At 36.4% G+C, this 72,089-nt stretch overlaps 1 protein-coding gene and 1 long non-coding RNA gene across 2 annotated transcripts; both read left to right on the forward strand.

Annotated features, from left to right (window-relative positions):
• The first annotated feature begins 15,397 nt into the window (after positions 1–15,397).
• On the forward strand, positions 15,398–28,166 carry LOC145676099 (uncharacterized). Its single transcript, XM_081746984.1, has 2 exons — positions 15,398–15,963; positions 23,363–28,166. Exons 1-2 carry the CDS (start codon positions 15,599–15,601, stop codon positions 24,714–24,716), a joined length of 1,719 nt encoding a protein of 572 aa, XP_081603110.1. The 5' UTR covers positions 15,398–15,598; the 3' UTR covers positions 24,717–28,166.
• Positions 28,167–33,293: 5,127 nt separating this feature from the next.
• Positions 33,294–40,538, forward strand: LOC145675026 (uncharacterized). Its single transcript, XR_014129107.1, has 3 exons — positions 33,294–34,160; positions 38,448–38,574; positions 39,869–40,538. It is a non-coding gene; the product is annotated as an uncharacterized LOC145675026 (long non-coding RNA).
• The last annotated feature ends 31,551 nt before the right edge of the window (positions 40,539–72,089 follow it).

A 72,089-nucleotide genomic window follows, 5' to 3' on the forward strand; every position in this document is an offset into this window, starting at 1 on the left:
ATTATTTTATTTGATTGTATTGCATGTTTTTGTATTCTTCCTCTATGCTTCTATCCCGTCGGCTAAGTAAGACGATGAGAAAAAAATATAATGTGAAACAAATGTTCAGAGGCATTACATGATATGCATATTCTATCCTGCAGTTGCCTTAGCTAGCTTTAACATGTTAGACGGCTTTATTGTATTCACACTACTCTTAGGAGAGTGAAATTCTAAATATAATAACTACATACAGAACTCTCTGGAATTGTCCATATAGATATCAATGTAGGATTTTTCATATAAATATTTTGAGTTTTGTTGTATGTCATATATGGTGCATTGAGAGCACAAAAGAGTCAAGTACTTTGGTTCTTGTTAATTTTAGATGCAACTCATGTTTGAGATATTTAATTGAAGTTCCTTTCATTGTTTATAGATTCATATGAAGATATTGTAAATACCTTTTGAATAAAAAAAGTTTTGGTTCTAACCATGTACATAAAAGTACCTGCAATCAAGTTTCTCACTTTCTCAGCTTTCTGAAGACTTGATTCCGTTGTGCTCTGAAATCTTCATGATATTTGTAAGAGACCACCAAAAACCAATAAATGTATTTCTTCACGAATTATTGTCATAATGGTTTGTTTTGGTTAGCGCATGTCCATAACAAAAATTAAATGGTGGCACCAGAAAGTTCACTGATTATCTTCTGCTCTCTTATTTTTTTGAGTATTGTGCATCTATTGTGTGCAAATTTATAATATGCATGCTTATATAGCATGAAGACGTTAAGAGCGAAAATCACGCACACGACTGCAATATGCCCAGAAGTGTTTTATTATTATTATTATTATTATTATAACTAGTTCAATTTAAAGCAAAGGGAATTTGAGGAACTGAGCTCGGGTGTAATCCTAGGAGTAGGCGAGATGACAATGGTAGATTTATGTTGAAAATAACAAGAGTTTGAGAAACACACCCATACCCTAAGGCAGGTGGTCCCAACAAGTAGCTTTGAGTCACAATCGCGTAGGAATGGATCGCTCTGCATAAAACCGTTTTTACGATATCAGATGACACATGCTTAAAATGAAGAAGGGGTCCAGTATTTGGAAATTTCCAGGTGAAATCTGTCACGTCACAACAAAAGAGTATGCAGAATAGTTACTTCACTCAGGCGACATAGCTGAAAAGTAATAGTGAAGAACTGACACAGCAAATAAAAACACTATGTACAAAGTAATCTTCACAGAAGGAGCAATTGTGTACTGTCAAGAATGAAGTGCTTTTCATTCTTTTCGGGGGTGCTGTTACAGGCTTACAACCTGAAACATGTCAAGCTAGAAAGGAACAGCAATATTAAGAGAAATTATATAGGTCACTTGTAACCATAGAAACGGTTCACTGCTTCCAATTGTAATCAAAACTAGCTTGTAGTGGCAACCTTTAACAAATTAGTATTTTTCGACATCTTGCACGCGTATACCCACCACAGCAAACGTGCCTCTTCAATATGGTCAGACACGAGTTGGTGAATATCACCCTAGTAATATATATATATATATATATATATATATATATATATATATATATATATATATATCAGTTCTAAGATATTTGCATCAAATTTTGCCTTTTTTAATAGACGTCAGTCTGTCTCCTCTCTCTGACTCAAATTTCTGAAGAGGTACTCGAACTTCTTTTACATGTGAACTTACGCATGGAATTTGGAGAAACAGGCAGGAAGAAAGGTCTTGTGTGGCAACGTTACATGCAAAATTGAAAAGAAAAAACAGGAAAGACATGCAAATATTGTGAACATACATATTTAAAAGCAAATGTTGACAAAATGTTGGAGTATCTGTGTTCTGGCAGTTACCCAAACTAATTTCTTTATAACATTTAGAAATTTAATCCGCCTTATGCAAAGTCGTTTTGACAAATGATTAGCATTATGCTAAACGCCCGACTTCTGCAGGAAGCATATGTAAGTCGAACGCTTTAGTATGGTACTAATCATACGCCAGAAGTACTCTGCATATGGCCCAGTTTTCTTTATCATCTGTGACGAGTTTCGATATGTGTATGGTCATTTCTAATTCCTTTTCGTACTCATTGATAATTAAATTGCATCAAAGTGTTGCAAATGACTCATCTTCTGCTCCAACTGATATTTGATTCTTAATCTGCGCCTTAGTTTTTCTTTTAACAATTCACTTATATGAAAGAGGTTAATGACAGCAGCCTCGCCAGACTGATCATCACTCAGCAGCTATAACGAGGAATTTAACTGATAGTGTTTCGAAGGATAGGTTGCGTTGTCGGCGGAAAACGAGTTTTACACGGGAATGACTTACCATACAGTGTTCAGTACTTAGTCCTGTATATGTATACCAAGTTTTATGCCGGTTATCGCGTTCTAACCGAAACATGTCCCTTGTTAGAAAAAAATCGTATGGGTAGTTATATAAAATACAGTCAACGAATTTCAATTTTTTTTAACCTCCAAATTGTTAAAAACCTAGAAGTATATCATAATAAATGTAAATAAAGTAATTTTTCATACTTTTCTTATAATTTGAAAAATAAAATAAATAAATGGAAATAAATTCCTTCCCGGAAATTGATATGAAAGAAAACAACCAAAGAATATTCCCGTTTTTTATTTTCCTTTCCACCGGAAATATTCCCACTGTCTATCACTACTCTTAAATGAGTTGACATTGGTAAAAGTTAACATTTTACGAATACAATAAACGAAAAAAATAAGTAGTGCAATTTAATTTACGGTGGAAAACAATAATGATATCAAGACAAAAGTACAAAGATAACACACCAAACACTTTTCGTTCATTGTTACGCATATCATTATTATTATTATTATTTATAATAATAATAATAATAATAATAATAATAATAATAATATAAAGTCAGTGGTAGCTCATGCGTTCAACAAGTATACAACAGTGGCTTTAAACACATTATAAATTTCCAATTGTCTTTGTTAGGTCGGGCTTTATATTTGTGAAGAAGAAGAAGAAGAAGAACTAATTTTTTCAATAAGCAATTATTCTGTATCATATTAAAACCTGATCGTATATTTGATTGCAAGTACCATCTGTAATTGCCGGGAGAGTAACCTTGAAATATCGAGTAGAGTGGATGTTATGGCGAGTGCATCGTGCTTTGTGTGTCCTGTGATGACGAGAGTTGTTTGGGGTTTTCTATACATATTTACTACACTTACACACTTTTTTCCCCCTTACACATTCATATATTCTTTTCTTTTTTCTACATTTTTCCCCAATCATTTTACACTGCTCACTTTTCTCTACCTCTTTTTCTGTTGAACTTGGCCTTCAGCCCCGTTTATCTGTTCGAAATTCTCTCCTTATTCTAACCTATTCCTATTGTACCATACTAAAACAATAAAAAGTTATGCGCTTGAGGTTCGTAACACGTACATTCGTTACTAACAAGTTGGAACTGTTACTGCTGTTTTGCCTATAGTCTATCTGAACCATAACTATGTTCACGAAGTACGAATAAATGCCATTACTTGGAATACATGCTAACCTACCTGCTTGTAACGTGCTCTGGACGCTTTCAAGCTTCATTAAATTCAGAATGTAACTAATAAATAAAGAGCGCACTTTTTAGCATCCATTAATTAGTATTTTTACATTAGTACAATTGCACACACAAAACCTATCAGTGCACATTTTTCCATTTCATGACAAATACTAAATGTTCAACACATCTATCTGCTGTTTAAACTTCGAACAAATAGTATGCCTACATGACATAACAGTTTGGCTAACAGTAATTTTATCTTTGGTTGACACTGGCTGACTACTCATTTGTTTAACAGTGCAAGCGCTAACAACAACTGGATCATGTACAACGTTTTGACACCTTTGTCACCTGCACCTTTGGCACCTGCACGACTAAAATTTTCAATTGGCGCTTCGTTCGATTCATTTTTTTCGTTCTTATGTATTCGTTCATATTTATCCCCAAATTCTTTCTTTACTAATATTTAATTGTGCCTCGAGTTTATCGTCAATTTTTTTCTTCTTGCTTCAGAAATTTCAACCATTTTATTTTCTAAAAATTCGCGTACATTATTAGTTTGTTCACTAACTTCAACTATTTTGCTTTCTAAAGATTCATAAACTTTTTCTATTTTGCTTTCTAGAGATTCATTGACTTCTTCTATTTTGCTTTCCAGAGATTCGCGTACATTATTAGTTTGTCCAACAAGTAAAACTTGCATTTCATCTTTATTTGCTTTAGTTGCGTCCAACACTAACTTAACATTACTTTCATCCATTTTGTATGCCTAAAACATTGTAAACACGAGTCAGACTTATCTTTTATATTTACGTTACTGAACATAAATCACTACTCTCAATTATCGGTGCAGGAATTCTGTCCCTGTTCGGGCGCCATTCTTATAACCCGACTTTGTTCGATTCTCATACGTTTCTGTCCGGCAAGCGATTCTTATAACAATAAGTAGGTTCAATGTTTGCTTGTTCCTGTTCGGGAAAGCCATTCTTATGACCGGCCGGTCTCGGTTTACCATGTTCGGGGTGTCAATTTTACGTCTTGAAGGGGTCTTAGTGGTTAGAACAAACAAGTACTTCACTCTGCAGGTGGTAGTGGTTAGAGTAAAAATCATGCAAGCCTAATTAAATCACAAACCAAACAAATTCAACCAAAAGAATATTAATTTTCCTAGACCTAAAACGGTAAGTGCTATCGACAAGCGGTTTTCGGGAATCGATTCAGCATCTCAAGAATAGGTTCCATCTCTTTCACCAATCTTCGAGTTAAACCAGAAGCTATGTTGAACCACTTCTGGTTTTAACAATATTGGTCATAACTCAAAAAACGGTAAGAGCTATTGAGAAACGGTTTTCGGGAAACGATTCGTCGTTCCAATAATAGGTCCCATCTCCTTCGACAACCTAATATTTAAACCGTAAGTGGTAGAAATCAACTACTTCCGGTTTCTACTATTTTCAGTTTTACTAGTTTGGAAGTTTACCGTAGTTTCATACTGTGGAACGATACTCTCTTGTTCTATCATATAATTCTTGTTATCAAATACTAGGTTTATTACCAGGTACTCAATAATATTTATACATTTTCTCATTATATGACCTAGAAAGTTGGAAGATTGTAATTTGCTGTAATGTCATATTTCTATTCATGGATACAATCAATATCATGGCTTTATGTGGAGTTAATACTTAATAGTGAATATTTGTTTAGAATGGAAATTTTTCAGAAATGGGAAGTTTTAAGCGGAAAAGTTTCCACTTCACACCACTAGTTGAAGGGATGGTTTCAGTAGAGTAATTGTTAATATGTACATTTAATGGACGGAACAATGTAAAGGAGATTCTTTCTTCTAGGGTAGAAAATGTTTTATTTGTAGCTGTACTTTATTCGAAGGAGCGCCAAGTGAACTTTGTGGTGGACAAACACCGTATGCGGTGGTCTTCTCGGGGTTCTTCCGTTCCCTCCCACCTTCTTCATTCCTCCATTTGATTCATTTCTCATCATCATCGTCTCTCTTAGCCTCGGAGCATAATCGTGGGACGTTAAACTGAATATCTCATTTCATTTTATTTGAAGGAGAAAATTTCTAACCAGCGATTATCTAAAGCGGAGATCCTTGGGTTATCCGGGTTCGATTCCGTGCCGGACATAAGTTCCGCGATAGGGAGAAAAGCTCAATTAAATATAAAACATAATTGTATTTATAATGATTTTCATATACAATTATAGTCCTAAATTTACACAGTTCAACTTTTTTATTATTATTGAATTAAATATTTCCCTTTGTCTTTCGTGACTGGTGGCTTGTTGGCAGTGGCGTCACTAGGTCTAATTTGGGGTGTTCAAGCCTCCCCAATTTCTTACAAGCCCACCTAAATTTCACTATGTTACATACTTTTAGAAAAGAGGATACTAAGAAAATCTACCGAATTTGCAACCAACTGCAACAGAAGGTACATACACATTTTAAAATTCAGCATCTTTACAGAGTAATTGATCGTTGATTATTAATATTCTGTTACTATACGAATAGCCCCCTTAAAATATGAACTATTTCACAGGACAAATTTTATATAGGTGACTAAGGTTTGATTACTTTATAAGGTAATTAATATTTTCTTTTTTTACCGGATTCTAATATTATTACGTGCAAATAGGGATGCGCACGAGACAAGATTAGAGGTTGTCTCGCCTCGAAAATATGTTGTGTAAAGTGGTGCCTCGAAAAATGTATCTTTTTCTGTTGGAAGAACCCTGTCTCGTCTCGAATCTTGTCGAGTTATTTTGAGAAACAATAGCTTTAATTTAATAAAGAATGAAACAAACATGACTATGTTGCTAAAAATGTGCAAGACTGAAATAGTATCCACAATTCTTTTGCCCCAAATGCTCGCAAATTGTGTTATGTTCCTGATTAAGGATATTCCTAAAATACCGAAACAGTGGAATTTTGGAGTGTTGGGTATCTTGGCCTCAAAATGGTTGTTCAGTCCCCTTTTAAAAAATCCTAGTTATGCCACTACTTGTTGGGTGCAAACAGTCAATGATCGTACAGATCACGCCCATACCCATGGGGCCTGAGCTTCCCTGAAATTATGAGTTTGAGAATGAATTTCGTGATGAAGAGAAATTGCCTTCATTCGTCCTTAAAGTTGCTTGTATCCGAAGTATCTTCCGTCCTTCATTTATAAATATTGTTTTATATAAAGTCATAACTTCAATATCTTCTTTCTGCATCTCCTAAGTTCTTTTCAACAAAAGTTGAATATCAACAAGAATTTGGCAATCATTATTTTAGATTTTTTAATATATGTTCTCTACCAATTCTAAACCAGACATATTGAAAGAAAGGCACGAAAAGTCAAGCTTTATTTCTAAAGAAATGAAATGAAATAAAATGATATATCTAGTTTAACGTCCCACGTTTATGCGCCAAAGCTAAGGGAGACGATGATGATGAGAAACGAATAATTCTTTGAGTCAGCTCATATGCCACTAAGGTGTCGTGCTTTTTTTTCTACCTAGTTTTATGCAAATGACTTAATAATATTTGATGATGGACATTAGGTCATTGGTAATGCCATTAGTGCCGATCATATTTCTGGACTATTCCCAGAATATCGTCCACTATTTCTGTGGTTGGTCGCTCACAGCAAGTTGCATTCTGGACATCAAAATTTTTGGAACGAAAACGACTGAATTGTGTTTTGCTGTTTTTCAACGTATCTTGTTCATAAACAACATTAATTTCTTTGCAGGCCTTCGCAGCATTTACATCTTTACCGCATAAAATCGTAAGATGTAATGCAGCTTTGCCGAAAGCACACATATTTTCACGACATATCTTACGTCTTAATGCGAGAATTTCGATACGTTTTCCATATACTTGCTTCAACCGTCGGCTAACGAATGATGTTAAGCCTTACTCGCTGAGACTAATTTAATCTGAGATTGGGGATACTGACACCATGTTTTGTGCAAAAGGCTCACTACTTTTGAACTACCTGATAGTGAAAAATGCATCTGTTGCATCTTAGGACTTGAGATTCATAACAGCAAATTATTTTAGGTCTTCTCTTGGCCCACCGCTCACTAAAACGTTTTTTATAGGACGAAAAGAGAGTACCCCGAGAAAACCCACTGACACGATGTTCTCCACGACAAGTTTACTTGGTCGGGGATTGAACCAAGGACCCTATGCACCAGAGGTAAGTGCTCGACCACTGTGTTTTCCTGTCCCTCATAGCCATGTTCTAGTGATCAATGTAGTAGTAGAATAAACATTGATATGTGGCTCCAGGAGTGCCTGAAGTACATTGCTTAATAAATCTCAAGTGATGTCATGCAAAGTAGATTCAATTTTCTAATACTTAAGTTTTTGAAAATATGAAATTCTATGTATCATATTACTTTTGTACTCAAAATGTGAATTATATCTTTTTCATTCCTTTCAGGCAGTGGTGAATTTCGGAATGGATACCATGGACAGTATTGCATGTATCTCAATAACATGCGTGACAGCAGTTTTCCAAAAGAGTACTTTAAAAGAAAGTTGGAACAAGATTGGATGCGGTGTCCTCTACTCTGTGACCACGAGTATCCGTGAAGAACACTCACGCCCATCGTTAACTCCGAGAGAGACAGAGAGGCTTAGTGGAGATATAAATAATTATTCACAAGAGGACAACAAATGTAGCTGTGTGATTATTTGGAATGTGAAAAGTAAATCTTCGTGTTTTAAGAAGGAGTTGTGTGTATTAGTAGAAACAGTAATTGTAAAGTTTTACATTGTACTAACTTTATAGACTGAAATTAATTTAAACTAGTCGCAGAGTAAAACATTGAAAAAATATTAACGTGTAACAGATTTGCACTCTTGGCTTCATAGCAAAATATATTATTGTACATTAATTACAACTTGGTAGTGGTGATGATAATGATGAGGCCATAGAAATTGAACGTTTTATGTGAAATATGTTTGGATTGTAAAATAAAAAAAGAAATAAATAAAATAGTCTATCGAAATGTATGTAAATGTTATTTTGAATCTTCGAAGTTTGACCTTTTAAATGGCATTATTTTATTTGATTGTATTGCATGTTTTTGTATTCTTCCTCTATGCTTCTATCCCGTCGGCTAAGTAAGACGATGAGAAAAAAATATAATGTGAAACAAATGTTCAGAGGCATTACATGATATGCATATTCTATCCTGCAGTTGCCTTAGCCAGCTTTAACATGTTAGACGGCTTTATTGTATTCACACTACTCTTAGGAGAGTGAAATTCTAAATATAATAACTACATACAGAACTCTCTGGAATTGTCCATATAGATATCAATGTAGGATTTTTCATATAAATATTTTGAGTTTTGTTGTATGTCATATATGGTGCATTGAGAGCACAAAAGAGTCAAGTACTTTGGTTCTTGTTAATTTTAGATGCAACTCATGTTTGAGATATTTAATTGAAGTTCCTTTCATTGTTTATAGATTCATATGAAGATATTGTAAATACCTTTTGAATAAAAAAAGTTTTGGTTCTAGCCATGTACATAAAAGTACCTGCAATCAAGTTTCTCACTTTCTCAGCTTTCTGAAGACTTGATTCCGTTGTGCTCTGAAATCTTCATGATATTTGTAAGAGACCACCAAAAACCAATAAATTTATTTCTTCACGAATTATTGTCATAATGGTTTGTTTTGGTTAGCGCATGTCCATAACAAAAATTAAATGGTGGCACCAGAAAGTTCACTGATTATCTTCTGCTCTCTTATTTTTTTGAGTATTGTGCATCTATTGTGTGCAAATTTATAATATGCATGCTTATATAGCATGAAGACGTTAAGAGCGAAAATCACGCACACGACTGCAATATGCCCAGAAGTGTTTTATTATTATTATTATTATTATTATATCTAGTTCAATTTAAAGCAAAGGGAATTTGAGGAACTGAGCTCGGGTGTAATCCTAGGAGTAGGCGAGATGACAATGGTAGATTTATGTTGAAAATAACAAGAGTTTGAGAAACACACCCATACCCTAAGGCAGGTGGTCCCAACAAGTAGCTTTGAGTCACAATCGCGTAGGAATGGATCGCTCTGCATAAAACCGTTTTTACGATATCAGATGACACATGCTTAAAATGAAGAAGGAGTCCAGTATTTGGAAATTTCCAGGTGAAATCTGTCACGTCACAACAAAAGAGTATGCAGAATAGTTACTTCACTCAGGCGACATAGCTGAAAAGTAATAGTGAAGAACTGACACAGCAAATAAAAACACTATGTACAAAGTAATCTTCACAGAAGGAGCAATTGCGTACTGTCAAGGATGAAGTGCTTTTCATTCTTTTCGGAGGTGCTGTTACAGGCTTACAACCTGAAACATGTCAAGCTAGAAAGGAACAGCAATATTAAGAGAAATTATATAGGTCACTTGTAACCATAGAAACGGTTCACTGCTTCCAATTGTAATCAAAACTAGCTTGTAGTGGCAACCTTTAACAAATTAGTATTTTTCGACATCTTGCACGCGTATACCCACCACAGCAAACGTGCCTCTTCAATATGGTCAGACACGAGTTGGTGAATATCACCCTAGTAATATATATATATATATATATATATATATATATATATATATATATATATATATATATATATATATATCAGTTCTAAGATATTTGCATCAAATTTTGCCTTTTTTAATAGACGTCAGTCTGTCTCCTCTCTCTGACTCAAATTTCTGAAGAGGTACTCGAACTTCTTTTACATGTGAACTTACGCATGGAGTTTGGAGAAACAGGCAGGAAGAAAGGTCTTGTGTGGCAACGTTACATGCAAAATTGAAAAAAAAAAAAACAGGAAAGACATGCAAATATTGTGAACATACATATTTAAAAGCAAATGTTGACAAAATGTTGGAGTATCTGTGTTCTGGCAGTTACCCAAACTAATTTCTTTATAACATTTAGAAATTTAATCCGCCTTATGCAAAGTCGTTTTGACAAATGATTAGCATTATGCTAAACGCCCGACTTCTGCAGGAAGCATATGTAAGTCGAACGCTTTAGTATGGTACTAATCATACGCCAGAAGTACTCTGCATATGGCCCAGTTTTCTTTATCATCTGTGACGAGTTTCGATATGTGTATGGTCATTTCTAATTCCTTTTCGTACTCATTGATAATTAAATTGCATCAAAGTGTTGCAAATGACTCATCTTCTGCTCCAACTGATATTTGATTCTTAATCTGCGCCTTAGTTTGTCTTTTAACAATTCACTTACATGAAAGAGGTTAATGACAGCAGCCTCGCCAGACTGATCATCACTCAGCAGCTATAACGAGGAATTTAACTGATAGTGTTTCGAAGGATAGGTTGCGTTGTCGGCGGAAAACGAGTTTTACACGGGAATGACTTACCATACAGTGTTCAGTACTTAGTCCTGTATATGTATACCAAGTTTTATGCCGGTTATCGCGTTCTAACCGAAACATGTCCCTTGTTAGAAAAAAATCGTATGGGTAGTTATATAAAATACAGTCAACGAATTTTAATTTTTTTTAACCTCCAAATTGTTAAAAACCTAGAAGTATATCATAATAAATGTAAATAAAGTAATTTTTCATACCTTTCTTATAATTTGAAAAATAAAATAAATAAATGGAAATAAATTCCTTCCCGGAAATTGATATGAAAGAAAACAACCAAAGAATATTCCCGTTTTTTATTTTCCTTTCCACCGGAAATATTCCCACTGTCTATCACTACTCTTAAATGAGTTGACATTGGTAAAAGTTAACATTTTACGAATACAATAAACGAAAAAAGTAAGTAGTGCAATTTAATTTACGGTGGAAAACAATAATGATATCAAGACAAAAGTACAAAGATAACACACCAAACACTTTTCGTTCATTGTTACGCATATCATTATTATTATTATTATTTATAATAATAATAATAATAATAATAATAATAATAATAATAATAATAATAATAATAATAATAATAATAATAATATAAAGTCAGTGGTAGCTCATGCGTTCAACAAGTATACAACAGTGGCTTTAAACACATTATAAATTTCCAATTGTCTTTGTTAGGTCGGGCTTTATATTTGTGAAGAAGAAGAAGAAGAAGAACTAATTTTTTCAATAAGCAATTATTCTGTATCATATTAAAACCTGATCGTATATTTGATTGCAAGTACCATCTGTAATTGCCGGGAGAGTAACCTTGAAATATCGAGTAGAGTGGATGTTATGGCGAGTGCATCGTGCTTTGTGTGTCCTGTGATGACGAGAGTTGTTTGGGGTTTTCTATACATATTTACTACACTTACACACTTTTTCCCCCTTACACATTCATATATTCTTTTCTTTTTTCTACATTTTTCCCCAATCATTTTACACTGCTCACTTTTCTCTACCTCTTTTTCTGTTGAACTTGGCATTCAGCCCCGTTTATCTGTTCGAAATTCTCTCCTTATTCTAACCTATTCCTATTGTACCATACTTCTCTCCAAAAAATCACAGAAGAAACAATTAAAGGGAAAGCGCAGGAAAAGTGTTATGAAGAACTTGTCAAGAAGAGCAGTTTGAAAATAATATAAACATATAAAAGGCGTTATGAGAAAATAAATTATATGAACAATGATTTACAAAGCATTTTGCTGTTCAAAGCCAGGTCAGGGATTCTTGAAACTGGGGTAAAATTGAAAAACTTTAAAGAAATGAACGAAAAATGTCAATTGTGTTTTAAAGAAGATGAAACATTAGAGCACTTATTGTTAAAATGTGAAGAAAACCTAAAAGTCAGGGAAAAATGGAAATGGATCGATGAAATGAAAAAAGAAGGAAATTTGGTTAAATTAGCTTGGAGGCTAGGCTCTAATGTAAATGGAAGGGAAATAAGTGAGAAAGAAATAGAAAAAAAAACAAAGAAATTCTTGAATTTTGGTGGAAAAAGAAAATTGAAAACTTTAAATAAAAAAGAGTAGTACATTTTTCTCTTTTTTTCTTTTTTTCCAGGCACCAAACTTCCAAAGAGAAGGAAGGAAAATACCTTGAACCTGAAATTTGACTTTTTCCCGTTTGCGACACTTCCTTTTTCACGTATTTTCGCTATATCATACTTACTACTTTCTATCTGTTTTATGACTTTGTACACATCTTGTTACTTTTTATTTTTTTTCAACAATTCTAATCTTTACATTTTACACGTTTAATTACCTTTCTAAATTCCCGATATTCTTGTTCAATACAGTGATAATTATACTATGCAAAACTTTTGTGATGCTTACTATTACCTGACCAGGATATTAGTTCGGTTTTTCGTGGAGGGCGCTAGTGTTGTGTTTACATCAGTTTCTTGGTAAGCGCGCTGGGACAGGGGAACGGAGAGCGTCACTGCAGTGTATCCAACGATTTTCAAAAGTTGCAGTTTACATGTTATAAGTAGCCTTATCTGTTTCGCTTAATAAGGAACTCCATAAATTATATAGTTGTTATTTAATGCAGTAATGGTTATTCCTGCAGTAATGCAGATGTATTGTGGATAATGGCATATGCATGGAAATTAACAATTTAAGAACAAGATAGCACACAAATGAGTTTCTACCGTGTATTAAGCAGATTATATAAAAAAATGATTACGTTTTATTTGATTTCATTATAAAACAGTAGAAACCTGTAAAACTCAGTAATAAGATGTTAATTACTAAAAGATTAATTATGGGTTGGTTTGGTAGCTTAGATACTTGCGCAATATCTTGTTTTAAATCAAGTTAAAGCTTGCGATACTTGTATTTGTTTTAATGTACTGTAGGTCTATCGATTCACAACTAAATTATTATTGTAGCCAAGAAAGAATTCCGATACGTTTCCACTCGAGAACTGTGGAAGTTCTCTCCGTTGGTCTATTGGCTAGCGCATGTGTCTTTGTTGTACGTGGTTCTGAGAGAGCCCAACAATTAATTTTACAATCTTTCACTTTCATTAATCATCTGTCTCCTCTAGCATAAAGAGCATAATCATGGGATGTTAAACTAAAGAAATTTCATTTCATTTTTTCGATGAATGTGAACTCTTTGGGGAAAAAGGAAGTGAAGAAGAAATTTTCCTTAATTTTTAAAGGGCTACGGGATTGGATAGCTTGTCTTTCGGGATTGCCTTGTAAAACCTGATTACAATGCATCTTTCTTTTAGGATTATTATCGTAATCCAGCCTTTTGGTAAATGTGAAATAAAAGTATCGATAAAACATCAGCGTATGGGTAATGTAAGCATAAATATCATTGGTTCAATACACAATAAATTCACAACTTTTATTTATGAGTATAGAAATTCCCTTTGAACTCCCTCTGAATTTCTTTCAGACCCTAGGTCTCTTGTGACAAAAGAATTAATTCTACTATCTGTTTTCATAGACAATATAATTTTGAAACTTGGGAACCTAGTGTTGTCTTTGTGTCTGTAATACATAATTATTTGTCAATTGACTTCAGAAGACTGAGTTTAGCCAGTGAGCATAAGTTGCATATAGTTCAAACATATCAGATGCACGGTCTTGTTTACCAAATCCCGTGTGCACATATGAAATTCAAAGACAAAGGCAATCAATCGTCTTTAAACAGCTTTTTATTTCAAATGTAAGTACTAAAATGTGCTATGTATAGTTCCAAGAGGTTGGGATTCTTAAAAAAGAAAAAAAGAAAAGAAAAGGAAAAGAAAAAAAGAAAGAAAGAAAGAAAAAAAACTGAACTTACGTACCTAACATTGGCACTCATCTTCTTCATGATTTGATGTAAGAAGCGGCCGCATGATTTCCGGCCAATTGTTTCATCGCCGGTATCTTTGAGCAATGAGATGGCAGTGGAAGACAAACTTCGTTCTTCTAACTTGATATTTTGAAAAACTTACGCAAGTGGTTTTGTTACTTAATTACATATCTATTCACTCTAATCAATTTCAAAAGTACCATTAACTTTATAATAACATAATAAATGTAAGAGTTACCATGAAAATGTATTTTGTATTTCTTTTTTAATATGAAATTAATTTTTTTCTGAATTTCACTGGAGCTATAAGAAATCAACTGTCAGTCTTCCCACTTTAAATTTTAATAGCTCTCCTACCGCCCCCAATGTAACATTGGGTTTATTTCTTTCTAATAAATTTTTCAAAATATGGTAGAAATACTGGATTTTTAAATTACGAAACCATGTTAAATAATGAAAGGTTAGATATCAGAGAAAGTTATCTTTATCTACCATCTTAATTAGGGGCGGATCTAAGTCTCCTTCGGAGGCGGTTAGATTATTTGCAGCACATCCGAAAATGATCTCAATGCAAATTTGTTACTGAAGGTACTGTCAATCGATCGATCACATGGTCCAAATTGGTAGCAATTTCGAAGACGTCTTATCTCAAAACTACACAACAGAACTTGCTTTAAACAATGAAAGCGCAGTTGCCAAAGTATAACTTTGGTTCACAAAGATGAACTTCGAGGTTTTGTTAACAGATGAAGTAGGAATTCCTTACACTCTAATGCTACGAAGTTCTCAGTGTTCCTTTGTATATACAACACTGAGGTTAGTTTATTCGCAAATTATTGCCAAATTAATATGGAGGGTGTATGTACTTTTTTTTTTTTTTTTTGCAGTCCCTTAAAATGTTCTGAAAATAACTTCCATAACTTTTGAAATTGTGTTTGCCTTAACTTGAACATATGCGTGAAGTGGTTTATTATGAACAAGGCAAAAACAACTGTAATAGATTAATTACAAGTAATCCGGTTAGAAACACTGTTGTTTGTATTTTAGTTCCAAAACCGGCCGCCCGCACTCGTTCGTTGGTCAGGTTATACAAACAATCAATTGTCGTGAGAGCAAATGTGGCTGATGAAGAAGAAGAAGATTGGAAATATAAAGTTGCTTTTTTGAGGGTACTTGTAAATCATTTCATTAATACTGGCAACGTAAAATATAAGAGGAGTATAAGAACAGTGTTAAATTCTTATTATAATTCAATTCACAATGGCTGGTAAGGCGTCTGTTAAGTTGGAATTGATGTGCAAAGAAGAAATTGCTTATGACTTACCTCATGATGATCCGCTCGAAGGGAGAGGGTGGACATACGAACTAATGAATGACAACAAAGAGTTAATATTATCTACAACGAAAGGAGAGGTATCAGTGGACAAGGATACAGCTATGTGCTCTTTGGATGTGAAACTAAACGTTGATAGGGTGAAACCAGAATTAGCACTAGAAAAAGATCCTGCATTTGAAAGTAATATAGAAACGCTAAGAAAAATTGTAGTTCAGGAGACTTGCGCGTCGTATTCTAATGAGTCCCAACAATTAACAACTAAAAGTTTAAATTCAGTTCGGCCAGAAAGGTAATGTTCAATTTTTCATTAACTAATTGGCTCAGATTGATAATGCGGTTACATGGTTTCGGAAATTTTGTTGGTTAAAAGCAATACTTCACGAGAAATATTTAGGTATGGGAGATATCATGAACGTAAGTTAGTAGCCTACAATTTGGAAATGACATGGCACACATAGACTAGCTGTATACCAAATAAAAATAATAATAAGATTGATACCATCCATGCATTTCTTATCAAGTTCATATCTTGACAAAATAATTATTACTTTATTATTGGTTACACATTTCTCACTAATTGTATCACATATTTAAAATATGGGTTCTCGATGATATTGTTTTATTTATATAGAGACTTATTTAAAATAACAAATAAGGAGAATGGTAATTATCCTAAAATTTTACAAATGTAAAGCTGTAATGTATTATATTTGAACAAAAACTATGGACGTTTGTGATTTTATTTAGGATTTAGCTCAAAAGGGTCTAGCCTCATTTTTCCGGCGGGCTTCGAAAGACATAAGTAAAATACGAGATAAAAAATATTTTAACCAACAATGGATGTTCATTATTTGTAGAGGTCCATACATTAATCCATTTCATAGGTGCACTCATTTTTTCAAGGAAGTCGACTTTTTACATTCCCAGGAATCTTTTTTAGGGTATGGACCTGCATTTCTCAATATGGGATCACTTTAGGGGCTTGGTGAATGTACATGATATATGAATTATTGTAAAAACAACGCTAACCAGCATGTGCTAGATGGCCGGTAAAATAATAATGCTATGCAGATTAGGGCATTACGCAGAATGTGGGTAAACAAGGTTAGCGAAACATTCTGTATTTAGGATGACTTACATGTTTTACGTGTTGAATGTGTTCTTGTACGTTCCTAAGTATTTTATAGGTAACATCCTGAAATGCTTTCTTTGCTTGTATATTTGTGTTCCAAAGTAACACAATATATTATGGACGTAACTTCTTAATTATATTGATCCCTTCATTCCCAAACATTTTCATAGTTCCGTGTTATGATTTGCCACACTAAATTTTGATACTTCATTTCGCTTACATTGGTTACTAGCTACCTTGACAAAGGGTTACTTTGAACGACGGGCATTACTTTGCACAAAATATGAAGAGACTTTCTCAGTCCTCCGTCGGTAAAACCATGAATTGTATACACGAAGTTTCAACTACCCCCTACGATAGAACATGTAACTTTATTTTGGTGTTAATGTTGAGGGTCAGCATCAGTTCTAATTACTGGGAGGGTTTGTGGTTGTAGTGGTATGGAAAGCAGTCACTGTAAAGACCGCCAAATTTTAGAAGAATTTCCGTCAATGTTAAGTCAGTTTCGTTATATTATACAACGTAACTTGCATTTTGAACATTTTAATATAAATAAATGAGTTAAACGGCGGTTAAGCCCTACGGAGCGCCATTCTGTATGTAATTAGTTGACAACACAGGTTGTAAGTCATTCATAAAAAATACAGATTAATGAATTGGATCATAAAACCAACGGTGCTGACAATCTCTTACAGTTGAAGCTTGCAGGGTTTCTGACAATTCCAATGAATCGCTTCTACCCTAAGACCTTACATACCACCCTACTTGCATGCCTTCGGCATTTAAATCATGACAAATCAGGGTTAATTTCCGAACCCCCGTTGGGCTCTCAACATTCAGGCCTTGAGGAGGCATTTTAAGAAAATAAATATAATGAAAAGGACGACAAGAAATACACCCTGGTAGGAGATTTAATGCTACAGCCCCACATTTCAATTGATCAATTTTTTAATCATTAGTATTACTTCAGGCCCGCTCGTACCTACCAAATTGGTTGGTTGACAAATGTAACCTTTTATAGAGCGCTAGCTAATACTTACGTGTGGCTTACAAGCAATTGCACTTATCCTTGTCGAGAATAAAGTCACATCCGAGAGCATTTGTCACAATAGTGAAACACAAGATAACAGTAATTATAACTTGTTCATTAAACATTATTGCTGTTCAGGGCCTACTCGTACGTAGCAATCTTAATTTGTTCTCATAACATAAACCTTAAATTTACCATATACTGCCTAACTGTCGTAGGCACTCCGTACTATGGATACATCATAGTATCCGGTGTTTATCGTAGTAAAGGGTACCGTGGAATCGTAAACGGGCTTCCCTTTTTCTTTTTCTCGAGACCGGTTTATGATTCCCGGCACAAGAATACAAGAGTTATTTTCGAACTTCAAAAAGAATAACATTTAATTTACTTTCTCTAAATCCAAATCAAAACTCTAATTATTTTCTATAAATCCAAATCAAAACTAGTTATTATACCAAAATCTAAAATCCGAACATCAATTTTATTACTATTATACTTTTCTCTAATTATGCAAAACATTAAAAGTTAGAACAAAATTTTGAAATTTTAGTCAATTGCGAATCTGCACATTAGCTGGGACCCAACGTGGCGTCGCACTGGTTTCATCACTTTAATTTTATAAGGAAAGTAGGGATGTCCCTAAGGGATGAACTATCTTTTAACTTTCAACTCTTCTTAACTTATAATATCGCTTTCTCTGAAGTCAATTAACTTCAGGTATCATTAGCCACATTGAATGCACATTGACTTTACATAGTAGACTGTATATATATATCGAACGACGAACAAATCAACGAACAACTTTATCAAATTCAAGGTTATTGTCAATTACTTTCAATATTATACTAAATTGTGTTAAACTTACAGTATTTTGACGGCGACTTAATCTTACATTACAAATTTCGCATATTTTCTCATTATACAATCACAACATCCGATGAAAAAATTCACTATCTGAAGAGCACATTTTTTTAATTACCCAAAATTTTAACTTTATGATTAATTGTAGTTATTACTAGTACTTCTCTAATTATGTTCGTGATTATATCTAATTGCCTAACATGTCTCTAAATGCTTGATTGTATGGGGACAGTTAATGTTAATATAAACATAAAGGAGAATGATAAAAAACTCAAGCAAAATTTAATAATAAAATTTTATTATGAAGTATGGTTCCCAAAACTGGAAAACCTGAAAAAAAAGTACAAAACTTAAACATCCTAATAAGAATTCGATACTGAAACTCCGCATCCAAAACGCGATAGCCATACTTTTCAAAAGTGGTGCGGTATTCTTACAATTTCAAAGTCGAAATGGATTTGCAGCACTAAAATGCAACTTACGTTAGACGTACACTGTTACAAAGACAAATTTGAATTTGTTAATTCGCGCAAAACCATTTGCCTGCGACACAAAACCGACAACACTGTAACTTCGTTATCACACAAAATCATCAATTGAACTCTCAAGCCCTTCCTGGCTTTTTCGAGAGGGCGGATACGCGCAACCTGAACGCTACCGCTTATCATGTGTGAAACATCGGTATCGCTTGCCGGCAAAAAAATTACATTAGAAACAATTGTCTACAGGTACGCGCAACGATTCTTCTTTTTCGCTATCTCTACACCGCATATTTCCTTTTCCCGACTGTAATCGACTTTCTGGTTTATTTGGCACATATCTTTCACAACTTGTGCCGTCGCGAATTCAAAAGTATTTACGGTTTCTTTTCCGCGTTGCACTCTTTTATTTTGTTGGTTTGCGTACACTCGAACTGTGCCGTTCGCTTTTATTCATAGAACACAGTGAGACCTTTCTTTCATTCCGCTGCACTATTTTTAAACTCAGCAGTTACTGAATCAACATGATTGGCCGCGTTAACTAATTCAGAGCGTACTTCGGTTAAGGAGTTATTGGCTACTTTGATATTATTACGTAAGCTCTCTGCTTTGGCATTCAATTCGCTTTTTCCTACGCTCCCAAATCGTTTCTGTTACAGGCTGCTGAATTTCACCTACTGATTCATGTATTTTTTGTCCTATAGGTCCAATATTCATTACCATTTTTGAGCAATGATTTCTAATTGTTTCTCTAATTCTTCTGTCTTGAAATTGTTCTGAAACACTAGCCTCCATATTGATATGAATTAAGAGCAACTAATTCAAAGTACAAAAATATAAATGTCTGAGTTTAATGAAACACTTAAAACATGAAACACGAAGAATTTTGATATTACGACCATTAACAACCAATCCTTCTTTTCACAACTCAGGTTTCATTTTGCAAAGTGGTTCAATATAAAATTAACACAGATATAAACTAGTACCATATATAAAATATTTTCTATTACTATTCTATTTGGCATTGATTCCATTTTGTACTAATACACAATAACACACTCAGCAAGGCCATGTGATAATATTTGAAAAACAGTATCACGTGACAGTTTCTACACAATAACTCTGTCTTCATCAGATTTCCACTCCTGGCTGCTGGGAGTTGGTCATCACTTATATATACTGTCCGGAGATCAATTTTAATTAGGTTACACCCCTTCTTTAAAAAGTAACACTTGTCTGGCTTTCGCTTTCACTTTTTAGCTGCACACGTGTCCAATTAAAGGTTTACTTTTTTCCGCTGCATGCGTCCTTTGCTCTAATTATCCGTATTTTCCTTGTTATTCTGTTTCTCTTTCTTCTTCCTTTTTATTCCTTTTCTTAAGCAGAATCTTCTTCCATTCCTTATTTATCGAGAATCCTGCATTCCAGTTCATCACCTTGCCTCCTGCTTTCATAATCTCTCTGGCTTCCTTCCATTTTCTCACCAAAGTTCTGTTCTCTACTTCTATGACCTCTGCTCCTTCTCACAATATCCTATGGTTTGTTTCTTTCTGATGCTTGTAAATCGCATTGTTGTCCATTTTCAATCTTACATCATCCTGGTGCTGTTTAATCATTTTTTTGCTTTTTTTTTGTTTCCCCTATGTAAATTTTGTTACACTCCTCGCATCCTACTCTATATATTACTCCCCCTTGATCTTTGTTCGCTATTGCTTTTCTCTTTTTTCTTCTGACTAGTTCAATTATTCTGCTTCCTCCTTTTTCTGTACGTTCTAATTCTTGCTTTTCGAAACATTCTCTATATGTTCTCTGTTTGTTTGCACAGTTATTGTGTTGAAACTGTCACGTGATACTGTGTTTTTACTTATTATCACATAGCCTTGCTCAGCGTGCTATTGTGTATTAGTATTAAAACATTTATTTTTATTGATAAATGCACATGAAGGTGCATAGTGTAAAACATGTATGTATGTGTGTATACTGAATCAGCTGTTTGCTATCCACTCACATCTACATAGAATTAAAAATCAACAAGAAAAATTTTATGAGCTACAGTAATCTCTCTGTCGCTCTCAAGGTCAAAACATATTTACTTAACTTACATGGAAAATCTACATTACTTACTTCTTGTTTTTGTCTATCCCTCTGCTTTATTTTTAATTAATTGTGTTCGCCGTGGATCTGATGGAAATTGATTGTCGACACTAGGCTAATCAGATTGAAAACTCAACACGTTATCTGTATAACTAGTGGTATTTTAAAAGCAGTTGTAGGAAGATTGCTATAATTTAATCCGGAAAACGGTCGCCATGTGGTTGAAATCGTGTTTTTTGGTAGTTGTTAGATTCTTGTAAATATAATTGTAACCTTCACATTGATTTTCGTCTTTTTCCCAAGATTTGTCACTTGTTTATTGCATTTATCCCAGCTTTGCTACGTCAGTGGGACGTAATATTGAGGTCTCAAATATTCAGTAATAATAATAATAATAATAATAGTATAGGTAACAAATTCCGTATTAGGACACATTGTATTAAAGCCTGTAATATAACCGGTAGCGTAAGCCATAACTTACAAAATAGTCGGGATTGGAGAGAAGTGTCAGGACCAACAGCACATACCCTCTCGATACGTTCCTACAACTAGCTACATGTTATAACGGAAGGTTTCCCTACAACTAACTAAATGTTATAAAGGAAAGTTAAATGTTATAACGGAAAGTTTCGAGGTAATTTTCGTGTAGAAAGTAGGGATTCTGAACTCACAAGAGCCGTAATTTAATTTGTTTTTAAGTAATGATTATGCTGGCTAAGCTACAGAATATGTCGAAGGGGTTTCGGGAAAGGGGTTCCGTACGGTCATGAGACACCTCTACAGGTACTCAAATTTAAACGAAAGATTTCCGAAAATATTTCGTGTAGAATATATTCTACTGTACGTTTTTAGGAAAATAACTGTAAAAAAATCAACTGAATATAATTGAAAACTAAAGCTTGTAATAAACTAACTTGTGAAGTTTCCAGATGTAATTATAAAAGCTTTGCTACAAAAATATTTACACAGACGATAATTCAGTGAGCACTGAAATACAAACCAACAAAATGATGTATAAGATACAGTCTACAGAGCAATTGCTGCTTAAAGAGTGGCATACACTATTTCTAGAATCGAGATAAGATGAGAAATGTTTACGATAGTTTTGGTCTCGTCTCGATTCTCATCTCCAAAGCATGACTATAGTGTGAGTTAACCTTGTCCCATCTCGAATTAAAATGTTTCATCCCGATTTTGTTTGGTTTGTTTTAGAATCGAGATGAGAAATTCGTCGTTTCATGGGCAACATTACACAAAATCGGAATATTTTTTTGCCTAATATCACGTTTCTGCTTGTAATGGTACTACCTGAGCGATAATAAGTTTATAATTTTAAAATATTTTTCGATATTATTGTTATTATTATTAGTAATATTTCTGAAAATTTGATAGTTGAAGTGCTGAAACAAACGAGTATTCAAATTTTTGAATGTAATGAAGCGTGTGTTATAGCCGATCAATTTCCATCAAAATTCCTAAAGTTAAAAAAAAAAAAAAAAATGCTTGACGTGTATTCGACCGAAGAACCTCGAGATTTCTGATCAAGCCCCTAGACCACTGAACCACGATCACAACAGGGTAAATGATTCGTCTTTAATCTTGTTACTCTAAGTTTCTCTGCTTCAGATTGGAAAATTGTATGTAATTTTTTAATTCGCTTCAAAACGCCTTTTGTGTTCCTCTTATGATGGTATAAGTGAATGATCTTCGGTACAGTTTCTTTTAATACGTTGAGTTGTTTTTAAACCTTTGGATCGCAAGTTGTTTTTTTCTCCACACGAAACTACAGATAAGACAGATTCAATTCTGATACTGTGCATTTGTGTCAAGGCAGCCGACAATACCTGGTCATAGACTTATATCCGCCACGATATAAATGATAGTTTAACTTCATATAGTGATACAAACTACAGCAACTTATTTTGAGACAATAGTGATATGGTACTCTGTTTCATATTTCTACAATATTTAGTGTAATAAAACATGTAATATAGCGTAACTTTATCATGTAATATGGTGAATGATTACATGTTTTCTTGCTACTTAATCATTATCTCCATTTACATTTCACTGTTTGTTGAATTTGTTACAGGTGCGATAACATCTTTGCTTTCCACGCAGAAGGGAATGCATTTACTACATTAAATGAAGCCATTTCTCATTTCTATGAGGAAACAGATACTTCGACGCAGTTTGGCAAAGAATTTCATCGATCTCGTTTGACAAAAAATATTGTGACACAGGAAAGTGAAAAGCTTAATACGTCCCAAAATAGTGATAAACGCTCTGGTCAAAGTTTAACTATGTCAAGTGGTGAGTTAGTGCATTCAGGTGAAAAATCTCACATATGTGGAGTATGTGGAAAGAAATTAAGAGTACGTTCAATTTTGGCTAGACACATGTTAATCCACACAGGAGAAAAACCTCACATGTGCCAAGAGTGTGGTGAGGCATTTAATCAAAGTTCAAGTTTGGCTAGACACATGTCAATCCACACAGGAGAAAAACCTCACACGTGCCAAGAGTGTAGTAAGGCATTTAGTAGTCGTTCAAATTTGGCTAGACACATGTCAATCCACACAGGAGAAAAACCTCATACGTGCCAAGATTGCGGTAAAGCATTTAATCAACGTTCGTCTTTAGCAACACACATGTTAATTCACTCAGGAGAAAAACCTCACACGTGCCAAAAGTGTGGTAAGGCATTTACTCATCCTTCAAATTTGGTTACACACATGTTAATCCACACAGGTGAAAAAGTTTACACATGCCAACAATGTGGTAAGGCATATAATCGACGTTCGAATTTGTCTAAACACATGTTGATCCACACAGGAGAAAAACCTCACACGTGCCAAGAGTGTGGTAAAGCATTTAATGAACGTTCGTCTTTAGCAACACACATGTTAATCCACACAGGAGAAAAACCTCACACGTGCCAAAAGTGTGGGAAGGCATTTACTTATCGTGCAAGTTTGGTTGCACACATGTTAACCCACACAGGAGAAAAAGTTTACACATGCCAACACTGTCGTAAGGCATTTAATAATCGTTCAAATTTGGTTACACACATGTCAATCCACACAGGAGAAAAACCTCACACGTGCCAAGAGTGTAGTAAGGCATTTAGTACTCGTTCAAATTTGGCTAGACACATGTCAATCCACACAGGAGAAAAACCTCATACGTGCCAAGAGTGCGGTAGAGCATTTACTCAACGTTCAGATTTGGCTAGACACATGTTAATCCACACAGGAGAAAAACCTCACACGTGCCAAAAGTGTGGTAAGGCATTTACTCATCCTTCAAATTTGGTTACACACATGTTAATCCACACAGGAGAAAAAGTTTACACAAGCAAACAGTGTGGTAAGGCATATAATCGACGTTCAAATTTGGCTAAACACGTGTTAGTTCACACAGGAGAAAGATCTCACATGTACTAAGAGTGTGGTGGGGCATTTAATTAACGTTGGACTTTGGCAACACACATGTTAGTCCACACAGGAGAAAAAGTTTACACATGCCAAAAGTGTGGTAAGGCATTTACTCTTCGTTCAAATTTGGTTACACACATGTTAATCCACACAAGAGAAAAAGTATACACATGCCAACACTGTGGTAAGGCAATTAATCGACGTTCAAATTTGGCTAGACACATGTTAATCCACACAGGAGATAAACCTCACACCTTCCAAAAGTGAGATAAGGTATTTTATCAACGTTCGAGTTTAGGTGCACACATGTTATTCCACACACAGGAAACTTACAAGCGCCAAGCGTGTGGTTAGCATTTAGACTACCTTCAAGTTTGGCTTTATTTATTTAATTCACATAGGAGAAAAAGATTACACATGCCAGGAGTGTGCTAAGGCATTTAATCGAGGTTCCAGTTTAGCATCACACATGTTAAACCACACACGTGCTAAGAGTGAAGTAAAAAATTTAATCAACCTTCAAGTTTGGCTACACACATGTTAATCCACACAGGAACAAAATATCACACGTGCTACGAGTGTGGTAGCGAATTTAAATATCGATTAAACTTGGTTACATGCATGTTATTCCATACAGGAAAAAAAGGTCACGTTTGCTAAGAGTGTGGTTTGAGTTTCATCGAAGTTCAACTCTGGCTACACATGTTAATAAGCATTAGTATGCCCTGAGTGTAGTATGTCATTTGATATACGTTGAAGTTTAGTAGAGACATGTTAATCCACACAGGAGTAAAACATCACACATATGAAGAGTGTGATTAGGCATTTAATCTACGTTCAAAATTGGCTACACACATGTGAATCCACACAGTAGCAACATCTCACCTTGCTGAAATCCTAGAATAGAATTTATTCAAAGTTCGTACGTGCTGAGCCACACAGAATCAAAACCTCACACGTGAGAGGTGTGGAATACGATAAAGTCTACGTTCAAACCTTGAAATGCAGCTCAAACATGTTTCCCTCACCACTAAACAGCCATATTTACTGCACAGTCTGTAAAATTGTTTGTATCACTTTGTACATTTTTGTAGTATAGTTAAAAGGTGGTTTTCTGTTCACTGCACTTTTTAGCAGCATTCTACTGTACATCACCACATTAAACGCAGAATATAAAACATCTGATTTGGCACACTTCTCTAGCGCGGGATTACGTTGTCCAAGTCACTCTCACTCTTTTCTTGCCATCTGAGTTGAATATTGTAAATTATTTTAATTGAGTGTTCTCTACCAATAAATGATAACGACATTTCACTGCATCTCCAACTGTCAAACGCAGACTCTAGCCATAGCCTCACTACTGGGTTCACAATGGAAATTATAAAGCATAGAGATAGCACAAATATTTTACCCGAAGCAGAAGCTCGAACTTTAACTTTTCTGCGGTTTAATGCCGTCTTTTTTATTTTATGCGTAGACGATCCTAAGTATATACAAAGGTTAGTTACTGACAAACTTAACATACAGATTTACAGTGTGGATAGCTTCATTATTCAAAATCTATAAAAAAAAATTGTTGACCCTCTAACCAAAAGTTTTCCACATACCTTTCATTGTCCGATTACCTAGTCCCACTCTGGAGCTATACCAATGCATAACTTGTCCATATTACAGTAATATATCGAAAAAGAAAATCTCACCGATATCAAGAAACGCTTCCAAACTCAGCACCCTTTATTCATGCAATATATACTACCTCACTTTAGACCGCACACCAAATCGCTATCAGCATACTCCTTGTCCCTAAGGTATACGCTCTGTCAGTACACTTTACATCGTGAGATTAATTGTTCTTAACCGTATAGTGGTAAAGTGAAAAAAAAAAAATTTATGGATGATAACATTTTGCCTCCTGCACCCAAAAAAATTTTTGTCTGATAAGATGTGAACTAGGATTTAAATTTGTATTATATTCAAATTATTAAATACAAACACCAGACAGTGGATACGCTTCAAGCAAAACTGTACATTTTTATTGAGGCCATACCTTTCTTGTTAAAATTAAGTTCGATAATTATGTGACTCTTTTATTGCTTAAATAACGGTACTGAAAATAAAATATTTATTAAGTAGAAAGAAGTAAGCCAGGATTTCTCCTAATAGCGGTATATTCACGTTTCAATTCTGCAGCAGTCTCCACACATCATTTTTGCGTGACTTAGGCAAATCCACTTACAGTACTTTTGGCAAAATATCTGGCCTTACTGTGTTTATACATGTAACGTCCTCGCTTTCCTACATGAGAAGGTACGGAAGCATCTTCTAGAGTCAATCCGAAAAACCCTACTGTGTTCGCTGAATGTATAACATTACTATTAGTCGGTTCTACATTTTAGAAGTGATAACATCACGTTATTTGCCATCGTGTAGTGTTTCTTTCTTCGTCATATCCAGTAGGTATCTGGTCTACTATGTCCACCCCACCTTTAATATCGTTGTAAAATGTGACGATATCTGGCTTCCTGTTATCTCTGGTACTCTCATCTAATTTGACGTGATTGTGCATACTAGAGATCAGCACTAAACACAGATTTTTCTTAGATGCATACGAACCAATGGTGCAGTTCTAATGAAAACCAAATACACTACTGTATTCTTTCCTCCGTTTGGCATTAACAAACACGGGAGCAACACTCTTGTTTTTACGAATTGTCCCTACAATTGTTAACTTACTGTCTCATTCCATTGATTTAACCAATTAGCAGCTTGTAAACCGATTATTCTAAAAAGGTCTCCTTGCAAGATGAACCATGAATCTGTTGACACAATCTCTTCACTACTTCCTCAGGTTTGTTATCTATCTGGAACGGGCCTTCTGGTTGTGTCCTCACATACACTTCTATATTTGTTGTGTAGTATAATGTTTCACTAACAAGAATAAAAATTTTAATTCCACATTTTGGAGGACCTTTAGGCATATAAATACGAAATCCAAATCTTCCCCGGAAACCGACAAGTGACTCACTTAAAGTTGCTAACATGCCAATTAAGAAAACTGTTGTTGCAGTTGTTTAAAAATAATTCAAAAAAAAGTCACGAATTGGGGCTAATCTGGTGCTTAAGGTTATATCTGATTATGTTATTCATTAGCATCTTCCACTCTTTCATCCATCATATCCTGCACAGTGATCACTTTCTGCTCAGTTTGGCTTCTCCGGTTCCCATCAGCACATAGAGATAACCGTACGCAAAAGACACATTCATTTGTCTGATTAACAATACACATGTGTTAACTTGTGCTTCGCACCTCCGCTCATTCTCCATCCTCGTTATCCCTTTACACATTTTTTTATTTTCTCTAATTGTATTGTATTTATGTGAATCAATCTGTCTATATTAAATTGTGTTAGATATGTTTACTCACATTATAATGCTAAGGATCAAAGTTCCATACGCCCATTTTTCTTTTTCTTTTTGATTTTTTGTTAGTTGTTATACCGTATAATTGTAAAATTTTGATAGAGCACAGATCTCCACTTACACTTTGTAAATAAATTATTTTCCATCACTCACGTTAGAGAGGGCGTAACCTTCTCATAGGTTGCTAACCACTTTGGTTTGCCGGTAAAACGTAGTGCATTTACACACTTTCTCAGCTGGCGCACATGTAGTGAGACGTAGCTGCCAAGTCTAGACTCTGTTTATTGCACTCATGTGGGCGCACAGTGATGCTAATTCATTAACAGGCGACAGGTTGCAAGAAATTGAGAGTTTTCACGAGCTTAAGTTGGCTGGAGTACACAAGTAGTATAATTTTTGATCATCATTATGATCATCTTCACTCTTATCTTGTTCCCATCACATTTTTTTGGATACTGTTTCAGTTCGGTTATTTTACCGCATATGATAATTGACGATGGTGGCTCAGTTGTAAAGCGTTCACCTCTGATGCATGGGGTCTCGGGTCCAAACCCTGCTCTCGCTAAGTTAACTTTGTGGTGGACTAACACCGTGTGCTTGGGTTTCCTCGGAGTTCTCCAGTTTCCTTCCACTTTCTTCATTCCACATTTCATTCATTGCTCATCATCACTGCCTTCCTTAGCCTAGTCGGAATATCCGTGGGACGTAAAACTCAAAATTTCATTTCGTTTATTCGTTTGGAGATAAACGAGATGCGGAGAAATCGAAGAGACAGAGCATACACTGAACCAAGTTCCCAGAGTCCTCGTTCTCCAATCAGTGGCAACCACCAAGCATCATCAACGAGTTCACCACCATTTAAGAAGCATACAAACGCACATAGCATCTCGAGCTCCGACTCTGACTCCAGCCAGCTTATCCTCCTCTGCAGCCTGTCTAGAGCGTGCTACAGCAAAACTACAATCCAAAATACCTTAGTTCGAAGGTTTTATTTCTCTAACTTCTCCAGTATCGACAACGCAACGATATTTCGCAAATGGTAGAAACAAAAAAATGGATTCATCATTAAATCACAGTCGGCTAACTTCGCAAAATAATTCGTGACAATCCAGTTTCGAAATGTTCAGGAAAACTGCAACTTCATCTTCTCGGAACAACATCCGACACTAGTAACCTCAGCCACATACCATGTCAATAGTAGTACGAGGGGTCCCTCAGTCTATAACACTTGATATATAAGCTGAACTTTCTGAAGTGGGATACACCTTTAAAAATGCATCCGTATTCGGAACAATCAGGGACCAACGTACATAGTTCGAATTCTGAGAACATTACAGGATACTATCAACGACGTTTTGCATAAACAAATCTTAATTTTCAAGAAGAGACACCGATTTGAACAATCCCGCTCATTACGACCAATTCCTCTCCCAGGTAAACGCTGTCAAGACAAACAAAGTACATCCTACTAACAGGTGCAACCTATGAACATGTTATCCTACAAAGAGGTGCACACTTTTCCTCTTCCTATGGAAACTGTCCGAATCTGCAACATTTGGTATCAATTCCCGCGTCTGACATACAGCTACAAGTGCAAGTGTCAGTTTCCTCCAGAAGAATTCAGGCCGAAACTTGTAGTACCACTATTGACTCATTAAGTTCAAAATCGAAAAGGTGAGACTTCGAAAGACTAATCAATTTCTTTATATGCATAAACTATTAGCATTCGTCACCCACACTCTTCAAAACGTTCGTCTTTTTCACAACCTTTAATAATAAAACACGTTTAGCACGCAGCTCGCAACATTCTTCACCTCGATTTTCATGCCACTTACAGTGCTTCGTACGTGCACTTTCATGTATCTCCACCCGAAACAACTATTTAACTTCATAGTGATCATGTATCTAGTTATTTGACTAAGACTTTTATTTCTGTTTCTCAACATTCTCTTGTACTTACTTGTTCTCTTCTATTGTTCTCTTACTTGTAAACTCATATTTTAACAACTATTACACGAGAAACAATTTGACACATTACTTATCAGTAAAACGCATCTCACTCCCAAACTTAATTGCAAATTTACCGGCTATCAACTCATTCCACACGATATGAAGCTTCCGGCTCCATGCGCCACTAGCGGCGTTACAATACTATTTTATCCTTACACATGTAATATTTTCCATAAGTAGAAGCTTTGCTTTGTATATACTTAAACACAAACAAAATATTTGCTGAGCAAACCAATACATTCACATAAAAAATATTACATACGTGTTAAAGTTTCGCCAACTAACATTTTGGCTTCATCAGACACTATGAGATATATGAGAAACGTGCAGTCTTATATACACACAAGAGCTGAGATATCTTGCTTTTGATTGGCTCCTGGCAGCAGCCAATCAACTTCAAGTATTCAAATTCGTATTTCGCTATACCGAGGCTTCCTATCTGTTGTAAATTACACACACACATCAAAAGGACGATCTTACCACAACTAATCTAAACTAACAAATAATTGCCATAAATAATTAAATAATATTATAAATATATATAAATACACATAAATAAATAAAAATATAAATAAACAGATAAACATACAATTACTCATACGCTTAAAAAGACGACACACACATACAGTATATACTAGTGGTAGGCACAGAAACCGGTTTTTAGGAAAACTAAAACCGGTTTTTCAAAATTAAAAAACGGTTTTCTCCAAAAGACCAAATTCGGTTTTCTAAAAAAACGGTATCGGTTTTCTTAAGAGCCCGGTTCCGGTTTTCTTCATTTCCGGCTCGGTTTTCATCGGAACCTGTTTCGGTTTTCTCCAAAACCGGTTCTTGTATTCTTCGAAAACCGGTACGCTTATTCTACTAAAACCGATTTCGGTTTTCTTCAAAGCCGGTTCAGTTTTTCATCAAAACCTGTATCAGTTTTTCCAAAACTGGTTCTCTTTCTGACAAGAATATTTTTCGTTTTTTTCGGGAACCCATTTCCTTTCCACAGATAGTTTTATTTGTTTTCCTGAACAGTTTTGAGTTTTAGTTTTTACTAAAACCATTGCGATGTTTACCGAAGCCGGTATTGGTTCCTTGAGAATCTACATATGTTTTAGATCTTCAAATCGGCTTAATTTTCAGTCAAAATTGGCTTCCGTTTTCATCAAGAACTACCTTTGAGCTTCTACTTAAATCCAGTTTGAACTTTCATCAAAACCGAGTTGGGATTTTTGATATAACGGTACTTTGTTATTATTATTATTAGTTACGCTTAAAAACATGTTTTTCCTTCGATTCAGTATTCTTTCTTCTGTAAATCTCTAGTTGTTTCGAAAACAATTACCTTCCTTATTATCAATAGATTTTCAGAACCAGGATTTATTTTAATTAGACTAGCTTAACCTGCACTCTCTACACAGCGTATCATTCTCATATGAGCATGAATCTCCTTGTCATTCCTCACAACATCTATACATGTCCCCTTATAGACACAACTTAAAGACGTCTTGATAAAATTCTGCAAGGGGTACCACAAAGGAGATATTTTTTCAATATCTCGCACCGTTTGCAAGACTGAGCCTACTTCTGGTTGGAATTTCTAATTCATGTATGATCAGTGCTTTCTTTCTTCTTGCATGCAGTATGTAATAAGCAAATACATTACATACACAATTTAAGACAATGCCAGTGCTATATGGTGTTCATTAGCAAAACATTCTAAATATTAAAGATTCTCCATCACTCGAGAAATAGTTTTCTTCGATTTTCATTATCAATTGATCATGAAACAAACGCCTGAGAAATATACAACTACTGTATACAAACATGTTGTGTTGGAGTGTATAACTTATAGAATGTGCTATTTTTTAAAATGTCAACACTTCCAGTGTACCCTAAAAGGTGTATTAAAGAAATAATGGCAACGTTTTTTAAATATTCAATTGGAACTGGGCCAATCTACACAAAATTTGGAATCGACCAGCAAAAATGGCACGATTCTAGCACTTGTGGTTTTCGAGATCTCATTGTCAAAATGATTGGAGACAAACATATAAACTTTTCTTTGCACACAAACATATAAACCTAGCATTTTAATATATAGATATTTATAGTCACAAGTGATCAACTTAATGGGGAGAATGCTGAAATGAAACACTATGCCCTGTATGATAGAGTTGAGTAATATTATGTAGTAAATAGAAGAAATGGTAATACTAGTACAAAAATTGCTTGATTTATTGTCTTCACGAATAAAGACAGACGGAGGCATTCCTATGAAGGCTCATCTACCGCCTTTTCAAAAATTACTGTGTATTGTTTCTTTGAAACAGCTCTTTTTAATACCGTCGTTGAATTAACCTACTATAGCGAACTTTTTGGCTTGTTTGAGAACTGGATACCGAAAGTCCGGATAACTATTTACCAGTAAGAAATTGAAATGTATGTAGGCCTATTGGTGTTCATTTCCTGGACTCAGAGTACAAAATTATTGTGTAAATCAATTCTTTGAAGCGCTCTGAGCCCTCATTCACTAGCGGTTTTCGAGCTCGACACAACGTAATATTTCCGTTTAGTTTGCGTTAATGAAAATAAGTATTAATAAATAGCTTTTTTCAGTTTTGTATTGTGCTGATGTACGCACATTTTGCTTTGCATGACCACAAATCGCTACCACGCAGTGGTCTCATGCAGTGACACACATGACGAATGGAGTGTTATGTCGAAGCTTCAGATTCTTAAGGATGATCCTATTTCATTCATGTACAGTTAATGGAGAAATTATGTGTCTTCTTTACAGGTGAGTTGCTATGATCAAAAACACAAGAATTTTAAACCATCTAAAATGTTCTAATTTGGGAGTCATAAAAAGGGGTAAAAGTGGATCTGAAAAGGTAGGAGGACGGTAGGTAGCAGCATGACGTCACGCTTGTTCCCCCTTCCTATATTTCTCCACTGTATTTTTTTAGGATCTGGGCGACGCCTACATATTTTTTTGAAGTCGGGACGGAGTCCCCCCGCGTTTAGAATCTATACCCTAAGTTGCCGTTTATATATATATATATATATATATATATTGTTATGTATATGATGTTTTGTTGTTCTGAGTTTGGCGTAGCAATTGTGTACACTTTCTTTTGTGAAATATCGTAATTGCGATCACTTCTTCACTCTCCACCCAGTATTACAAAGTTGGTTCGGAGTCCAACTCTCTTTTAGCCTCGGTCTCGAAAACGTCTTTGGCTTACTGGTTCGAAGATGATGAGAAAGCGCACTAAAGTGTTAGAGCTTGGTACTAGAAATCGAAACCCAGGTAACACATGAAGACTGTGAGTTGAATCTAATTAGGTGGGATTAGCTTGACTAAATCAAAGAGACCGTTACATTTGACTGTTTATTAAAAAAAGTAAAAATAAGAATACAGATGAATTTTACAAAATCGGTTACTTGGAATGACAACTTGGAAGGTTTATTACATTACTTAAGTGGGAGCACAACCCCTATAATACTCAATGGGTGCTAGAAGGATTTATGCTAAACCGCGATTTATTGAAAATAGTGAAACATGAACTTCGTGCATCGCGACTTGCATTGGCCCGAAGGGAAAACTATTAAGTCTCGAAGAGGGAATTTGGTCTCAGATTGAAGGGACTTCGTATCCCAAGTAGCACAGTCACGTCATAAACACGTCTTTTTTTGGGGTTCGAATTCAAAATGACGTCTTTTGAAAATTTGGAACGTCTTTATCAAGTACCAAAATGGTAACAAAAATGACGTGTCAAACATGACCTAAATTGTACGTATTTATCACGTGCCAGAATGGTACAAAGAATCACGTGTCGGACATCACCAAAAATAGACGTCTTTTTTAGGTGCTAAAAAGCGCGGACGTTCCCCGTACTGTAACTGCAGTTTGAGCAGTGCATGCTGGGAATCGTGAGCCATTTGCGGAATCGTGTTTTGATGGTATTGTTTGTGAATATAAATAATGTGTTTTGTTGAAGTCACTTGTGATAAAGGTCAGCTTTAAGACAAGTAAGTATAATTCCTATCCTATTCCTATCTAGGTGCATTCTGTGTAAAATTCAGCAGATTGAGTATTCTACGGTTTCTTATTACAGTGTATTAAAATACCGTAGAAAGAACGAGGATACCTACATTAGGTTAACATATGCAGACGCCTGTATCAAATTAAATATTTTAGGTAGAATACTATATAAAATGTTAATAGTGAAGGTAGTAAAATGATAATGTATGTGTTTTTATTCTCAATAAACCGTATATGGGAGTGAGTATGCATTTGAAAGTATGTCATTCTGTGGTGCAGTTTTATTATACAGATCCGTAGATTGTAAAATATACGAAAAAAATTGGAAAAGTCTTTAATTTGCCTATTTCATGTCGAGAACAGGACCAACCAACCTCCGCGGGGCTTCTAACCCGTTCCTACTACTACTACTTATACTATGAATCCGTATAATAAAAGCTGCACGCATTGTGGTACTATTTGCCAAGGCGAAAGACTGATAAATACAAGCAAACAACGAGATGACAGTAAGTGTATGCTTTTGGAGGCATTACTGGAACAGACGGTTCTACTAAATTTTAATACATTTCTTACATTTTCAGGTTAGGTTAGAGCATTGTATTTCCTATAGCAGAATATGCACTAAATGAGGAGCTCCATTACTACTTGCAGATTGACTTCACGGGGGTTAGTATAAATATAGAGTAGACGCATGGGGCAAGGTTCTAGAACACAGGTACCCCTTCCCACTTAATTGTAACAAAGACAGAAAACAACGTGCCGTGCGGGGCTCTAACCCGCCTTCACTCGCTGACGCTCGCTCAACAATACTATGTGAATTAAATGTTAAACTTTGGTACAGAAAAGAACCAATCTAGCTGTTAACCTATATGGGGGGGGGGACTTGTGTTCTAGAACCTTCCCGACGCGTAGCATATTAAGTACAGTGCATAAAACACGAAATAACTTTTGCTAGGTGCCCACTAAAAAGCACAAATGCATTCTATTGGAATCAGTGCAGGAGCACAGCAAGAGGGCCCGAGCGGCAACGAGGGGGTGCGTTCGTAGGGAACAGGCACGTCAGCGACGGGGACTATGTGCGTAAGGAAGGATAATGGAAAAGCACACTTACGCTTACAATGATTTCACTATCACTCAAAATGCGGCTTCACTCGAGCAGACGGTTCTACCAAATATAAAATTTATAGGTAAAATATTATAAGAAACATTTTTCGTGAAGGAATGAGAGTGTAAATATAAGTAATTACTGTCAGTGTACAGCATATTGAAATGAATTTTAAGTGATCAGTGAAAGTATTGCATATGTAAGTGTGGTCTTCCACTATTCTCGTTTAGACGTATATTCCCCGTCGCTGACGCGCCTGCTCCCTACGGACTCATCCCGTCGCTGCCGTTCGGACCCTATTGCTGTGCTCCTACCCCTGCTTTTTAGTGGGGAGCTGAAATAAATTGGTTCGTGTTTTATTCACTGAAATAGTTACGCTTTACGTCCACGCTGTATTTGTACTGAGGCCTGATGTCAATCTGCAAGCACTAATGGAGCTTCTGATTTAGTTCATGCTCTGCTAAAAGAAATGCGTTGTTCTAACCTGATATGAAACTGTAAGAAATATGTCAAAATTTGGTAGAACCGTCTGCTCGAATAATGCCCAAAATTCATTTCAATTTGCTGTGTACTGATATTAATTACTGATATTCACACTTTTATTCCTTCACAAAAATATGTTTTACATCGTATGTTACCTATGAATTTTCTGTTAGGTAGAACCGACTGCTCGAGTGAACCTCTTTGGGAAATGACCCTCGGCAATTGTTGCAATGCCAATCGTGTATGACTTCAAAGTTAGAAACAACGAGCCCTATGGAAGTTCTAACCCCTTCGCTCACTCAGTTATGTTTTGTTTAACCTTTTGTAGCACTACTGTCTTAAATCTAGTGAAAAAATCCACAAAATAGATGAATATTTGGTAGACCCGTTTGCTAAAGTAGTGCCCCCATTGTATATGTGCATAATCAGTGGGAGGATATTACCCCAGTTGAGACAAGGTGACCAGAACATTTACTTTCAGAAACGGGACGCATACGAATCGGCGCGGGGGGTGGGGTGACTTCCACATTGCATTTTGGGACTCAGCAGTGTTTTCAATTTACAAAATACAAAGTAAGAATGATAACACAGCGTTTCTAACTTAAGTATTACCCAACAATACTTTTAACTACTTCAACACTCAGAATTCCCACTCAATTTCCACTTGAACCACAGAACACTCAATTCTCATTTGAATATTCAGAAGTTCTACGCACGGGTGAACCTTCCCAGTAAGTGTTGGTACGGAAGAGTATAGAATTAGCATTGGCTATTTATATTTTGAATAATAATTACGGGACACCTGGGTCATGTTTGCTTAAAAACGGGACATTTAGGCGTCCCGTTTGAGAATCTGAAAGAAACGGGACAACGGTTGAAAATAAGGGACTGTCCCGGCCAAAACGGGACGTCTGGTCACCTTGAGTTGAGAGCACTCTCAAACTGCAACCATCGCCCTGCTGCACCTACACACCCTCACAAGACACTTGGCTACCGTAACTGTGCTACAGAATTCGGTGTGGAAATCATAATAATGTAACGGGTTTTTGACTGTTCGAATATTTTGTTCATTAATTGAGTAGACAGCTCCTTCGCATTTTAGATTACAGTACTTACTCCAGTGCCAGCATGTGATGATGGATACTTATCAATGTTGCCACTGAAGTTCAAAAAAATATATTCCAGCTCAATTAAGTATCCTCTACATGACTATATTATTATGATTTCCACTGCTAATCGTGAAACGGTTCAAAGGAAACCAAATGTCTTATTAAGGGACCGTGGTTGGGGGCTGGTGCTGGTTCCAGTCAGATGTGTTTAAGAGAGCTCTTGACATAGGGAATATCCTCGTAATGTTTATGCGCACATTAACAACGGAAGTCTCTTTGGAACACCAATTCCTCATCATTAAAAAGAAATGAAATTAAATATTTAGTTTCACGCCCCAGGAAAGGCACCGAGCCTAAGGAAGATGGTGATAATGAAATGTGAAAAATGGTGGTATGAAGAAAGTGGGCGGAAACGGGAGAGTGTCGAGAAAACTCAGGCACATGGTGTTTGTCCACCACAAAGCCCACTTGGCACGAGCTGGGATCAAACCAGGGACCCCACGCACTAGAAGTGAACGCTCTACCACTGAGGCACTGCAGCCCCATCAGTAAAAAAAAAACATACCTCATTGCTTCGGGGCTTACATATCTGCTGCCACCAAAAGGAAGGGGTGTACACAACAGGGGCGGATCCAGAGGTGACGACTGCCCCTCCCAGAGTAGGATATATTTTATTTTTTTTAAAAAAATAAAACCTACCCCAGAATTGGAGCTCTTGATTTTTTCAAGCTTGTATTATAAATGTAAGATAAAAACTTTTTTTTTCACGTTGCAGAATTTAAATGAAGCAATACATAGCAAGAAATTACTTGCCTTGGTGTTTTTGGTCAGAAAATGTCCGCGTTCGAAAACGCAGGTAGTCATTTGTGTTCTTTGTGTTCAAGATGCGATATTTTACGCTCTCACTCCGTTCTCAAAACCGATCCCTGCTTCTTATGGGGCCGCGGTGGCTCAGTAGTAGAGCGTTCACCTCTGGTGCTTGGGGTCCCGGGTTCGATCCCAGCCCCCGCCAAGTGAACTTTGTGGTGGACAAACACCGTGTGCGTGGGTTTTCTCGGGGTTCTCCCGTTCCCTCCCACTTTCTTCATTCCACCATTTCATCCATTACTCATCATCACCGTCTCCTTTAGCCTAATCAGCATAATCGTGGGACGTAAAACTCAAAGATTTTCCGATCCCTGCTTCTTGTTAACAACGGGCAGACAATAATCCATAAAATCTATCTGTCCACAAGTTTGTCAATATTTATTTTGCGTATCTTTCCATTTAAGAAGTGGCCATTCCTGCATCGAGGTTGGGACGATTTCGGACTCTTCTTCACACCTTCCTTTACGCTGAAAATATCCAGAACAGAAAGCATGTGAAATTTATGGCTGATATTTCCCTGCCAACTTATTTTTTTTTTCTATAAGCTTTTTTCTTTTTTTGATACAAAATGTAGTAAAAACCCACTTTACTGTTTACATAAAATTAAACTGCTTCATTTCATGTTAAATGTATTTAGTCGTTGTAATAAGCCTAATTGTAAATACATGTTATTTGCCAAAATAAGCCTTGTATGTACTCCCACTTTCCAGAGCGTGTGGCCAATGCTCCTGCAAATGATGAATTGATCAACAGCAGACCACCTGACCCCTTTCTGCTCGTCGAGCTGCTCTAGAAATATCACTGTGGAGGATGACATACATACCAAAGTTGCGACAGGTGAGTTTTTGACATGTTATTTTATAATACCTATGTAAGAAAATGCCGAGTAAGAAGAAAAGAAAGAAAGTAGTAATATTTTATTAGTACTTAACTAAAATAAAATAATTGTTGAACAAGGCAATACTTTTATATAAATGAAATATTCAATTTAACGTTCCACGATCAGGCACTGAGGCTAAGGGAGTCGGTGATGATGAGAAGTGAATTAAATGGTGGAATGAAGAATGTGGGAAAAAATTGGAGAACTCCAAGAAAAGCCGCTTGAAGTGAGCTGGGATCGAAGCATTGGCCCCAAGCATCAGAGGTGAACGCTCTATCACCGAGCCACAGCTGCGCCAATTTTATTTAAATGTAACTGTTTCAGCAACTACCCTTGTCTTCTTCAGATACACTCTATTTATTTATTTATTATTTTAGATTTTTAAAGGTTTCCCTGTTTATTAATTTTTATTCCTTCAGCAATTATTTTATTTGACTTGAGTATTTATATATAAGCAAAGCTTTAATATGGAATGTATCACATGTTATAGTGATCGCGCTTTTTTTTTTTTTTTTTTTTTTTGAATGGATAAAAGTACTCCTCCCGAAAATATTTTTCTCAACAGAGGGGTAAAATATAATTTTCACCAAAGAGAAGTTTTATTAATAATAATAATAATAATAATAATAATAATAACTGCCGCAACTTCTAACCCTGCTCAGAACAAATAATGTGACGATTTTCACCCTACTGCTTGTGACAGAATTCTGGTTCTAGAAGTCTTATTTTTTAAAAATACTCCAGTAACAAGTGAGGGGGCGTTTGCTCACAATTTTTTTACTTTTCGGAATACATAAGTTATACATCATTTTGTTTGTATCAATATCGTATCAATATACTTGATCGTCACTTTTAGCTCACATCCTAAAGTTGGTCTTGGAGTGGCATTTTATATTGTGAGCACATACGTAATGTAGCTTTCTATGAGTGTTTCAGAATTATTTGTCATGTATCTGTATATACAAAGTCTTATATCCCCCAACTTGTTTGATCCTCCTGAACAATCAGAGTTAACAGCTGCAATAAAATCAAAAGTTAAGCTATTACAGAATAACTAAAATTAATGGTAGTTTAATTTCGCTGTTTGGAAGGCCGTTAAAAGTGGGACTTCATGCAAGCGAGTGCAGTAACTAATCGTTTTATTGCGTATTGATTGTAGTTACACATGACGTATTGTAATTATTTTTTAAAATTTTCTCCCCACCTGAAAAATTGCACTATGATTGTTCATGATTTTTTTTTCTGTTTCAGTGTTCCTATCTGTCATCGTTGGGAGGAAAAGGGACCTTTCTCTGATGCTTGGTTTCCAAAGAGCTGGCGATGGAATTTAACTCCCGCGAAAAAAAGAGCAAAGTTCACGTTGTGCAAACTAGCCTTAAAGACACATATCATTCGTGAGTAAAAATAAAGATCTTCAAATGAACAAATGCAACAAATCTTCAAAATGTTAGTAGAAAGATATTCACTTCCATCTGCCTTGTTGTTTGAGGATGAAAAGGATTCGGCATGCTTGAAACATGTTGACCTGTTCCTCCTCGCTTTGTTGGAAATCAATGTAAAGGCATCTCTTTCGAAAACTAAAAGATGGAAGAAACTGCTACTGGTATAATAGATGGGATAATAAGTGGGATACTTACCGCAGTCCCCATTTTTAACCTACTTAAGCACGTGAGGCTTTTTTGATATGATGCTGCATTTCTGTATTTTCAATAACTATGAAAGGTGTTTTCCTTCATACGAAATTTATAGAAAAATTTTATTCTTTTTATTTTATATTATTAAAAGATCTCTGTAAGTTTTAGATTATAACCAACAGATTTGCATTGTCTACATATTTCTTGTTTGTATTACAAATAATAAAGACAATCAGTGTTTCTTGTTGCATTACAAATAGCATGAATATTATTTTATACGACAAAACGTGCACATTGTACATATAACTAATAAATGTAGAATTCAAATTAATGGTTATGTGTTTTCGCTTTCATCCCTCAGAGATTAATTAATTTTAAGATGTACTTTCTTTTTCGATTTTTCACCTCCCAAATAAAGGTGTCTTAAATTGGAGTTATAAAAGTTTAGTCCTAAATTTTGCACTGTCAATAAAACCCATTGTTCTTGTGTATTGGAGTGTGTGTTGGATGTGGGTGGTTGTGTTTGTGTGTATGTGTGCGCATACTAGCGTAATAATGGATAGCTATAAAATTTATGGAAGCACGTGTTGTACCGTAATTTCATTAAGAAGTAGGTACTAGTAAATACACATGAATAAATTCCAGTGACGAAATGAGTGGATTCTTCTTAGTACTAAGGGCCGCGGTGGCTCAGTGGTAGAGCGTTCACCTCTGGTGCTTGGGGTTCCGGGTTCGATCCCAGCCCCCGCCAAGTGAACTTTGTCCACGTAGTGGACAAACACCGTGTGCGTGGGTTTTCTCGGGGTTCTCCCGTCTCCTCCCACTTTCTTCATTCCACCATTTCATTCATTTCTCATTATCACCGTCTCCTTTAGCCTAACCGGTATAATCGTGGGACGTAAAACTCAAAGATTTCATTTCATTTCATTTTCTTAGGACTGTAAGTACAATGTTCCTTTATTTTTCCATTTCATTCTTTGTTTTTACCATGTTTATTCGTCTTTTCTCATTCTTAAAAGTTATGTAGGGCTTTTTTTTTTTCGCCAAGGGTGAGTCTTACATTCGAGGGCTTTTTTTTATGTTTTTCAAGTCGATTCAATGCGTCTCTGTTTTCTTTTTAATGTATGGCTTTAAATTTATCCTTTCGTGGAGCAAGCGCTGCCGTTTCTTTCCTGTTGCATTAGGTATATAATTATTCCTCGACAGCTATTGTATATTCGTTTCTTAATGTGTAGATAAATATAACACACATTAAGGCGAATATATACTCTTCAATAGGCTAGTATCCAAATCAGTAGCGGCTCGATACCATAACCTGAGGTAGTTCTGCACAGTGTTTTTTTTTTTTTTTTTTTTTGTATATTAAATTTCCCGTTTGCAGTAATTAATTATAAAATCTACACGAACCGCATATCTTTTAGCACTCTAATCGTTATACGTAAATGACAATAATAATTGTAATTAACAAATATATATACAACTTTACTGTATCGCAACCAAAACACTATTGTTTCGCTTATTGGGTATCAGTGGCGTATTTAGGATTTTGTTCCGGGAGGAGCATTGCACAGCATATGAATAAGCACTTAATTTTTCCTTTGGGATGCCTACAAGTTTAAATGAATTTCGGGGGATCTTGAGCCTTATAGCTCCTCTCTAAATACGCCACCGTTGCGTGTAACAAACTTTAAAAATACCATACCCATATCGTAAGAAACACTGTTTTCAGATACCAATTTCGGATTCATGTAATGTCTACAGGTAGAAATTGTATTAATACTGCTGAATTATAAATATTTTATCGTTTGTAAATAGTCTATCCGACGTGTCTTCTGCTGTACAAAATGTCCTACTACTCTATCATTAACGTTCGGCATGATGGATATGAAATCACGCTCGATTGATAAGGCAGCCAAAGCATCGATTCTTTCCTGACATATTGTGCTTCCCGAAAATGTTTTAACTATTTTAAAATTAGAGAAGTAACGTTCTGCCTCAGCTATTGTCGTTGGGGTAATTGAAGAATTTGCAAAAGGTTTACGGTTTCCTTAAAATTGTCACACAAATTGTGTTTGTTTAGAAAATTTGCACAAACTTGAACATGGAATACTATTACTTTCAAAGCGCACAACAATTACACTGAACACCGTTATCAAAAACAAGAGAAGGGAGTCTCATGTACATCACGTCGTGCGTCTTCGGCTTCTTCGGAAGTATTCGTGAGTTCTGAGCTGCTGGGAGTGCAGCTCTAGTAAATCCTATCTAAGAGACAAGGAAAACGTAATACAGTGCGGCTGGTGAAGATTTTGGTTTCAATGCTAAAGCATAGGGCAATCCGTGCACAGCTCTTGCAATATTATTAAGCTTCAGAAGGTGTTTCCAGTAATACTACGATATGTAGCATATCCAGCAGTACAATTTCAGGACACCGTTAGACCAAATATCATCATTACATGCTATTACCTTGATTAAATTAAACACAATTCAACTCAATTGAAAATACATTTATGCCACTAAAATAGCTGGTAGTTCTGCAGCTCTGCAGCACTTATATTCAAGCCGCCCCTGATCCAAATACTAAAAAATATAAATCAACAACACTAGAGGTGGTTAATTGGATATGGAAATCCCCAATCCATAGATAATACGAACATTCGGAGAAGCGAAATTTCCAAATTCTTGGTACAGACCAATCAAATAGACCACAATACTTTGACGTTCCCCAATGTGTGCTTCCGAGAGAGGGTGGTGATGTATTTCGCTGTGGCAAGATCTAGGGTTCTTAGGGTCTATCCTGATCTGTTATTTATTACAATAACCCAGTGGTCTTACTTATCTGGTATAGGAGCTTGTAAATTATTATGCAAATTACAACACAATGGTGAAAAATCAAGCAGCAGCCACAAGGATAAATTTATTTTCATTATTGTTTTTACTTATAATAATCGTTGTCCAGTTGTTATTCGTAGACTTTTTTTTTACCCAAGAAAAGTGTTGCGGCCAGAGATCAGTTCAAAACTGTCAAGAAAAAAAACGCAGTTAAAATAGAAAAAGTATGATTTTTTCTTTTTTATCATTTTTTTAAAAAATGTGTTGTAAGCTGTGTGTTTTAGAGTAGATATTATTATTATTATTATTATTACTATTATTATTATTATTATTATTATTATTATTATTATTATTATTATTCAGTTTCATATGTCCAAATAATCATAAATTGATGTGTATCCAGTGTTGACATTAGGAATCTCAATCTATGTATAGTAGGATCTCGATTATTCGACACAGTTTCAGGGTTATTTGTTTCAACCACTATTCAACCGATCTATTTCAAAATTTACAGGGCCAGAACTAGGTAGCCCTAGTAGCCTAACCCCTAACTTTGGTGCAAAACGGTTGAATAGGGGCTGGTAAATAGCCTCAAAAGTGTGGCGAATAATCGAGGTAGTACATGGATTGAAATTCCTAATATCAAAACTGCGGATGCACATCAATTTCTAATGGTTTTGACATTTGGAACTGAACAATCCTGTCAGACTTCCATGACATTTGAGGTAGCGAGAAGCAAAGGGGTGTAAGTGACATTTTCAATAGAGTATGTATGTCTCTAAAATGGATTCTGCATTGCAAAATATACAAACTGCATAATGAAGTTCGGCGTAGAGCATTCATGGGTAGACTTTCTATTGGACTGCGACGAGCTTCACCATCCAGTTTGTATATTTAGCTGTGCAGAATCCATTTTTGAGACATCCATACTTTATTGCAAATATCGCTTACACCCCTTTGCTTCTCGTCGCCTCATTTCGAGAACGCCCCCCTTCCAATTCACATGAAGGGTGTGAAAAAGACGTGATTTACACGTGGAAATCACGTAAAAAAGACGTGATTTACACGTCATTTCTATGACGTGTAAAAGACGTCATAAAAATCACGTCATATTCTATGACGTGTAAAAGACGTCATAAAAATCACGTCATATTCCCGGACATTTCCACGTGGGAAAAGACGTGTAAATCACGTCATGTTCGGTGTATTTTACGGTGTTTTACACCAAAAAAACCACGTCTTTTCGACGTCGGTGTGCCGCTTGGGATCCGTCACTAAACATTCTCGAAGTGCTACTACAAATCTCAAAGTGCTCATCTCTAGTTGAAGGGGGAACTTAGAAAAATAATCACATACCTGTTGTTCTACTAAGCGTCCGGAACGGAGGAGCACACACACACTCGATGATCGTCGTCTTCAGAATCAACCGGAGCGGCGAGCTGGCCTCGCTTATAAAGACGTTACGTCCCACGCATTTCTGCCAGTTCTGACGTAGCTCGAAGGCGACGTCACGAGCCTCATCGAGCATGGGAGAGACTTCTTCACGCGCATGCTCATTAGTGGTTAAGACTTCTAGGTTTTCTATGATTTTTCTCTATCACGCCGGGATGGAAATTCCTATTTTACATTTATTTTACCGTTTATATTTTACACCTAGTTCTAACTACCTAATAGATTTCATGTATTTATTGCTTTCGTGGCATTCCCTAAATATTGCATTTAGGACCCAGCTCTGTGATCTGAGTAAATCAAGGCTAGGGTCATACCACTAATACATGCGTGTGGATTGGTGTCAATGAGGCATCAGGTCGCCAATTCAATCTGAACCTCAACTGACTCCGTCCTCCCTATCTCTCTTTTCCTTACTACCACACAATTTGAAAAGCGCGGGCGTCTCGCCCCATAATTTGGAGTCCGGCTTAGGACTTCGAGGCACAACTGTGTAACAGTTATCCGCCGACCTCGGTAAAAAAAAATAAACAAAAAAAAATGTCCAAAGTTATCTTTCTAACATCTATATTCACTTACAAAAACGGTTGTCCAAGGCAAGTTGCTGGGAGTTAAAGGGTTAATATAGAACTGGCCTTACACAAGGCGCTAGGAACTAACAACAAACTTTCTTGAGGGATTGGAGATTATGCACGACTAAACTGCAAGAGAGCGGGATTGTAAGATTTCATGTGTCATAACTAACTATAGTACGTTTAAATGTTACTTAATTCCATTAGCAAAATAGTAGATTAAAATATGTAAGGTGAAACCTTACAATCTTGGAATCCTTCTAGCTTATAGTTATCAACTCACAATTATATATATATTTTATTTTATTTTATTTTATTTATTTAAACCAATTCCTAACCATATTATTAAGCATGACTTCGAACCGATTATGAGTACAGCTTCTAATAGTATAAAGAAAAGTAAGATTTTGTGAATCTAATGATTTGCTAATTACAATTGTATTTACGGTACTGAGTACAAGTATAGTTATACGTGTTAAATGTGCTTGTCGCAGGCTACTAAGTTTATTCAACTAGAAATGAAAGAATTTTTAACATTATATATCCTCAAACAAAAAAAATAGCGTGAAGCGCTTTTAAAGTTTGACTGAGAAGGACGACAAATTACAAGAGAAGTTTCCATTGGTTATAATATAAGTCAAATGGGAAAAACATGCAATGATATAGACTAGGACACTCAATTGTGTTGCCTGAATTTTTTTTTTTTTAATTATTGCGGGGTTGTGCTTTACAGTTTGTGAACAACATTTCTTATGTTGTTTCAATATACCAGTTATACTTTATAAATCATAAGCTATATACTCTACTTTCCAGAATCAAGTGAATATTTTATAACCTGTAATGTATTTAAAGTATTTGAGTACTCCATTACATATTTGGTAATATATTTATTTGTAACATAGAAGCGATTGCATACTAAATGATTAATCCGCATATGTAAAATAACTTGACTAATTAACAACTAGCGATTAAAACAGTTGCTGAATGCTTAATGAATGTTATAAATGCGTCTATACGCATTTTATATTAAACTCATTCTATTGTTATCAAAAATGCATCTCACATTATTAGTTATTGCTCTTTGTATGGATAAGGCAATAAAAATGTAATATATTACAAACTTACTATATAGCTCTGTTTTATACAGGGTAATCATAGTATGTACATGTGTTTTTCTAAACTTCTACTCAGTTTGATTGTTATTTTGATTTGGTTTCTCTCATCCTGCGTGGTATGCATTACGCTAGACACATTGATTATTTTTACGTATACTGACAATATCCAGACATTACAACTGATTGGTGCGATTTAGCGCACCTAGAGATTTATATGCCATTACTTTAGATTTCTTTTTCCATGAGTGGTTCTGTTAGCAGAGGGGGGGAGTCTGAATGGTTAAAATACTGACCCTATGGTTAGTGTGTTAGCTTATGCCCTAATGGCCTATGGTAATAACAGATACAAAATCTAATAATCAGGGATGCAGTTACATTTGCTATACCAGAGTACATGTTATTGCAGGGGACTACATAACGTTTGTTTATAACTAGGGGGGGAATGTTAGGGGGGGGGTTTATAGGTTAGTATTGTTAGTATTCCTATTTTTAGTAATTATTAATAATAGTATTAACGTATTTTATGTCTCCTTTTCTTTTTTTTTTAATATACACATCGAAATCGAGAGGAATTTCTTTGCGGTTACAAAGGAAAGTTTACGAAGTAAAAGTACATCATGTGTCATCATGTTGGTGGTTCTTGTTGTTTTATAGGATAGATTCTAAACGCAAAAGTTAACCACAACATAAGCTATGCTTGATATGGTTTTAAAACACACCGGAAGTGTGTCCCGTTCTTTCTTTTACGTCAACTATCCTTGACTGATAACCGGCCTCGGTTTCCGTTGTGGTGAACTTTTCTGTTTTTAAATCTTAAATACATCGCGTAAGTGATTTAATTATACTGAGAATAATTCTATATGATGACGTCACGGGGACCTGTGGTTGAGCAGCAGTTAAATACAACGTGCAATGGAGAATTTAAAAAATTACTTCCTGTCTTTTTCGCTTCGGCGTTTGCCAAGAGATAGCTATACAGAGGGTTCCAAAACTTACGGTCTTTAACATGGTGGAATGAAAATGTGTAAACTCGATTACCATACTCACATATAGACTTCTTTAAATGTCTAAAAACAAACTTGTGCTTTTACTTGACCAGACAATAGGGAGTTAATTTTTACATTTAGACAATAACTTTTCATGGTTTTTGGTCCGTTAGATCGTGGGTATTACAATGAAATTGAGTTGTTTCATATATTGAGAAATATTTAAAGTCTCTTGACATTGTTTACCATCTTCTTATGATTTTTCACAACGCTGATTTGAAAGGAGTTTGTATTTCTTTTATTTTGAGTCTTTTCACTTGTCCAATTTTTTTCTTGTTTGTACTGATACGAGAAGAGTTTTTCACCTGTAAACAATGAACTGAGGTAAGTCAATGGGAGTCTGTCCGTAGATAAAAGAGATTTTCTTGTCACAGTAGAAGTTTATAATTTTTACGGCACAGAGAAAGTTCTGTATCCGGATGGAAGTTTAGGTTTTGGGTCACTGTTGTCCACTAGTAAACAGTGATGGATTGACAATAGTAAAAATCACTTTCCATATCGTCCCTCTGGATCAGCCCTGGAGGGGGCTGGCAGGCTGCAATCTGGATCCTTGGGTACCTCCAGATACCAAGGGGGGGGGCCTTACTCTAGACATCACACTGGGTAGGCAATGGATATGGCTCTCCAATCAGAGAGGCTATTAGACTACATAATCATAAATGCGTTACAGAATAACCTTTGGATTATGCGAATTACTTGTTTATATAGGAAGTCCACCGAATTCCTTTTTTAATTGTTTATTATATATATTTTATTCAACGGGGCTGACCACACATCACATCTAAGAAAGATATAGTAATCAATGGAACCTGCAGGGGTTACCCAAAAATGAGGCTATTCGAAGATGAGAGTCGAATACAGAATGTGCTGACCACACATCGTCAGAATCTAGGTATAGAAACCTGTTTAAATATTGTATGTGATTGTAGTAATATCACAAGAATCAATTTTGTATCATTGAACAACTAAACCGGAGGCCTAGAATTAAGTGTAGGTGCGCTGACCACACATTATTGTTAGGATGCCTCTTGTGTTCAAGCTGTGACTGTGGATGAAGATCGAACAATGGCCTGGTAAGACAAGTTCTTCTCAAATTGATTGATGTACCTAACTCGGTTTGTTTCTTTTGGAAGTGGAATGATAATGATGGAGGAAACTGAATTATTAACTATTCTTTGGTGATGAATCATAGGGTGATGAATCATAGGGTGAGTAAATCCAAGGTACTTTACAAGAGGGGCAATACCTGGTTTGTTATGAACACGTCAGGACGTAATGGCCATATTGACATACATTGGCCGTATATTTTGTTTTCAGTTGTAGGCAGGTTGAGAACTAGAGTGTTTAAAGGAAGTTTGAATTTGGCCAGCGTGGCGGAAATGAGCTAATTATACAGCTTGGTATAACGATAAGTGGCTTGTAAATATCAGCTCAGCTGACGAATGTTCGGGGAGAGAGGAGAAAAACGGGGGTTTTGCATCGCAACTGAGAGAATACATCTAGTATTCTGTTACAGACGCCGGCTTCCAACCATGGACTTCTTAACATTGTCAGATAAGTATTTTTGCATTGTTTTCCTAATTTAGAGAATAAAAAGTGGTCAGTCGTTCAGATTTCCAGGCATGAGTACAAGAAGTTTATTGTATACAATCTTTTATACCTTGAACTGTTAATATTATCTACCTTTTCTTTATTTTTTTTTTAAATTAATCTATAACAAAGATTGTGAGATTTGAATTTAGGTTACTTCGTAAACCACAGAACTATTAAACAGAGTTGAGATTCAACAAGATTTAATTAAATCTAATTATACTTGTACAAATATGCCAGTTAAAATAATTAGTTCCAAAGTAATTTCAAAATTTATATCAATCAATTTTAACTAAAATTTTAACACAAACTCAAGCAAACGAGTATAAATTCTTTTTATAAGTGTTTCATACTTGAAATTCATGGCTAGTATTACACTTTATTACATTGTTTACTCTTTGTTGAAAATTTTCAATTATATCAATCAGACTGATATGAATTTGAATCGTGTATTATTTCCTAATTGGAAGTCATTTATATTTCTACACATTAATACACCTGGGTGTACCCATAGTGTTCAAGATAAGACGTATCTCACAATAGGGCAATCCAGCACTTGAAAAATTCTCGGTTAACGTGCATGTTATCTCAATTGTTAGAGATTTCTTGAAATAATCTTGTAGGGTTTTGAGCTATATAAGGTTAATTAATATAACTAAGACCCTCGGAGGAGGCAGTCTTATCTTGCGCACAATGTGATTCGTTCATTATATTTGCAACCCTTTGTAGGTAGCTTAGTAAGAATAACAAAGAAAAATGTCAAATTCCCTTGTCAAAGTGAATTGACAATCAAGTGATTAAAATAATTATCTTTTAACCAAAATATAAAAAGGAAAATGAATACTCAGTTATTTCCAAGGCGTAGATCCTTTCACTGCTTTTACCTGGGCAGATTCTGCTACTTCGGCTTCTGTAAGGAAAAACCTGAAACGAAAAATGCTCACACACACACATAGCATTATAGGTTGGACGAGGGGACCTGAAGTTGAGGGTAGTGTCCCAGCTATTTATTAGTCGAACTTGACGAACTTGGTAGTTAAGGCATGACTGGATTTAACGAAGAGTTATCTTTATTTAATTTTTAAATAATAAATATGCTGCTAATTATTGCACTGTGTTATTATTGAGTATGATAATCAACGAGTTTAAATAAGAACTTAACTTTGTGGTTCATATTTTTCAGCTTGTTGGGGTATACGTATTATCCTTTGCTTGAAGAGCGCCCAGGGAGGAGAAGGGAAGACTTACGTCTCCAAGACAATGAAGGGAGGTCTTCTGTTGCGTGGTAGGTACTATCTCCCTGAATTGTTAGTGTATTATTTTTGAAGCATGTGTTTCCAATGTCTTCACGTCAACTTATCAATTCATTTTACTAGTGAATGTTAACATAGTTGAGTGCTAACTCGAGTGCAACGAAATCACAGTTCATATCCTGGGAGTATCCCATACCGATTTTTATTACTACTGAATTAAGTGGAAAAAAACAAAAAATCATAATGAAAGAGAGTGACCAAAGTTACAATGTAACAGAGATTATCAGAAGTGCGTGTTGCTTTACTTGTGACTTTAGTAAGTGATTCCCTAAGGAGAAACAAAACGTTGTTTAGTGGGTGTCACTCATACAGAAAGTGCGTGAGTCGGGACTCGATCTCCGACTGTTTCCTTTCAACGTGAGATACAATTGCGTAACTGCCAATAATTTCCGGTAATTGGGACCATGTTTACAACGATATTAATTTTGACTGGAATATTTCGGGTCTCGAACTCAGGACCTCTAATGTAGGTAGTGATGATATGTGATCCACTAAGTGTCCATTGAAAGTATTTGATTCTAACCTACTTTTACATAACCAATTCAACTATAAACTTGCGCTCGTGAGGGGCGATAATTTAGATATAGGATAAAAGAAATGATCCATTAGGGGCTCGAACCAGGGATCGCTAAGAATCAATTGTTTATCTGAGACTATGGTTTATCCCAATCGTGATGATTTATGAGGCCACCTTATTATTATTATTCATTTCGTTGTGACGTCATTTCCCTATTTTCTTATTTATCTATTTTCCCGTTATAAATGTTGGTGTGTATAAAAGCTACACGCAACAACATCCTGAGTCCTTGTTAACAGCTGGACTCACTTCCGTCACCCGATAAGAGGTGATTTGCTTTTAGTTTTAAGGCAGAATGAAAGACGAGTGTTGAGGAAGTATTCGTGAACATTTTAAGAAGTTGCATCAAAACAAAATGCCATTCGTTGAACTTTTAAGTTTTAAGGAGTTCTACTTTTGCTTGTTTATACTTATTTCCTATTTCACTTAACATTATAATTACAGTTACGTTCTTATATTCATATCCTGAAAGTCGCGTGCGCCATGCGCTGTTGTGAAACATTATTTTCCACCAAATAAACAGGGCCGCTTATGGAGGGGGCCAACAAATTTTGAAAGTCTCATGACTTGTAGTTTTAATCTTGTGACGGGTATAATCATAAGTTTTATTCTGAATAGAATTAAGTTAGTTTACACCAAATTTATTTAAAACAAGTTGACAAAGCTCGTGTATCCTTAATATGTGTCCTTTGATTTATGGGAATCTCTATTATTCGAGTATCGAACCTAATTATGAAATGATGTACACGTACTGATTCGCTTCCAATGTTTTATTACTATTATTATTATTATTATTATTATTATTATTATTATTATTATTATTCTACTGTACCGGTGATAGCGTGACTTACTACTACTCTGCGTTGTAATCTCAGCGATATGTGTCTTTTATTTCAAACCAAGCTAAGATTTTAACTTGTATGAAGGCAGTTACACAAGGATGAGTGAAAAACACGAGTATAGTGATGTAGTGGTAGGACATCATCTGGGAAGTTACTGTAGCCCATAACGATGTCATTGTTGTAACCGTTACTGTACATAACATGGCGATCAAGTTAGTGACAACAAGCGGGTTCTAGCCCATTACCCAATGATGGGAGGACAGAGAAAAAATGGAGGGGGCTGGATTTACCCCAATATTCTTACGAAATACATATGGTAACCTTAGCACTAACTTAAGTTTAGCTTGCCACAATGACATAATGATACCATATGATACTATCTAGTATTTTGATAAACATTACTAAAGCCCTTATAATTGAGAACATTATTCTAGAATGAGCATCACTGTTAATACTTGATCTGAATCCAACATGAATATAACTAAAGGTAATGTAATCTTACTAACTAAATGTAGTGAAGTATAGCACACAGGTAGCTATAAAAAAAATGAATAGCCGATACATATATAATTGTAAATGTATTATGTACAATATACACAGTAGGCTAGTACATTGCCGTAATTTGCCAATAGATTGGCCATCGCTAAGAGATTGGTCATTTTTACAGCAGCATAAGGTCAAGTGTGGTCACCCAGAAGGGGTCGCAGAAAAATTTCACTCATATCCATGGAGCAGCAGCAGAGAGCAACATGTCAGAGACTAAGGCGTATATTCTCTTATTTCGTTTTCTACTTTATTTTATTTTATTTTATTTTATTTTATTTTTTTTTAATTTAACCAATATGCTTCCCGCCCGAACTACGCGGAAAAAAAATAAAATAAAAATAGTAATTGCTCAAGGAAAAACAAATGGGGTAGGCTTTGTGTGGAGTAACCAATGTAAATATCTGGTGGGGGGAATTCCAGTTTTCCTTTTCTCTCTTTTTTTTTAAACAGGTAAATATCCTGGGGCACAGGAGAAACGACCCGTAAGCATGCGTGTATCATAAGTAGGCATAAGTTTGTAGCTGAACAACCCAGAACAGGCAATATTGACTTTGCTTTAATTTCCAGGTTAAGGCAGTCCTAGCCACAAAGAGGGAGAGCGGCGAATTTCTCGTGAGAGAGAAATGAAAGAGTCAGGCGGCGGCTACGGATGGAATCCTATACTGTGACTGAGGAACCTGCAGCTGCAACGACGTATACTTAAAGTCGGAGTTAAGTATACAAGGAAAAGTTACATCTGTACGTATTAATGTTAGTAGCTACTAATAATATTTTACTTTTCAGCTATGTCAACACTTATTTTCCTTTTAGGTTCTCTGTGTTTGGCAGCATATTGGGAGTTCTATAGGAGAAGAAGAAGGGTAACTCATTCGTGGCCGGCCACATTCACACAAAGAGCAAAAAAAAATGCTTATCCCAATATGGTGGCAAAACATTCATTTCGGATTAATTCGACATAACTTTTTCCGTGACGCGTCTAACTTTTTCCCTGATTTTAAAGATGACTTATTTGCTCCTCAGATCAATTTTAGCGCCGCTGACTAAGATGATTGCCTATTACTCATGGCCCACTAATGCCTTTTACAGCATCGAGGGGAGAGGAGAATGGATTCCAGGAAGTAACTTTTTGTTTCTGAGTGATGAAGAGTATATTATAACTTTTTGTTTGTTTTCAATTTCACAATGTATTCTTTTCAGGCTCTATCTATAGCCCTGTATGCCAGTGTTCCGGTATGCCAGGGGTCTGGCATAACTACGGGTACTCCACTTTTTAGAGGTCTATACGTTGTATGAGATATTTGACATACGCACTAATTAGTAAACCCCAAGTTTTGTTTTCTCTCTTTTTTTTTAATTTGTCTAAGTTGATGCGACTAAGTCTCATGAGCGACCTATATGTTACGCTTAACATTCATCGTCCTCACTATCGCTCGAATCTTCCAGCTCACGTGAGTTGTCTCGGGGGAAATATTTCTTTAACCTTTCAATAGTTACAATCTGAGTGTGGTTAGGGTTTGCTACTAGTTCAATTTTACAAGCATTTGTGGGAGAAATACTCCTTAAGTAATACGGTCCCATATACTTGGGTGTCAACTTAGGAGAAATATCCTTCTTAGGTAGATAATCTCTACACAATACTAAGTCACCAACCTTTAATTTAATAGGTTGCCTAGTGCGATCAACGCGTAATTTAGTCTGCTGCTGTGCATGTGTCATAGCCTTCTGGGCTAGTTTACGGATTAACTTTAATTGTTTCTGATGTTCCTGTATTTTCGTGAATTGATACTGGGTGTCCAACTGAATGGGAAACCTGGCCTTTTGACCAAAGACAATCTCATATGGGGAATATTTCCTAATAGGGGAGGTTGATATATTATAAGCATATGCACACAAGCGGACATATTCCGCCCACTTAGTAGGCTGTTTAGCCGTGTACTTAGTTAGGAAATTTGCAATTACGGAGTTAAATTGCTCACATAGCCCGTTTGTTGACGGTTTAAATGCTGCAGTTCGAACATGTTTAATATCAAATAAGTCATTTAGTTCGGCCATTATCGTTGATAAAAAATTACTTCCTCTATCCGTCAGTACCTCTTTAGGGGGGCCAAAACGCGTGATTAACTCGTCCAACATGGCCCTAGCCACTGTCGGGGCTTTAATATTTCGTAGCGGTACTAATATTGCGAAATGGCTGAGATATTCTATCATAACCAGGATATAGCTGTAGCCTGCGCTACTATGTAGCGGGCCAAAAATATCTAAACTCCAGCGGGAAAACAATTCCTCTTTTACCGGTAAAGGGTAAAGAAAACCTTGTTTCTTTTCTCTAGGGATGTTCACCCTCTGACATTCGTCACAAGAGCGGACGTATTCCTTAACTATTTTCCCCATGTTCGGAAAATAGTAACGTTCGTTTACTTTAGAGTAAGTGCGAGAAAACCCCGTATGGCCTCCGCACAGCGGAGACGAATGGGCCTCTTGTAATATGTCGGGAATAGCCTTCGCTGGTATCACTAGTTTCTTATCTTTGTTCATAACTCGATATAACACATCGTCAACTACAACATAGGGTTTTAAAGCACGATCAGTGGGGTTATCTTTCTTCTGTTGTATTAGTTCTCTAATTTTATCGTCCTCTTTTTGCATTGTTTTGATATCTATTTTGGGACATAACACTAGGTTGCACACCTCTGCACAATCTTCTTCTTGACCGAATTTGGAGGGTAATTCATCCTTTAGCGGACATCTTGACAAAAAGTCGGCGGTCACGTTATTGCGGCCCTTGACGTGTTGAATCGTAAATTCATAGGGCTGCAAACGAATTGCCCAACGCATGAAACGGGAATGTAGCATCTTATTGTTTCTGAGGTAACATATGCCGTGCGCATCGGTCCGCACAATAAAGGGACGGTCTGCCAATAGAAAGTGGAAATGCAAAATTGTCTTGGTAACTCCTAGCGCTTCAAGCTCAACCGTGGAGTAGTTGAGCTCCGCTGGGGACAATGATTTCGAAAAATATGCTATTGGGTGTTCTTGGTTATCTTCTTTAATTTGTGCGACATATCCACCTATTCCGTCTCGACAAGCATCCGAATAAACTATGGCGTCCTGATTCGGGTCAAAGTGGGCAAGGACCGGAGCAGAGGTAAGACAAGATTTCAAAGTATCCCATGCTTGTTTCTCAGTTTCTCCAAATTCGAATTTGGCGTTCTTTTTAGTCAACGAAATGAGTGGTTTGGCAATAGTAGAAAACCCTTGGACAAAAGCTCTGTAGAAAGAACGAAGTCCAATAAAACTACGTATTTCTTTAACTGTTGTAGGGTATGGTACCTTTGATATAGCTTCCGTTTTTGCAGGATCTACACAAATCCCTCGTCTACCGACGATGTGACCATGCACAGAGGCTTCTTCGTAACCAAAGTAACATTTCTTAGGGTTGAGTTTTAAGTTGGCCTCCCGGAGTCGAGATAAAATAATTCTCGTTCTTTCTATTAAATCTGGGAAAGAAGGACTAGGACAAACCAAATCGTCTAAATAACAAATTACATACTTCCACATAATGTCTCCAAATATAACGTTCATCATATTTTGAAAAAGAGCCGGGGCCGTGCTTAGTCCGAATGGTAGTCTCAAAAATTCGAATTTTCCACGGCTGCAGATGAATGCAGTCTTCTCTATATCACACGGACGGATTAATAATTGGTTGTAACCATTTTGCATATCGAGCGTATTTATGTATTTGGTACCATTCAGAAATGCTAATATATCATCTATACGCGGTACTGGCGTATAATTGGGCCTTAATATCCTATTTAGAGCCCTGAAATCTGTACATATGCGCGGTGAGCCATCTTTTTTAGTTACTATCACAATTGGTGCAGAATATGGGCTTTGACTTTCTCGGATAATATTGCTATCTAACATTCTCTGAATCTCTGCCGCGACTATCTCTCTCTGTTTTGGTGTTTCTCTATAGGGTGGATGAGAAACAGGTATATCTGTAATGACCTCTAGGGGACACATAAATTTATCGGTAGCCGCAGTCAGACGAGACTTGTCCCAAGCTACAACGTCCCTAAATTCCATCAATAAGTCCAGCAATTGATTTCTTTCTTCGGGGTTTAAGTTTGGGCCAATATTTAATGCTTGGGCTAATTCTTCCTTTGTTTGGGGGACTTTCTGGGGTTGTTCAGGGACTTCCACGTCCTCTGTTTCATCTTTGTTAGTAAGTTGTATGATCTGATTAACGGCCTGTACATTATTATCCGTTTTGTCATTTAAGGACTCGCCCTGGGGAACAAGTTTCCCTAAATAAAGATTTTTAGACAAAGATCTGGCTCGATCTGAACTATTAAAAATAGTCAGAGTAATATGTCCATTGTCAGTAAAAACTGGACCTCTTGGGATCAAACAGGAGTGCCAATATTGAATTCCTTTAGACGGTAAGAATTCCCAAATATGCACGTTCCCGGTTGGTGCGGTAATTTCTATGTCATACGCAGCCTTGGACGGCACGCGGACATTTGCTGGAAGGTGTACTTTATAGGTAGTGTCTGGATAGATATCAGAAAGTTCGTCGCCTATCCCCAAGGGGTTTGGCACGACCTCTTTCTGACTATGATCCTGAGCCGAACTCTCTAGGTCAGGGAGAGTTGCGGGATCATTTACACTTCCTTGCGTTATCAATTGTTTTTCTATTGTTTCCGAATGCCCTCCATTTGATTTTTCCTCTACAAGCTCATGAGGCGCCTGGGAGGCCAGGGGTGGCTTTACAGAGTGTTGGTTCTTTTTGTTATATCTTGTCGCATGGGACGCATTCTCTTCCTTTCTCGGTATAGTCTCTGTATCCGAACTATCTGTGGAACTAACGGTCAAAATTCCACTAGGGCCTGGTTGAGGGTCAAAACTGCATAGATTCTTTTCCTCTCTCTCTAAGTCAGGCGAATTGGTAAGTTCCAGCTCAGGAGCGCTGGAAGATACCTTGCTGTTCTTAGTTCGGTTACGTCTTGCCTTTTTACTTCTATTGACTTTCCCATTTGTTCTATTCGTAGGCTCCGAGGGAAATTTTGTAGTTTCCCTGGAACACACGAATACACGAGATGTAATTTCCTTAACAGGGAGTTTTTGTCTCTTATCATGTACACTAACAACGGGATTTTGGTGATTTCCGGTGACCAATTTTGGATACGGATCCTTTCTCCTGTATGGGAGGTTCCGTTTCCTATAAATTGGTTTGTTTGTATGAGGGGGGTTAGAGAAAGCCGTTTGTCTAGCATTATCGTTCTGTCTTGATTGGAACTCATTAAACGATCTTTTTCCTACTGATGGTGGGTATCGTTTAACATGTTTTAAGTCTAATGTATGAATCACACCTTGACGATACCCATATGTACTTTTTGGGATTGTAAACCATAGATCTTCGACATGATTCCCGTCTTTATCTGCTAGTTCCATATATTTGGAATGAATGGTTGTGACATACTTGTGCAAAAAATCTATCCCCAAAATAACGTCATAGGCACAAAACTGTGAGTCAACTATAGCTACGTCTAGAAATCTTCGTTTGGTTGTTTTCAAGTGATCCTTGAAACAACAAGCTATTCTCACCACAGGAATGTAATCTGTGGGCTGAGCACCTACACCACGAAGCTTAACATAACCCTTCAGTCTTTCCGTTAGTGGAAATTTTGGAGGTAAAAGGGTTTTTGAAGCTATCGAAATTTCAGAGCCAGAATCTATAAGAGCTTGCGCCCAGCGGTCTCCTATTTTTATCTTGACTGTACAAAGCTGCGCCTGCCCATGGCCAAGGCCATAGGTATTTTGGTGATTGTTCCTATACATTTTGTAACCCGGTTCTGCTACTACTTTGTCTGTGTAACAAGAACTAATCTGTACAAATCCAGGTTGGTGTTGTTCTTTAATGCATGACCAGTCCGAGCGGTCATTTTCCCATAATACGTCATGGCTAATTCTCTGACTAACTAATCTTTGTGCTGTGTGAAATTTTCTAAGATATTGTAGGCACTGTTCGAGATTATCGCAATCATCCACTTCAAGCATCAGCTTATTTAGGATGTCTGGCAACAAACTCATTCTAAGTTTACTCATCAATTCACTTTCATTAACCCAACCTCGTAAAAATTTCAAATCCTTTATTAATTTATAAATGAACGCTAAAGTACTCTCATTGGGTTGTTGTTTTCTTGTATCAACGTCATATTCTAATTTTGCAGTGTACTCAATACTGGGAAAAGCCTTTTTAAGTTTTTCCTTCATCTCGCTATAGTTTAAAGGTAAACGGTTTGCTAGGTCTACTAAATAGAAGGAGAACGCTTCCCCTTTCAGACAGTAAGGAAGGTAATTTACTATCTCTAGAGTTGACCATTCGTATATGCTAGCGACTAATTCATATTCTTGCAGGAAAAGTTCCACACACTCATGTCTATTCCCAGAAAAGGAGGGAATTTCAACATTTGGATAGATCTTGAATGCTTGTGGGTTAGCACCAATAGTAGAATTTTGATTGTCACCCTCGGGAGGAGGATTGCTAACTTTGCCTGTTACTACTGTATCCGTAAATTTAGGTTTCTCAAAACTATATGGTAATGATGGCTCTGTAACCGGACTAGTCTTAATTTCTTGCTCAGATTTTAAATTTACACGAGGCTTATCCTCAGGATCTACTTTTAAAAAGGACGAAAAATTTGATTTTTGCTTATCAGAGGTCTTATCTTCACTTGATGAGTGTGAAACGGGCTCATCTTTCAGATCTAAGGACCTGTCTAAAGAAGCCGAGGTGTTGAAATTTTCAGAAACGGGCCTATAGTCGGTATCAGTTACACTTCTATTTTCTAACTCGGAGGGTTGTTCTGAACTAAATTCTGATGTATAAGATCTATCTTGTTTGCTGAATGCTGATTTTTCTGTCTTTTCCCCTTCGCTAAACTCTAATTTCTCCATGGGGGCCATGGGTGCAACTTCGCTACCAGGTGGCGAAATAAACACTATCTGTAAGGGATTTAGCTTTTCCTCTTGTTGGTACTTTTTCATTTCTTTAGTCGCAGGTGATTCACTAGGTTCATTATAGGAACTAAATTTAGAACTAGTACTAGCTGAAGGTTGTAAACCACTATTCTTAACAGTATCAGTTTGTTTGTTAGACTCACTTTGGGTTGGAGAGGTTGAGGGATCGTCTCTATTTTCTACTTCATCTAAACAAATTACAGACGCACCAAACTCCGCGTAATCAAAAATTTTACCAATGTTTTCGTTTATTCTACTTTCAGACCAGGATTCGTTATTTTCTTTTTCTTCCTTCTCAATTTGCTTCTGGGGGTCAGAGCAAACTGAGGGAAAAACATCATCACTTTCCTTCTCCTCGCCTAACCTCCTCTCAACTGGAGCAGGGGCGACGAGGTCATTTCTCTGGTCAGCGTCCTCTTTGGGAGGGTCTTGGTTCGCTGTTCGGGGAGTAGAGACCGTGGGAGGATCCCAATGGTCATATCGGAGTTCTTCTTCGGAGTTCCATGAAGGTTTTGACTCATCCTCCAGGAATGACGCAGGAGGAGACTCCGGTTTGTCGTTTTGTGTTTGCGCTATTTCTTCGTTTTGTAATTTCTGTAGTTCGTAACCTAACCAATCGTCTTTCAACGACTCACCCCCATCTGAATCTGCACTACTAATATCTCCGTTTGACCACCTAACTTTACTAACTACACTGAGTATGTTTTCTATACTGTCTAAATATTGCAGTTTCTCTTGGAGGGTAAGGCTGTCTTCAAACATGACAGGGTTGGTTTGAGTAGCAGTTGTCCGAAGAACCTTAAGTTCACGGTCTGTATCAATTCGGATCATTTTAGGAAACTTATATTCGGTCTGAACGCTAACATCTTTCTTTTGAAGATCGTCGGTCTGTATTTCCATGTCAAAATTGCCAACTACATTTTCCTCAGGTAATAAATCTTCAAAGGGGGCCGAGGGGTCCGCTTGAAATAAAATACCTAATTTCTCTTCGTCGTCACCTTGGCGTCGAACAACTGTGACCTGTACTTTCTTGTTCCGAAGTTGTCTAGTTAAGGGTCGAATTAAGTTTCCTACTGCCGGGGACAGTTCTGTTTGTAATGAATGCCTAATCTGGTCCATTAACGCTTCATCATTAGGTTGTGTCAGAGAGCGCAATTCATTTTCATTATTCTCGTCAGGGTTCTCAATTTTCGTTTCCCTTGGTTCGGTTCCTATATTTGCATAAATTGGCTCTTTATTCGTGATTGCCTTGGGTTCGAGACCAATATTTTCGTAAATTGGCTCTTTACTCACTGAGATTCGTGATTCAGTATCTAAGTTAGCATACATAGCTCTAGGACCGATCTCTGCATAAACCGTTTCATCACTACTACCCGCATAAAAAGATTGAAAGGTGGGTCTTTGCATTTCTAACGGCGTTGTATGATCTGACGGTTCGTATTTTATTGGAAAATATAGCGCTACTGGGCTATCTGGTCCTTTCGATACACCAATGTCTTTATTTTCTACACTTAACACTAAATTACTTAATCTATTTTCCTTATCATCTAACTTATTATTATCTAAGGGACTTTGGTTCGAGGGGACATCAGGTATTACACCTGCTGTTGTTTCTATCTCAATTGTTGCCTGAGGCCATTCCTGACCTGCAGTTATTAGTTCGGCTATCTCTAGTTCATCTTTCAAATTTACATCATTCACTAGAGTTTTCGGTTCTACCCCCGGTGGGGTCTCGTCCGTATCTGAATTTACATATATCGTCCTAGGGGCTGGCATTGGTTTTTCACTTGAACCAGCACTTTGCGTTTCTATATCATTTCTAGTCGGGATAGGGCTAGACGCGGCCAGCGGCGTTAAATCGCAACCACTCGCTGGTGCTTCTGGGGTTTGCGGGCTCGCGGTCGTTGGTTCACGATATCTTGGCTGACTCCACGTATCCAAGTATCTCGGTAATGGATTCTTTTTCCAACGACCAAACTCAGGAGGAGAATGCCCGTGAACTTTTATTTTATTGCACTCAATACAATAATTATTATTCCACCGATCTAAAATATAACGGTGCTTGCCCGTGGGTGTCTTAGGACAATGCGATTGCCCTAAATCTAATAGCTTTTCCTTTATTTTCTGCGCGAAACTCATTTTTGATGAATAAATCTGTTTTTCGCAAGTCAGTGGCCTCTTAAACCAGGGCAGTGGGTAATCAACCTATTTCCTCTGATATAGTAAGAATTTAATCACTGATAGCTACTTCCTTCGGAAATACTACGTCAAAATTTCTTACGTATTATGAGACTTATTATTATTTCAATATCTTCATTTAACTTCCTTTGAACTTGAAATACTCAACTTCCCTTTCTTTATAAATTTTGCTTTACTTTTTAGAACGGGAAACGGAAATTGACTAGACAGCTGTTTATAACAGATAATACCTATTTGTTCACTTATGAGAAGTTTTACTTTTTACTTCTATTCTTTAACTTGTTTTCTCGTTTTTTTTAAAGCACAAACAACATTGTCTTAAACTATTTTGTTTTTAAATTTACAAGGGGGACTTCGATCATCCAACCATTGGTTCATGTACCTGCATTTTGATTTTAGGTATTGCATTTGCATAAAGGTGAGTTTTAGGCAGTTATTCCCAGGCAGCCGTCGGGCATGCGCCCCTATTACAGAGGGGCCCTGCTGGACCAAAAGAATAAGATACCTGTGACCCCCAAGCTTTGCATGGGAAAGGATTTTAGACACTTATCGCCGGACAGACTAGTCGAACTTTCATCCCGTAAAACGGGAGGTTCTGCTGTCTAGGAGATAAAACTGCCTGTGATCCTCCCCAAATAAGTGGTAAGGGTATTAGCCACTTATCGCCGGACAAACTAGTCGAACTTTCATCCCGTAAAACGGGAGGTTCTGTTGACCAGAGATAAAACTGACTGTGACCCCACCAAAGCGAGCAGAAGCATAAGCAGACTTAGGCTTTTGCAAGTACATGAGACAAGAGCTGAATTCTGTATTAACACTCGCGTCCCGATTTTTCATTTCCATCACTACACAAGAAAACGTCGTGAGGTAAACTGAGTCTTGCTCTGCGGAACCTAGCGACTCTTCCACTGAATTATAACAAATTAAAGCGAGAGAAGTTGAGAATAAAAACTTTTTCGTCGCTATATCACTACTTGTGAAACGCACTATTTAGAGCAGACAAAATTATATTTGTATATCAGAGTCATAGGCTGAACATCGCCTAGTCCAAGTACGCCACCGAACTTTACTGACTTTACATAGTACCGATACAGCACTTGACTAGTCAAAAGAAAAACTTTCGCGTACTCTTTTCACTTTTATCTATTGAAAGCTCTTCGGTAAAAAAAATCACTCCCGATTTGTTAAAATCGCGTTTTAGGACCACTGAGATAGTTGGTTCCCCTATAAAGTGAATGAGCACCAGAGATTTGTTTAGAGATTCAAGAACACACAGTTGGTTACCCGGCGAACACCGAACACCAAAAAATGTTATGTATATGATGTTTTGTTGTTCTGAGTTTGGCGTAGCAATTGTGTACACTTTCTTTTGTGAAAGATCGTAATTGCGATCACTTCTTCACTCTCCACCCAGTATTACAAAGTTGGTTCGGAGTCCAACTCTCTTTTAGCCTCGGTCTCGAAAACGTCTTTGGCTTACTGGTTCGAAGATGATGAGAAAGCGCACTAAAGTGGTAGAGCTTGGTACTAGAAATCGAAACCCAGGTAACACATGAAGACTGTGAGTTGAATCTAATTAGGTGGGATTAGCTTGACTAAATCAAAGAGACCGTTACATTTGACTGTTTATTAAAAAAATAAAAATAAGAATACAGATGAATTTTACAAAATCGGTTACTTGGAATGACAACTTGGAAGGTTTATTACATTACTTAAGTGGGAGCACAACCCCTATAATACTCAATGGGTGCTAGAAGGATTTATGCTAAACCGCGATTTATTGAAAATAGTGAAACATGAACTTCGTGCATCGCGACTTGCATTGGCCCGAAGAGAAAACTATTAAGTCTCGAAGAGGGAATTTGGTCTCAGATTGAAGGGACTTCGTATCCGTCACTAAACATTCTCGAAGTGCTACTACAAATCTCAAAGTGCTCATCTCTAGTTGAAGGGGGAACTTAGAAAAATAATCACATACCTGTTGTTCTACTAAGCGTCCGGAACGGAGGAGCACACACACACTCGATGATCGTCGTCTTCAGAATCAACCGGAGCGGCGAGCTGGCCTCGCTTATAAAGACGTTACGTCCCACGCATTTCTGCCAGTTCTGACGTAGCTCGAAGGCGACGTCACGAGCCTCATCGAGCATGGGAGAGACTTCTTCACGCGCATGCTCATTAGTGGTTAAGACTTCTAGGTTTTCTATGATTTTTCTCTATTACGCCGGGATGGAAATTCCTATTTTACATTTATTTTTACCGTTTATATTTTACACCTAGTTCTAACTACCTAATAGATTTCATGTATTTATTGCTTTCGTGGCATTCCCTAAATATTGCATTTAGGACCCAGCTCTGTGATCTGAGTAAATCAAGGCTAGGGTCATACCACTAATACATGCGTGTGGATTGGTGTCAATGAGGCATCAGGTCGCCAATTCAATCTGAACCTCAACTGACTCCGTCCTCCCTATCTCTCTTTTCCTTACTACCACACAATTTGAAAAGCGCGGGCGTCTCGCCCCATAATTTGGAGTCCGGCTTAGGACTTCGAGGCACAACTGTGTAACAATATATATATATATATATATATATATATATATATATATTGATAGATATCAACTCACGAAATATTGATTTAGCCTCTCATCATCAAACAGTTTTGAACAATGGAATAACAAGGCTCCCTCTACGCGGTATGTTCTTCCTCATATAGGTATTATTTTCTCCCTTAGTGTGATTCTAGGAAAGTGAAGTGCATTTGATTTTAAAAAGTAGGAAAATTAAAAATATTAAATAAGTAAAATAAAAATATTAGGTTCATTGTAGTTCTAAACTGGCTATGATATGCTATACCACCAGTTACAGTATCAGATTTCATTTCTTGGGGACACAATCGAAGGGTGGATACATTTTACTTGAGGGGGGCTACACTTAAAAGGTTAATTTCACATTATTTGTGCAATATTAATATATACTACCGGTCTGGGGTACAGGTATAGCCTACGGGTAGCGCCCGCCTCCTTGGCCCCCTTCGGCAATGTTACTAGTACCAGATTTGAATAACAACTCCAGGTAAGGAAAGTTCTATTAATATTTTATTTTGTTTAAGAGATGTTAGCTTAAAACTAAAATATTGTTGTATTAAAAGATGTTTCGATGTGCACAATAGCTAACATTGTTAAAATATACTGGTAATCAAATGTACGAAAATGTCATTTTCTGTAATATATAAAACAAAATCCTAAACAACGTTTTTGATAACTTATAACGTCCTTAAATGTACTTTATTCTAATTTGAACGTTTTGGAACCTATAAGTCTTAAGCCTATAATGTGTCGAGCTCTTGATAGTAAACATTTGCAGGTGCATATGGTGCAACGATTGTCAAGGTCAACTGCGCAAACGCACTGAGAAAGCAATTAATATTCATTTCAGTGAACTGCAAGATAAGGGTGAAAGTAGCAATTAGGTGTTAAGCAATTAAGGTGAAGCAAAGCACAATATGTCACGGAGTGAAGTGTGGAAATACTTTGAACGTCCCGAGACTAGAGGAGAAGCTAAATGCTTCTTGTGTAAAAAAGTACTTAGATGCAAAGGAGGATCGACAAGTGCTTTATTATGATCAGTAAGTCCAAGTCTCTTTAGTCATCATGGAATAACCGTCGGGTGGTAAACTGAAACAAACCAAAACTTTCGTTATTTTACTTTACCTTCAAAGTGGCTTTAAGGGATAATGGGCTGTACAGTAAGGGCAGTGTTTAAATTCGTGATAAAAAAGTACCGGGGCCATTCCTGGCTACCATATATATCCTTGTTTCCTTGACAGCCTTATTTCACACATCGTTCTCAATGTACTCACAGGGAATGTTCAGATCTTGTTCTAGGAACGTGCTGGATTCACGTCCTGTCAGTAGATAACCTGGCGAATGTCTTGTCTTATCATAAACTTGAGTGTTCATAGTGAATACTATACAAGGTAGAATCTCATCCCAATTCGTGAACTCTCTGTCTATGTAGTGTTTTATCCCCTGTTGTATGGATCCTATGGCGCGTTCCGTTGTCCCTATACTATAATGTGCATCAGTGTTGGCAAAGTTTAATTTCATTCCAAAACGTTCAGCCAGTTCCTCCATCACTTTGCTTCTGTGGGTGCTATGCCTATCCATAGCTAAAACTTCGGGAATGCTATGCTTAGTGAATGATTCCTCGAAAATCACCTCCGCTATGATCTCAGATGTTATTGCTGGAACTGCTTTCGCAATCACATACCTTGTCGCACTTCAACAAACACAATGACATACTTGTTTCGATGGTTCTTCGAACGTTAAATGGCCCGATCTCGTCCATCGTTACGTATTGGAACGGCATATAACTCGGGTATGTTTGTGGGTGTAATGGCGTTCGACCTGCCTTTCGTTTTTGAATCTGGCAGCTTACACATTGGCTGACCTTCTCCTGGAAAAACTTCTTCATGTTAGGGAAATAGATTGACTTGAGTGCTCTATTGTAACATTTGGTGTAGGAGTAATGACCTCCACCGTAAATTGAGCAATGAAAGTTTTTGAAAACTTGCTCTCTTAACGCGAAAGGAATGCACAAGAGAAACTTCTTTCCACTTGCCATTCTTTGTGTCCTATACAGTTTTCCTTCTTTAACAACATACCAACGTGCCTGCTTCTCTGCCTTAGCATCAGCTACTTCCGGATGTTCGATCGCATTCATAATTTGTTCAAAGAATGAGTCTTTTCTTTGAAGTTCGGCTACATCTACATTATCATCAAATGTAATGTTCACTTCAAGATCTTCGGTATTAATCGGCAAAGCATCTAAATCTATATCTTCTACTGTTGGATGAATATTCGTGTTCCGAGAAAGCACATCGCTGGGATTTTTCTCTCCAGGACAATGAACGGGTGTATACTGCTATTGAGCCATTTCCAAACTATATCTTAATAATTTCTGTGTTGTTTGCAAATACTTTATACATCGACAATCTGTAAACAGTTCAAACTCTTTATTATAAAGTTAGTAAATAAATGCTTTAAACGCACTTACTACGGCTAGGATTTCTAGTTCCACTATGTGTATTTTTGCCTCCTGAGGTCGCAATATCCTACTATAGTACGCGATCGGAGTCCATTCCTCATTCGTTTGTTTTTGCATTAACACTGCTCCTATGGACTTGGTCGAAGCATCCGTATACACTCTGGTTTCCAAATTTTCCCGAAACGGAGCCAGCAACGGTGCATCCAACAACGCATTCTTCAATTTCTCAAAGCTTTTCTGGTGTTCCTCAGTCCAGACGAACTTATGATTTTTTCTGAGCAATGGCTGGAAAATGGCTGAGAATTCTGCATAATCCTTGCAGAATTTCCGTACATAATTCCTTAAACATAGGAATGACTTGAGTTCTTTTGTGCTTTTCGGTGGTTTACATGCTTTTATGGCTTGGATTACTTTTGGACTAATCTCATATCCGGCTTCACCCACTTTATGACCTAGTGCCAAACTTTTTCTTCCATGAAATGACATTTCTCGACCGACAATTTCAAACAATATTTCCGCAGTCTTTGAAAGATGGACTTCAAAACTGACACCATTTTCTCTTGCTCATTTACATAAATGAACACATCATCTATGTAATATAACACCGCCTCCGGACTAACGTTAGCTAGTGTCATAGCCATGATTTTAGTGTATACTGCGGGCGATTGGATGTATCCCATAGGCAAAAACTTATATTGATAAGCACCGACGCCAGGGATGTTATGCGCCGTGTATTTTCTACAATCCTTCGATATATACACCTTATTGTAAGCACTCTTAATATCCAGGACACTGAAAAATTGGTGACCCCCCATACATGTTAAGATTTGATGTATGGGTGGTAACGCAACAGAATGGAACCTCACATGACGGTTAAGATAGCGGCCGTCGAGTACAGCTCTTATCGCACCAGAGGGTTTTTTAACAAACAGCATAGGGGAATTATAAGAACTGTTATTTTCCTCTATAATATTCTGTTCAAGTAAGATGTTTATCTGCCCTTGACTTTTTCTTTCAGTGCAATGGGGATTGGATATTGTTGTCTCCTGAAAGGAACTTTCGTCTCTATGTTCCACACCTTTCGCCCGACCTAGATCGTTTTCTTTTCATGCGAACACGTCCGCATAATCAAAACACAACTTTTCTAATTTCTTCTTAATTTCGGATCTTGTCTTATCACCAAATTTCAATCTAGCCTTATCATAATTTCTTCGTGTCTCTAACACTTCGTCTATCTCATCCTCCGTCAGACCTTCCTGTCTTAACGCACTCACACTTACGCATTCTTCAGCATCGTCAATTTTCAAATTTATGGTCAACATAATAGTTTTATTGGAGGGGTTAATTATCTCTAACTTTTGATTGTCTTTAGATAAGATTGCTCTAGGTATAAACACATTGTACTGCTTTTCTAATTGCCTATCAGGTTCTAACAGATATTCATTACTAGCCCAAGAATTTACTAGATTGACTTCTACAGTCGTTCTAGTCCTCGGTAACAATCTTACTTTATGATCCAACACACATTTTGGTCTTAAACTAGATTTAACATTAATAGCGATGTTATCAGAAACTGATCTCGGTTCCTCATCAATTTCACTTCTCCGTGTCGGTCTTCCGAAACTTTGTACTAAAATTTTACCATTCCCATAATCTATCTGACAATTTTGCGACTTTAGAAAATCATTCCCTATCAACATCTGATAAGGAAAATCTTTTATTACTCTAAATTCCTGATGGAATGTCTGATTAGAAATTTTAAATTTTACTATTGCCAATTTATTAATCACCGGTACATTCTGTGTTATTCCCCGTATTTTCGTCTGTTTAGGTATAACTCTAGCATTCGTCGGGACTAATTTCTCATTGATAATGGATATTTGTGATCCACTATCCAGCAATGCTTTAAGTTGTTTATTCTCAATTTCCAATGGTAAATATACTATATTGTTCTCTAATAATACTGAGGCTATTACGTCACGTGTCCTATAATTTCTATTACTTGTAAATGTGCCTCGCTCATTTACAGATCTATCTATTTTAATTACTTGCCTCTAATGGTTGGTAATACGTTGTACCATTAACCTGTGCAGGTACAACTTGCACGAATCTTTGCGAATTTTGATCATTCGAGTACTGATTTTGATGGCAAAATGAATGCTGACAATGACTATCTCTTTGCCAGTTTCCCTGTTGACTTCGACCACATTGACCACGCCAGTACCCGCTTCGATTTTCTCGTCTATTCTGAAATCCGTTGTTCCTCTATTATTCCGAAAATTATTCTGACCTCTTGCATTATTATTATTTGTCCAATATCTATTATTATTACCACGGTAATTGGCCCTACCATTTCTTCTGTATTGCTTATTATTCTTAAAGCTTTGATTTTTCGATTGTTTACTACTCTGATTTTCCCGTTTTTCATCCTCCTGCGTTTTCGCTGACAACGCAATCTGGAGTTTATCAATCTTCTTTTCTAATTCCGCAATCTGTGTCAAACTATGCGGTTCTTGTTTCACTTTATGCTCATCTTTACTTTTCCGTACTATTACTTGATCTAATTCGGACTCACTCTCCTCGACCTCAACTTGCTCACGAATCTTTTTAACTAAATCCTTGATCATCACTTTCCCTGTTTCCCGTTTAACACGTTTTGCAATTTTACACTTGTTTCTTTCAATTTTTTGTAGGTCTTCTACAAATTTATCCAAGCTCGTGTAGGCCACCGTCCCTACTTTTTCCATGTAGTACGGGTGCAAACCACTCACAATTATCCCGACCTTCTTGTCCGACATATTAGTATCCAATCTTTCGCATAGGACAAGCATATCATACACATAATTTATGACTCCTTCGTCCTCGTGTTGCAATCGCTCTCTTATTCGGTCCTCAATATCAAGTGTTACATTTGACTTCGTAAACTCTTCCACGATTTCGGCCTGTAATTCTTTGTACTGAATTTCTGACACGTTCTTACGTTTAAGGAACAGCTTAATCCACTGTCTCCCAACTCCTTTAAAAATATTCGGGATAAGTTCTTTCCTCTTGTTTTCGGAGATACCTGCCATCTGACATGCATCGTCGAATTCATCGAAGAAAGAAACAATATCGGCATCGTTCTTTAAATCAAATTTAGATAACTTATTTATATCTGCATAGAACGTTACATTTGACGCCATTCTTACGTTTTTAGTTTTTATATCTACTGAAATATCGAGTAGAGTGGATGTTATGGCGAGTACATCGTGCTTTGTGTGTCCTGTGATGACGAGAGTTGTGTGGGGTTTTCTATACATATTTACTACACTTACACACTTATTTCCCCCTTACACTTTCATATATTCTTTTCTTTTTTCTACACTTTTCGCCAGTCATTTTACACTCCTTACTTTTCTCTACCTCTTGTTCTGTTGAACATGGCCTTAAGCCGCGTTTATCTGTTCGAAATTCTCTCCTTATTCTGACCTATTCCTATTGTACCATACTTCTCTCCAAAAAATTACAGAAGAAACAATTAAAGAGAAAGCGCAGGAAAAGTGTTACGAAGAAAATGTCAAGAAGAGCAGTTTGAAAGAAATATAAACATATAAAAGGCGTTATGAGAAAATAAATTATATGAACAATGATTTACAAATCATTTTACTGTTCAAAGCTAGGTCAGGGATCCTTGAAACTGGGATAAGATTGAAAAACTTTAAAAAATTAACCAAAAATTTCAACAATGTTTTAAAGAAGATGAAACATTAGAACACTTATTGTTAAAAAGTGAAGAAACCCTAAAATTCAGGGAAAAATGGAAATGGTTCGATGAAATGAAAAAAGAAGGAAATTTGGTTAAATTAGCTTGGAGGCTAGGCTCTAATGTAAATGGAAGTGAAATAAGTGAGAATGAAATAAAAAAAACAAAGAAATTCTTGAATTTTGGTGGAAAAAATTGGAAAAATTTAAATGAAAAAGGAGTAGTACTTTCTTTCTCTTTTTTTCCTTTTTTTCAGGCACCAAACTTCCGAAGAGAAGGAAGGAAAATACCTCGAACCTGAAATTTGACTTTTTCCCGTTTGCGACACTTCTTTTTTTAAGTGTTCGTTTTATCGTTTTATCGTTCGTTAAGTGATTTTCGTTTTATCATACTTCGTACTTTCTATTTGTTTTATGACTTTGTGCACATCTTGTACTTTTTATCATTTTTCAACAATTCAAATCTTTACATTTTACACGTTTAATTACCTTTCTAAATGTTGGGGGTCAGCATCAGTTCTAATTACAGGGAGGGTTTGTTGTTGTAGTGGTATGGGAAGCAGTCACTGTAAAGACCGCCAAATTTTAAAAGAACTTCCGTCAATGTTAAGTCAGTTTCGTTATATTATACAACGTAACTTGCATTATACAACGTAAGTAATAACCGTTTGAACATTTTAATACAAATAAATGGCGGTTAAGCCCTACGGAGCGCCATTGTGTATGTAATTAGTTGACAACACAGGTTGTACCGTAAGTCATTCATAAAAAGTACAGATTAATGAATTGGATCCAAAAACCAACGGTGCTGACAATCTCTTACAGTTGAAGCTTCCAGGGTTTCTGACGATTCGAATGAATCGCTTCTACCCTAAGACCTTACATACCACCCTACTTGCATGCCTTCGGCATTCAAATCATGACAAATCAAGGTTAATTTCCGAACCACAATTGGGCTCTCAACATTCAGGCCTTGAGGAGGCATTTTAAGAAAATAAATATAATGAAAAGGACGACAAGAAATACACCTTGGGAGGAGATTTAAAGCTACAGCCCCACATTTCAATTCATCAATTTTTTAATCATTAGTATTACTTCAGGCCCGCTCGTACCTACAAAATCGGTAGGTTTACAAATGTAACCTTTTTAAAGAGCGCTAGCTAATACTTATGTGTGGCTTACTAGCAATTGCACTTATCTTTATCGAGAATAAAGTCACATCCGAGAACATTTGTCACAATCGTGAAATACAAGATAACAGTAATATTAACTTGTTCATTAAACATTAATGTTGTTCAGGGCCTACTCGTACGTAGCAATCTTAATATGTTCTCATAACATAAACCTTAGTTTTACCATATACTGCGTAACTGACGTAGGCACTCCGTACTATCGATACATCACACTATCCGCTGTTTATCGTAGTAAGGAGTACCGTGGAATCGCAAACGGGCTTCCCTTTTTCTTTTTCTCGAGACCGGTTTATGATTCCTGGCACAAGAATACAAGAGTTATTTTCAAACATCAAAAAGAATAACATTTAATTTACTTTCTCTAAATCCAAATCAAAACTCTAATTATTTTCTATAAATCCAAATCAAAACTAATTATTATATCAAAATCTAAAATCCGAACATCAATTTTATTACTATTATACTTTTCTCTAATTATGCCAAACATTAAAAGTTAGAACAAAATTTTGAAATTTTAGTCAATTGCCGAATCTGCACATTAGCTGGGACCCAACCAGGCGTTGCACTGGTTTCGTCACTTTAATTTTATAACGAAAGTAGGGATGTCCCTAGGGGATGAACTATATTTTAACTTTCAACTCTTCTTAACTTATAATATTGCTTTCTCTGAAGTCAATTAACTTCAGGTATCATTAGACACATTGAATGCACATTGACTTTTCATAGTAGACTGCATACATATATCGAACGACGA

Source organism: Thermobia domestica, chromosome 18 (assembly GCF_964235325.1).
Source record: "Thermobia domestica chromosome 18, izTheDome1.hap1.1, whole genome shotgun sequence".
NCBI classification, from domain to species: Eukaryota; Metazoa; Arthropoda; class Insecta; order Zygentoma; family Lepismatidae; genus Thermobia; species Thermobia domestica.

What these genes read in the sequence shown, in the direction of transcription:
- LOC145676099 (XM_081746984.1), top strand. Translation starts at nt 15,599, where the DNA reads ATGGCTGGTAAGGCGTCTGTTAAGTTGGAATTGATGTGCAAAGAAGAA. An exon ending in AATTCAGTTCGGCCAGAAAG is followed by an intron (nt 15,964 to 23,362) that starts GTAATGTTCAAT and finishes AATTTGTTACAG; the next exon opens with GTGCGATAACATCTTTGCTT.